Here is a 72,089-nt window from a genome sequence, read left to right as displayed (position 1 = left end):
GAATTCAGAACTCAAAATTTTTAAAAATGATTGTTAAAATTTTTTTTACATCTGATTGGAAAATATTTAATGAAATAAATAAAATAATTGAAAAAATAAAAAAGAAGAGGTTAGATGATTACTTATCAAATATGTTATGGTGGGGGATTCTTTCTTGTGGGGGTAGACAGAATGGCTACTGAGATTCCAGCCAACTCTTAAATTCTATGACTCAATAAATCTATCTTTCTATGACTTATAATCTGGCCTAAATAGATTTGAAATAGGAATCCCCTCTATAACCCTGCTGATAAGTTGTCATCTATTTGATGTCTCTACTTGAATACCTCCAATGACAGGAAAGTTACTACCTCACCAGGCTTGCTGATAACTCTTATTTTTAGAAAGTTCTTTTTTATATTGAGTCAAAATCTGCTCTGCTATAAAGTCTGTCCACTGGGTCACACATGGTAAGCCCGTCCAATATTTGAAGATAACTTTCATGCCCTCACTAAGTCTACAAGGGGAACTCAGTGGACTAGGTTTGTTAGCTATGAGATTATGACTGTTAAAGTTTGTTTAACTTTTATAACGTTGAAGGAATAATGGGGTTATAAATCTGCCTTTTCTTTAACTTTAAGATTGCAATATGTAAAAGAACTATTTCTCTGTCACTCTGACATAATTTTGCTTTTAAGAGGCCTTGTTAGTATCCTTCTAATTGTTCAGATTTATTTTTTTGTCTGAGATTTTAACCTATGCTTAAGCCTAATAACAAAACCTAGGTTTTTCTTACCTCCATAATTTCTGCATTGTGGCGGGTCAATTTGGGCATGAACTCAGAAAGGAGATATTCCTCCCATAACAAATTTTGCACATGTATACATATATATACATACATATAAATATACACACATGTACACATATGTTGTTCAGTCATGTCTGGCTCTTAGTGACCCCATGAACCATGCTGAACATGGGGTTTTCTTGGCAAAGTTACTGGTTTGCCACTTCCTTATCCGGTGGTTAAGGCAAACAGAAGTTAAGAGTCTTTCTCAAGGTCATACAGCTAGTAAATATCTGAGGCTGATTTTAAACTCAGGTCTTCCCTGACTTCAGGCCCAGTGCTCTATCTATTGAACCATCTAGGTCACTCCCCACCCTCCTCTCCTTCTCCCTCTCTCCCTGTCTCTCCCTGTTTCTCTTCTCTCTCTCTTTCTCCCTCCACCCCATCTCTCTCCCTCTCTCTTCATGTCTCTCTCTCCCTGTCTCTGTCTCTCTCCCCCCTCTCCCCCCTCCCTCTCTGTCTTTCCCCCCTCCTTCTCTCTCTCTTTTCCCCCCTCCCTGTCTCTCTCTCTGTCTCTGCCTCTTCCTCCCTCCCTCCTTCCTTCTCTCTTTCTCCCTCTCTCTCTCCCTCTCCATTTCTCTGTCTGTCTGTCTCTCCCTCTCCTCCTCTCCCCTATCTCTCTTCTTCCCTCCCTCTGTCTCCTCTCTCTCTCTCTCTCTCTCTCTCTCCATCCCTCCCTCACTTTTTTCTCTCTTTGTCCCTGTCTCTGTCCCCCACACACAAAGCTACCACCCTCATTCAGACCCTCATCACCTTTTGTTTGGGTTTTTCTAACAGTCTTCTAATTTGTTCTTCCTGCCTCTCTCCTCACTTTAATGATTGGAAAGGTTCCCAAAGTGGGCAATAACCAGCGCCCTGAGGGGGACGCTGGAATGGTCCAGGGGGGTGGTAGTAGCCTCAGATGCAATTAGGGGGTGTTGAATAAGAATAAGGGAGTGGTGGAAGCATAAGAAAAGAAGAGAAGAGAAGAAAATTTTGAAAAACCGTTTATACATATTTCAACTGTTGTGTAACCGAATTAACATTGTAGTGATCATATTATTTTCCAAATAAATGCACAAAATGCAACTTACAACCAATCAGTGGTCAAATCTGCTGACAGATCTTAACAAGCAAGTGCTGGCAGGCGTGCCTGTCAAGCATGTTGGGAAGTCCAGTATGCATCGTCTGGAGTGTGTGTGTGTAATGACTTGTTTACAATACGATACTATATGGTAACATGGGCAATATTGCATCATCAAAATTTCAATGCAGGAAAACCCCCTACAAATTTACAATAAATTATTGAATTTAAGATGTGTCATTTAAAAAAATTTACATTTTTTTTTGAAATGATGCCAATTAAAAAAAATCGTTGAAGGGTTAAAGAAAGTAGATTTCCAGGGGAGGTCTAATTAATTTCTTTTGAAAAGGAAGCAGTCGGTCAATAAGTTTGGGAACCTCTGCTCTAATCCATCTTCCACTCAGCTACCAAAGCGATTGTCCTCAAGTGTAGGTTTGATGCCATGTCACTTCACTTATCAATAAACTCTAATGGTTTCCTATTACTTTCAGGTCAAAGATAAAATCCTTTATTTAGTATTCAAAACTCCTCAGAACTTGATCCGTTGCCCACCTTTCCAGTCTTCTCATACTTGATTCCCCTCCATGCACCATGCCATCAAGTCCTAATGGATTAATTGTTCCCTATACACCCCACTCCATCTCCCATCTCAGTGCCTTTGAACTGGCTGTCCCCCATACCCTCCTCACTTCCACCTCTTAGAATATGTTTTCCTTCAAGATTTAGCTCAAAAGCCACCTTATGTGAGAAATCTTTCTCAGTTCCCTCAGTTGCTACAACTTTACCCTTTAATCTGCTCTGTATATACCTAATTATATACATGTCCTCTCTCTCCCTTAGAATATAATCTTCCTGAAAGCAGGGATTATTTTTGCCTTTCTTCATATCCCTAGTGCTTAAATGAGGTGCCTGGCCCACAGTAAGTACTTAATAAGTGTTCGCTAATTGATTAATTAATAACCCTGCCAGGTTCTTCACATCAGATCCAGAGTACACCAGAATGCAAGTCTGCTAGATATCACCATTGTAAAATGAACTAACTCCTGGGTAGTTTATAAAACTCAGCAATCCCTTTTTCTTTTTTAAATCCTCCCTGCCTGTATCATTGTAATTTGCCAAATTTAGCTATAACATTTGGACGTGAAGGAATCCTCATGATTCATGGTGTTTACTTTGGTGCAGTTTTAATGGTCTAAGTAGGCCTAAGGACCTGCTGGGGACTGATTAACTGTGTATTGTATAGAAATGTGGGAGGGAAAGATTTGCTCCTTGTCATTTGACTGTGTGGGAGTCATCTCCAGTTTTTGTTTTCTCCCTGTCTAAAACTACCTCTATCATTGCCTTTGTTTAAGAACTAATTTCACATCCTGTATTCCCTGCCTTTATCAAGAAACAAGGTCCCGATTAAAATGGGACAAAAAGCTGACTCCAGGCAGATGATACTGTAAACATCCTGGGTTTCTAACTTCTTCTTCTCATTTTGGTTAATGAGGATGAATGAAAAAGTTTTCTTAGGTCATTGATGTTTAGGCAGATAGAGACAGATATGAAATAGAACAGCTGTTGACTTCTTTTTCATACAGACAAAAGACTCTATTATCTTTTTATTTTATCAATCATGCTTTATTACATCAAGATATACAGTTCATTTAACATCTACAGCTTGAATATTCATCCAGCATCATTGGATTTGATTTTATGTCAGCAGCATGATGAAATATTAAAACATAAGCATTTCAAAGCATTATTTGAAAAAAATAATAATTCCTGCTGAAAATATACAGCAACACTTTTTTTTCATATTCACATAGCTGAGCTTTCACTGTATTGAATTGTAAGGGAGCTGAATCATTCACAGAAACACAACTTTGTCTTAAATGTGTATTTCTTATTTGAAAAATATCTTCCAAATGGGATTAAGCCAAGCAATAATTCTCAATTTATGTACATTTAACATTTTCATAGAGTACCCTCATCAAGTAAATTAGCACATAGGACACTTTTTTTTACAGCAATAAATATTTACAATATATATTAATAATCACAGTTATGATCTATAAAAATAGAAGAGTTCAACATTTAGAGCAGAGCACAAAATGACATTTGATTCAATAAATATTTATTAGGCAACTATTAGGACACAGACAGAATGCTTTGCCTTATATAGATTCTTAAATGTTACATGTATTTTTAAGTAGCCAAATTGGCCTTTTCAATAGACTTTATGCACATAAAACCTCATGTATCTGAAGAACATAGAGGAAGACTTTGATCAAATTATTGAAGTTCAATTGTAGAATAATTTCAAAGAATACTGAGTCACAGAATTGTTATGGCCACATTTTATGATCTAGTTTTATTTGTGGTGCCAGTGAAATTTTGTGCATACTAATAAAATGAAGCATGTTAATGAAAAATATACAGAGCTGTTAATTACACAATATGCCTCAGATGCAAAAGTCCTGAATTATGTTTTCGAAGATGATCACACATCATGGATTAATGAGGTCTGATTGAATGGGGTTTTACAGTATTACAACATTATCTTTTCCAAAGGCCTCAATGAATGGGTGATTTTGATTTTGACTAAAGTACACATTTCAGTCTATTTCTTTATTTTGGGTGATGGAGTCCAACTATAGAAGAATAAGATGGATGTGTCCAACTTGATTATTTAGGAGCATGAGCCTTCTTAGGCATGAAGATGGTTATTCCTTAGGCATATAACACAACACTTAGCTCAGTAACTTAGTAAAGTCATTAATGTGGGAACTTCCTATAGGTCTTTGCTTTTACATTCCTGCCATGGAATGGCTGTCCTATTGGAGAAAGGAGGATTTTGTACTCTAGAGCAAGAAGTCTATAGTCCTTTGCTCCATCCCACACTTACCCTGAAGCATATTACAACTTTCCTTTCTGTTTCATGGTTTCTCTTCCCCAATCAATAACATGGTACAGGGGAAAGTATGTTGCACTGCAAATTGGAGGAAACTTGACCTGTCCAAAATTCTACCTCGCTAATTACTAAATGAATGACCTTAGACAAATCCTTGAACAGCTCTAGGCCTTGGTTCTTTAATCTATAAGGTGAAGAGATTGGACTAGATGCCCACTAAAGCCTCTTTCAGCTCTAAATCTATGATTGAATGATAATCCTTGTTTTAGGGAGAACCTTCCTTAAATTACAGCTGAAATCTTTAATTGTCTCTTCTTTTTTCCTTTCATAGCTGTCTGCTAATATACACCTTCAAGTTTCTCTTGCCTCCTTGGCTGTCAGAAGGGTCAGGTAGCAAAATTGCCTCCTAGAACTTTGTAGTGTTTGAGATTTTAACAAATGGGTAAAATGAGGGAGACCTCTGAGCAAGATAACATTTATTAGCAGGGGCATGTCAATAAACGGGTCAATGGTTTACATCCATTAATGCCAAAGACTCAGAGGAAAAGGACGGTTCCCCTTTTGTAGGTTTTGGGAGGTAAAAAACAAAGACCAGAACAGGGTAGGTGATATCATGGGATTGGGGCAACACGATTGGTTACAGAGCTGAGGTGCAGGGAACAAGATGATTGGTTTGAAGTTTGGTAAGGGGGGCTAGCAATGACCCCCCCCCCATTCTTCTCTTTTGAGACTAAGAAGTGCTCGTTATCTGAGTGCAGGTGTGAGATAAGAGCCCAGACTTTGGGAGTGCAAACCAGACATCCTCGAAGGGTTGTTTGATGACATAAAGATATTAGGCCTGACTCCCTTGCTTTCACACACATTCTCCAAGGTTGGCAAAATTTCTTGAGGCAAGAATAGATCAGCAATTAACGGGAGAGCTGGATTTCTAAAATTAACCCATTACAGACCAGCTGGATTCTGAGCTGAGTTCAGAAACAAAGAACTATGACAAGCAGTTACAGGACAAAATCAATAATTGTAAATAGGATCAATAATAGAATGATAAAGGAGAAATCTTCATCTTCTCAACCTCTAGAGGCTAATAAGCAGAATACACCTGTCATGGAATGCATCTTAGAAAGGAGAATTCCCTCCTAAGATGTCAGGATGCTAGTTAGTAGGATGGAGGTGTCAGAAAATGCTTCTTTTGTTGATGGGGGCCATGGGAGGAGCTCGAACCAGCAAGCTACCTGGTAACTTTCCTATTTTAACTAATTAGTCTTGCCTAAGGAGGCTCTGAGCTCTGTTGTTTCTATAGTGATTAAGGACAGTAGATTCATGTTCACTATGCCCTTTGTCCTCACCGACCCCTCCTATTCTGTTCCTTCTGTGTTCAGCCTCTGCTTGCACACTGAAGACCTAACTTGTCTTTCCTGAAATGTCTTCAATGACTTAAGTATTTTTCATGGCAATAGACAATATTTATAGTAGGTAATCAGGTTTGCTGTTGTAAACTAGTACCTCAACTCTTTATATGAGACCTGGGACTTCCAGAGGCTTCATAGGGATCCCAATTCTATTTCTCATCACATTCAACTTCCAGAAAAACACACTCTGGGGTGGGGGAAAACCTGTGTGCTTTTAGATGGTGAAATATCTATCACTAGGTAGCAATTCCCACAAAATGGAACTGTTTGTGTTTGTTTTTGTCAAAAGGCATTCAACTCTTTCCCATAACCTCCCATTTCATTATGACTTTGAGTATGATACTTGCCAATAGTGTCTCCACCGTGTCTTCCAACAAGTACATCATTCACTCATTCTTTTATTCCAGAGTGAAACAGACACACTCCAGGGGAATGGTATGGCTCAGAAACAAAGGAAATTCTGATCAACATGGCTCTTCAGTACTGCATAGCATGCTCAAAGAATTAAGCATGATTAGTGCATGTTGCAACAAAATGAAGTTTTAATTCTATAGGCTTTTCAACTGAATAACTCATTAATAGCAGACATTTCTCGCCTTGAAACTTAACTAAAGTAAGCAATGCTCAAAAGCAGCTCTTCTCTGATCTTGGAGGGCTTTGGATGTTTCCACAGTAATCACTAAGCATGATACAGTAGAAAAAGCACAAGACTTGGAATCACAGGACCTGATTTGGAGTCTTGCCTCTACCACTAACTACCTGTGTGACCCTGAGCAAGTTGGGGCTTCCGTTTTCTCATCTGCAATAAGTGGAAGGTTGGGCTAAGGTACTGTCTGGCTTGAGATCTGGGATCCATCGCCCCTAAGTAATAGTCCCTTCCCTCAGCTCTTCCCTCAGTCCACTCCTCTCCCCTCTCCTCTTTCCAGTTTGCCCAAACTATGAAATGCACGAATGGTAACTAGCTAGCATCTCCTTTGTAGGACTTAGCATCAGAACAGCGGCCTGCTCTAATGGTGGCTTGTTGTTGTTGTTTAGTCTTGTCAGACTCTTTGTGACCCCATTCGAGGTTTTCTTGGCAAAGATACTGGAGTGGTTTGCCATTTCCTTCTCTAACTCATTTTACAGATGAGGAAATGGAGGCAAACAAGATTAAGTGACTTGCACAAGGTCAAGTGTCTGAGGCTGGATTTGAACTCATCAAGGTGGGTCTTCCTGATTCCAAGTCCAGTACCACTAGCTGCCCCAATGTTGGCAAAGCTCTTTAAATCTAGGATCTCATTTGAGCTTTACAGTAACATTGTGAGGTGGGTGCTATAATTATCCTCATTTTAGACAGATTAGGTGACTTAGGGAAACACAGGTAGTGTGTTTGAGGCTAGACTCTTACTAGGTCCTCCTAACTCCACATCCAAATATAGCCATTACATCATGCAGTGTTAGAGCTATAAAGGGACCTTACAAATTGTCTAGGCTAAAGGTATCAAACTTAAATAGAATTGGGACCCACAAGGATCCCTGCAGCTTCATATTGACTTAGAAAAACCATACATTAACATCATCTTTATTCTATTGTATTTTCATTGATTAAGTTTTTCCCAATTACATTTTAATCTGATTCTGGCTGCAAACCTGCATATCTAGCCCAGCTTCTTCATTTTATAGAGAAGGACACAGGCTCAAGGAGGTGAGACTCCTTGAAGTGACACAGCTAGCAAATGGAAAAGCCAACATTTGAACCCAGGACCCATGACACCACAGAGTAAAAAACCTCACAGACTGAGAAGTAGTCCAAATTTGATGATTTTCATGCAGCTTGAACATTAACTAACCACTTAGAAAGAATTATCTACATCTGCTGCCTTGACATGAATTCTTTCTTTACAATTCCCTGGCCCTCACACCACTATGATTTTGAGCAGGGTGGATTTGGTTGCTAAGCTTTGTGGATCAGGCTGATTGCTTTTTAATAGATCTTTAAGCTGAGCCAAATCTTATTTACTAATATCTTAGCCAAGGAGGTCCCTCCTGAAGTGGAAAAGTTAAATTTAAATTCCCAAACAAGTATTGAGAATTGACTTCCCCTATAGAGAAAGTGAATTCAGCTAAAACAAACCATGTAAAAGCCCCACATTAAAATTTATAGAGCAGGGTCCATGTTAAGCCTCCATAAATTCTTACCAAATGGACTCTCTCTTCCTCCTCTGTGGATTGGGATCAGAAAATAGGATTTAATCATAATTCTCAGATTTAAAGCTGAGGCAATAGGAAGGTAGGATGGAGCCTTGTGGTGGCCGTTGCCTTTATCTGTCCTTGGACTCTTGGTGAGCTCTAAGGCTCTGTGTGCGTGTTTACACAAGTATGTGCACTATATCATTAATGTGGCCTGCAAGAACGTGCAACACCCTCACTGGCCAATGGGTAGCCCTGGAAGAGCAGAGAGGTGTGGTTTGTATTTATATTCTGGGCCTCTCAACAAAAACAACACTCGAGGCCTCTCTCTCCATTATTAATTGGGAAGTAGGGGGCTGTGTTTCAATTTTGTTTGACATCTTAGCCTGGAGGTTTTCCCTCTTAAACATCAACAGAATGATATATATACTACCTTGAGCAGTTGAGTCCATTCTAACAAAATCTTTTATATCAGCCCAGAAGACACTTTTCCTAATACTTCTGGGCAACTTTGAGACAGATAATGGAGATGTCTTATAGTCAATACCTACTGACCCTGCAACCACACACACCCACATACATATTCACATAGCCATAGAAACCTAGAGCCCTGATAGTAGAAATTCTAGAATTTAATTTCATTGTGGCTCACAGACTAGCTTGTACACAGACAAAAACCTTGTATAATGAAGCGGTATTCCATTTTGGAAAGCTGTTAATCCATTCTGGAGAAACTTCTTGGACCTCTGTCTTCTACCTGCAAAATGAAGGGTCTAGACTAGATGAGTTTAAGGTTCCTTCCAGTTCTAAAGGCCCATGATTCTAAGCAGCAATTTTTTCACCTGGGATAAGGACCACAAATCATGCCCAGATCCACTGTCAAATTAATTGCCTTTCACCAAAGGCTGATTACCATAACAACCTGAGCTTTGTTTCCAAGCTGAGCAGCTAGTTCACATCTGTCTAAAAGGTTCCAGATTTGTCCAAACACAACTAAGTTCTGTGCAACTGGGCAAATTCAGTGGAATAGTGGAGTGAGAGCCATAGAAAGGGGCTTACTCACAACATTTTGAAAAAATCTCTAAGTTGCTGAATATTCTTCTCAGTAGTTATTCTTTGTCTGGATTGTGCTGGGAGTCTTAGGAGGTGCAAGACTCACAAAAGCAGCTGTTCCTTCTTCCTCAGCATGCTGGGGTTTGTTTATTGCTTAATCTATCACTGTTGTGTTGTCTGCCTCAGGGAGGCTCGATCTAAGATAGATTGAAAGGTAGTGCCTGTCAATTGAATAAACACAGATGCTCTTTTCCCCCCACAGGAAAAATTATTGATTTTTTTTGTCAAAGACATGAGCACTGAATGTGATTATCTCTGGAAGCCAAGCATGAACCATTTTAGTGTCCCTCCATTGTAAAAAGATGGCTCTTGGAGCCTTGGAGACTCCAAACTGGGACTTCTGGGAGTCTTGGAAGGGCTAGGACTGACTATTTAAGAAGGGCATTATGATTACTTGGGAACTATCTCTAAATTACCACCTCTTCTAGGGAGAAGAATTTTAGGTTTCTAAGGAAGTTGTTTTCTCAGGTATACCTGCATCTCATTTTATGGAGGCTCAGGAGCCATTACTATCTGTGTCCCCAAGTAGGACAGTCCCATTCATTTGTGACTTTAGTCAGTCAACAAGAATTTATGAAGCACTTACTCTGGACCAGGTACAGTGCTCCAGTCCCAAGGCTATCACTTCTAGAAATGGATCCAATAGATACCTAGCCACCCTTTCCAGAGTCTCATAGGTCACATCAGTGAGAGATTATCAGGATCCGTGCATGGCTATCTGGCCCCCTTCTTGGGAACAAGGGCACCAAAGCCAAGGTCCAGCCATAGTTTGATGCTTGGTATTGTTGTATCCTGTGGCAAAAAGGTGCTACTTCATTGATTCAGAGAATTAAGACACAAATACTTGGCTTTCAAGTTTCTGCACAATCTGATTTCCACTCCAGACATTTGATATTATTCCCCCACACAAAATCTGCTTTCCAGTTATACTGGACTACTAGGCATTCCTTGAATTTGCCACTCCAGTTTATGAATTCTCACACACTATCCTCCATGCCAGAAATTAATTCCATTCTCATCTCTACTTCTTGGAATCCTTGTCTTCCATTAAGGCTCAAGTTGGTTGCTGCCTCTTTGATTTTTTCCCAGTTGTTAGAATTCTCTTCCTTTCTAATTCTATTTGTACTGTACTATACATGTTGTATCTCTTCAGCAGAATGGAAGCTTCTTGAAATCAGGACACTATTTTATTTCTGTCTTTGTATTCTTAGTACCAATACAGTTGTTTGTTGAATTGAATTTGTCCACATCTGTCTTTCTGAGGGCAGCTAGGTAGCGCAGTGGATAGAGCTCTGGCCCTGGAGTCAGGAGGCCCTGAGTTCAAATTGGGCTTCAGACAAGCCACTTAACCCTATTTGCCTTTGTTTCCTCATCTGTAAAATGAGCTGGAGAAGGGAATGGCAAACTACAAAGTATCTTTGTCAGGAAAACCCCAAATGGGATCATGAAGAATCAGACATGACTGAAAAAAATGACTGAACAACAAGAAGTGTCTTTCTGAGGGACCAATGGAAATGGTTTTGGGGCTTGGATTTGGAAGCCCCAAAACTGAATTTAGTGGTTGCCCTTACTACTTCCAAGCCATGAGACCTTAAGCAACTTTCTTCACTTCTCAGAGCCTCAATTTTTTCACTTGTAAAATGGGGATAATACAGCATGCACTACCTACCCTCACCAGTTATTGTGAAGAAAGCATTTCATAAACATAGATTGCTATTATTCCCGGAAAGCCCTGTTCTTCAGTGCCTATGATTGTTCAATATAGTCCAAATGTCTGTCAAATCAGTGACATAGTGAGCTACTAAGGTGGAAGAAATGCATATCTGAATAAATTTGTTCTATCTCACAAATTAAGTTTTTCAGATACAGACTCAAAACTTCCTTAAAATGCTATTGTAAAGGAGAACTCAACAAACACTTTGTAAGGGACCACAAATTCAGTATTGAGAGTCCCTTTCAAATTTACAAAAGAGGGGAAGCCAACTAAAGGGATCACATGATGATCTAAGTGTAATAAGTGTAAAATCATAAAAAGCTGGTAGAATATTTGTGCTGCAGGAGACCTCAGAGATGATCAATTCTAGCCCTTCATTTTGCAGATAAAGAAACTGAGTACAAAAGAAGTAAAATGATTTGACCAACATCATAAAGCAAGCAAAGCTGGCTCTAGAACCCAGACCTTCTGACTCCTAAACCAATGTATATTCCAGCCTACATTCTTGACTTCCTTCAAAACTCTGGGGTAGTCACCAAGGGTCCTAGTGATTCATCTTGTTGAATAGATCATACTGTGGTGTTTTTTTAATTATTGTTTGATCCAGCACCTCTGATTTCTGATCTCTCTGATAAAAAACTATTCAAGGAGTGGGAATTATCCTAATAACCTCTTCATAAAGTACAGATTCTTAATCTCCCTTTTCTTAAAAAGTTTCCTTGAATGTCCTTTGTATTTGAGAGATTGGAGGTGCTTGAATCAAAGAGTGGTAAGAAGCAAATGATCTAGTCAATTACAAACTAGATACAGATAAAAAAAATCACCAGGACTCACGGCAGCAACCTCTGAGTTCTGAAGGGAGTTACACTGGAGTCCTCGACTGAGATCTGTGTGACCTATTGTTACAAACGGCCATTGCAACAAAAGACTGGAAAATTGCCAATATGACCTATTCTTAAGAAGAGTTCCAGAAGAGCCCCTGAAACCAATGGACTTTGTCAGCAGGTCTAGACCTCTATGGGCCATGTTTGACCACAAGATTCCAAACCAGCTGCTGTTTGGTGAGCTGAATTGAAGCAATTACATGCATGGTATAAAAAGAAAAAGGAGAAGAAAAAAAGAAAGTCCTAAAGAACACAATGGTGTGCAGCTGCTAACTCTGTGACACAGCTGTGATCCTCACAGAAGATGGAAGCAAACCGATGAGCCTGGAATACATCAATTGGAAATGGAAATGCTCATCTCCATTCATTCTACATTCATTCATCCTTTCACTCCATAAATATTGCCTTGAACAGACATCCTTCCGACCATGTTGATTTTTTTCTCTCTCCCACAACTTGTTAATCTTAGAAAACACTAACTCCTGTCTCAAATCAAGGGAGAATAAATTTCTTAATTGGGCCTTGAAGAAATAAGGGCCAGAAGACACGACATTTTTTAGCCATACCTTCTCACAAGGATAATGAGCATCATGAGTGACATGACCTCAGAACTCAAAGGATAGGAATGTGTTCAGGTACATGTGCAGAATGTATTAGCTCATTTGCAAACTGACAGAAGGAGCTTGCCTAGGTACAAAGGAAAGCTTGATTTGAGGCTTACAATCAAGTTAATTTTATAACCCCACTTTTATTCAGCTTTTTAAAGTGACAAATGAAATTTTGGGGGTAAATAGTATTTTATTTTTTCCAGTTACATGTAAAGATAGTCTCCAACATTAATTTTTATAAGATTTTGAGTTTCAAATTTTTTTCTTCTTTCCTCCCTTCCATCTCCCCTCCTCAAGATGACAAACAATCTGATATAGGTTATACATGCGCAATCATGTAAACGTATTTCCACATTCGTCATATTGTGAAAGAAGAAACAGAACAAAAAGGAAAAGCCACAAAATACAAAAATGCAAAAAAAGTGTAAACAGTATGCTTCAATCTGTACTCAGACTCCATAATTATTTCTCTGAATATGGAAGGCATTTTCCATCATGAGTCTTTTGGAATTGTCTCGGATCATTGTATTGCTGAGAAGAGATAAGTCTATCAAAGTTAGTCATTGGACAATGTTGCTGTTACTGTGTACAATGTTCTCCTGGTTCTGCTCACTTCACTCAGCATCGGTTCATTTAAGTTTTTCAGGGCAGGGACTGTATCATTTTTACCTTTGTGTCCTAGCATAGTGCCTGGACCATAATGGGCTCTTTAATAAATAGTTTTTCATTTATTTATCATCACCGTTATCATTATCATCGTCATCGTTATCATTATCATCACCACCATCACCACCACCACCACCATCATCATCACTGACATTTTTACAGCACTAAGTTTTACAAGGCATTTCAGGAACATAAATTCATGCTATATCTGTCTGCTTGTCTAATAAATTGTCTTTGCTAAAGGAAGAAAGCCTGTTGCACTATTGCTATGGTTTGGTTTGAATTTTATCATTAAGATGATGCAACCCACTTGAATATGATCTCAAAGCAGTCAAGATGTGGGGTGAAATTTCTCTTTTATAAAAAACACATTTCCACATTAGTTATGTTGTGAAAGAAGAATCAGAGCAAAAGGGAAAAACCACAAGAAAGAAAAAAATAAAAAACAACAATAAAAAAAGAGAAAGTAGTATGCTTCGATCTGCATTCAGACTCCATAGTTCTTTTTCGGAATGTGGACAGCATTTTCCATCATGAGCCTTTTCAAATTGTCTTACGTCATCGCATCGCTGAGAAGAGCTAAGCCCAACAAAGTCGGTCACTGCACGGGATTGCTCTTAGTGTGTACCATGTTTTCCTGGTTCTGCTCACTTCCCTCAGCATCAGTTCATGTAAGTCTTTTCATGTTTTTTTCTGGGTCTGCCTGCTCGTCATTTCTTACAGCACAATAGTATTCCATTACATTTATATAATTCAACTTGTTCAGCCATTCCTCAATTGATAGTCATCCCTTCAATTTCTAACTCTTTGCTACCACAAATAGAGCTGCTATAAATATTTTTGTATATGTAGTTCCTTTTACCATTTTTATGATCTCTTTGGGATATAGCCCTAGAAGTGCTATTGCTGGGTCAAAGGGTATGCACATTTTTATTGCCCTTTGGGCATAGTTCCATATTGCTCTCTAAAATGGTTGTATCATTCCACCAACAATGCATTAGTGGTCCAATTTTCCCACATCTTCTCCAACATTTATCATTTTCTTGTTTTGTCATCTTGGCCGATCTGATAGGTGTGATGTGGTACCTCACAATTGTTTTGATTTGCATTTCTCTAATCAATAGTTATTTAGAGCATTTTTTCATATGACTATAGATAACTCTGATTTCTTCATCTGAAAACTTCCTGTTCATATCCTTTGACCATTTATCAATTGGGAAATGATTTGTATTCTTATAAATTTGACTTAGTTCTCTATATATTTGAGAGATGAGGCCTTTATCAGAAACACCTGTTGTAAAAATTGTTTCCCATCTTTCTGCTTTCCTGGGTTGTGTTGGTTTTGTTTGTGCGAAAACTTTTCAATTTAATGTAATCAAAATTATCCATTTTGCATTTTATAATGTTCTCAGTCTCTTGTTTGGTCATAAATTCTTCCTTTCTCCATATATCTGACAGGTAATCCATTCCTTGCTCTCCTAATTTGCTTATTGTCTCACCCTTTATGCCGACAAATGAAGTTTTAAAAAAAATTCTATGAACCTGTTACTTTATAGGCAGACCCTTTCTGCATATGGCCAAAGCTCACTTCAAGAGGCAATGCACAATAAAGGTGTTTGCCATTAAACAAACCTGAAAAGCATACTTCAACTTTTTCATACAGATTCTAGGAGAAATCCATGCTCCTGAAATGCAACAAGTAGAATTTTCGATGATCTTTAGGGGGGGAAAGTAGGTGAACTACTTTTAACTGTAAATGCATTTTTAATCAAATTCACTTGACTGCTTTCACATTTAAATTAATTGCCTTTATGAGGCAGAACACAACAACCCACCCACCCTCCCTAAACCCCCAAATATCACTTTACATTTAGAAATTTACAATATAAATAAATACTATATCACACACACTTACACATATTTAGTTCTAGGAAATAGATAAAAGTTTTAAGTGTTTCTTCCTTAGTGTTTTTTTCCCCTGGTGACAAACATTATTTCTTAGCAATCAATCTTTTGTGGCAGCCAAATGAAAGAGACTGTCATCAAGTAAGAATTCAGTCTTATGAAGCTATATATTCACATACACAAAAGGGAGAGACCAAGTGCAGATCATTTCAAATTGTCTGCTTTACCTGTGGACTTAGTCTATGAGAACTTTTAAGCTCCTATTATGTACTAGGCAAGTTGCTAGGCATGAAAGATATAAAGACAAAGAAAACAAAACAGTGCCTACCTTGGAAAATAAATGTTCAGCAATTTTTATTGCCTCATTTTGACTGGGTTTTCTAACTTGAGAAGGTCCCTCAGCTTGAACACTAAAGCATTAGACAGATGCATGTCAAATATACTTGCCATGTTTAGTTCACAAACAGGTACTCTTCACTGGGCACAATAGATGTTTTTTTTCTGAAAAGATAAATCACATTTTAAGTGAACCATCTACCAGTGTAAAGGTACACTAAAGAGGAAATAGTTGATAAAAATGAACAATCAACTTTTTTGTTTATTTGTTTTGCTTTGGAAAACTGAACAGTCGTCTATTTGACTTGCTTAAGGCAGGCTATGCCTGCAAACTAGAGCTTAGGGCTATGTCCTCCATTCGTTCATATTTCTGAAACATCTCCCTGGGTCAATTACAGTAGAAGATAGGAATGTAATGCTGTTATCTCTTCAAAATACCCACAGCTCAGTCCCTCATTCCCAGGTCCTTTCTGCCAAAACCAGTTTCTCAAGGGTTTCAGGTGTTCTCTGCAACATGGAGACCCAAATTGGGGATGGGAAGGGGGAAGGGGTGAGAGGAGCTAAAATCTCTCATGGACCATTACAGGGTGAATGAGAGCCCAATTTAAAGCTACCTTTCTTGGGGCAACTCTACACATAACCCTCATGGCAGACATGATTGCCATTGATGAGGCTGAAGGTGGCCATGGACTGGTTGGTGCTCTTGAGTGAGGTCATGCACGTGGTGCTCCTGCCGGTACTCTGGGACCTCCTGAGCAGTCCCTGCCGGCAGCAGGAGAACTGGGAGTTGAATTGTTTCCTGAAACTCTTGCTTAGCAAGTAGAGAGCGAAGGGGTTCACGCAGGAGTTGGCGAAGGCCAGGAGCCGGGCGCAGATACTGGTGACAAAGTGCAGCATGGAGATGTCCACCTCTGAGTAGTGGTAGGAGCGGTACAGGTAGATGATGTGGTTGGGCAGCCAGCAGACAGCGAAGAGAGCTACGAACACCAGCACCGTCTTGGCCAGCCGCTTTCGGGATTCGATCTGAAGAGACCCAAGGAGAGATAGACAAGCAGAAGCCCAGGGATTAAAATGCAATTAACTAAGACAGAAAAGGCATGACAATGCATCAGCCACAAGGAGAGCTTAAAACAAAGCTGATTACATGGCTTAAAGGATTATGTGTAGCAATTACAACGAGTGTCCTTGAGGGTTTATTGGTTCTGCTCATTTGTGGTTCCTTACTCTACACCTAATATTCATTTCCTGTAAAGCTACCAGACCCCTATGTTGGCTAGTCACATGGCCGGACCCAGGATTCTACCTATGTCTCTTATTTTGTTTCCCTGACAAGTTCCACATTCTGACCATACAGCAGGATTTGCAGTAGAAGTAGGATAAACCCACCCTTTCCCCCGCCTTGCTCCTTGGACACAAGTCCATCTGTATTGCTGATGGGTCTATGCCAGCAACAGCCTCCAGTGGGGAGGTAAGAGAGTGAGTATTGTGGTAGAGTGCATCCATGCCTTCCTTACATTATAGGATCCCAGATTCATAGGTAAAAGGGACCTTGGAGGTCATCTGATCTGACTCCCCACTACCTTTATTTTGCAGATGAGAAAACCGAGACCTGCAGAGGTTAAGTAATTTGTCCAATGGTAAACAGGTATTAATTTACTGAGCAGGTTCTGAACCCAGGTTCACTTACTCAAAAAAAAAAATTAGCCTACTTACCACTACACCATGTTGCCACCTCTGAGACAGGTGCCTCACAGTATAATATTAATAGTACAGGAAGAGGGAGGCTAGGTGGCACAGCGAATAGAGTGGAGTCTAGAGGACTCATCTTCATGAATGCAAATCTGGCCTCAGACACTTACTAGCTGTGTGAACCTGGGAAAATCACTTTAACCCTTTTGCCTCAGTTTCCTCATCTGTAAAATGAGTTGGAGAGAGAAATGGCTAACTACTCTAGTATCTTTGCCAAGAAAACCCCAAATGAGGTCACGAAGAGTCAGAAATGACTGAAAATACCTGAACACAAGTATAGGAGGGATGACTTGATAGGAATTAGTGATTGATAGCATTCACTACATAAGTGGCAAGGGTATGTTCAGAATAAGGGGACTATGCCCTGATGCTGGCCTTCATCACTGACTTGATCCCAAGGGCAGGGATGACCTTACTTTAAAAAAACCCTATATACTTTTTTATCTATATGGGGAAATTTAGAAAGACTACTCTTTCTCAAACTATTTTTGCAAGTCTTTGGCTACTGAGGCCCAGAATTCCACCACACCCCATTCAGTTCTTTGAATTAAAGCCTTGTTGGCAACCAGTTGTTCTTTAAAACAGAGAATCAACTAATTAATCCCTATTAATCATTAATTTAGCATAAGTTACTTTATCAGGTCCATTTCCTCCTTGACCAACAGTTCTAATCAAATCATAGATAGATGATAAGAGGGAAGGAGAGGTAATTTTGGACTGTGGGACATAGGGGAGTGTAAGTCTAGTTGACCCACTCCATCGGGGAGCTGTGTGAGAGCACTGACCCTGGAGGTGGTGGGGTAGGGTGGCACGGAAGCACAGTAGTTTCAATATAAGTTGTGTGGGAAATGACCTATTTTGCTCTTTTTGCTCCATTGAAAAATAGACTCACAAGAGGGAATTGTGGCACAGTGGACACAGCCAGGGAGACGCTGGTTCAAGTCTCACCTCTGACACATCCTGGCTATAGGAACCCAGGAAAGTGATGTAAACATCCAGTGCTCTAGGCACCTCTGTAAGACTGTATATAAGTCACAGAGAAGGTGCCAGCTTGCCTTTGTAGAGGGAGTTTTCACATTTGAGAGTTTCCTAGATCAATGAAATCACAGGTCCAGTCTCCATTGATGAAACACATTGTTTTGCTTTAGATATGATAAATCTTCTGAATAGTAAGACTATTGGCACCTAAACTGTATCTTTGGGTTGGATGAGGCTCTCTGGCACCTTGTGGTTATGCCATTTCCCATACAATTTATATGGAATCTACCATACCCACATTTCACAAACACAGTTTTCAGAAATGTAAAAATCTTTGGACATAATATTAGATTCAATGACTTGGAGTTTTACATAAAAAGCCATGCATCAAAATGACAATTTCAGTAAAAAAAAAATAATCAGATTAGTGTAGTGGCTGTAAAGAAATAGGCCCACTATTAAATTGTTGATAGAATGACACAAGCTGGCAACACTCAATAAGTTACAATGATGATCATGCCCTAAGGGCAGCTAGCTAGTACAGTGGGTAGAGCTCTGGCCTTGGAGTCAGGAGGACCTGAGTTCAAATCCAGTCTCAGACACTTGACACTGACTAGCTGTGTGACCCTGAACAAGTCTCTTAACCCCAATTGCCTCACCAAAAAGCAAAAAAATAAAAATAAAATAATGATTATGTCCTTTGAGCCAATGATCCCATTACTAGGACCATATTAAAAGAATGCTATTAAAAGGAACAAAAAACCCTACCTATATAGAAATATTTATAAGAGCTTTATTAATAAAATAGCAAAAGAGTATAAACACCTGATATGTTTAGGAATTGGGAAATAGCTGGATAAACTGCAGTCTATCAATATAATGAAATATTATTGTACCATAAAAAAGACATAAAAAGGAAAGAGAGAAATATGGAAAAAACTTATATGAAATGATTCAGAGTGAAGAATGCAGAATCAGAATTATAGCCCACTCTGACTATAAAAGAATCAACAACAAAATATGGTTGTATAGAAGAAAAAGAGTGGGAAAAGCAGAAACAGTATCATTTTGGTAAACTGCATATAATACTTTTCCCTTTAGCAAACTAAATAATTTGAAACTTTTATTTTACATGTGTTTTCTCTTTTTTGTTTATTTTACTTTTTAAATGGTTGCTTATAATAAAAAATTATTTTGAAACAATTTACATAAAGAACACACTTCTCAATGAGCATGGGCAGTTTTCCTCGACCCTGTGGACAGCTTTCTGTTTTATGAAATGACTTAGATGCATCTAAGGCCTGGTCTATATGTTATCCCCAAATACTCATATGAACCTACATGTCCCATATTTGAGACAGCTAGCTGCTGGGTTCCCTGATCTGAGTTTATAAGTATCCTCAAATCACATTCAAGGCCTGTGCCTAGACAGAGCCTTTCTACCTAAGCCAGGCCACTGGTGTGTTGCTTGCATGGATATTCTCACAATTCTATAGACTGAAACTTTTTTTTTGGGGGGGGGGGGGAGGTTGGGAGATAAAGGGAAGTCTAATTTTTTAACAACTTCAACCAAAGTCTCTCCCACTTCAGTCCCTCTCTTTACTCTGCAACAAAGCATAAGCTTCAAGCAGTTTGTCCTTAACAGGTGGTAGTATTAGAATTGATTGAATAAAATAAAGATGACAGTAAACATTTAAGAAAGAGATATCACTCATTAGATTTACTCTCAACACTCCCTCTCCTAATCAAGTGACTTTCTCTAGACCGGCAAGATCAGTTTCCATAATTTGCTTAGACTGAATTTTAACTGAGAGGGCTCTGCATGCTGAATGGGCAAAACAGGGTATTTTTGATTTTGTCCTTTATTTTCAGGGTTGCTCCAGAAGAATTGGATTGGCACATGGATAAATGGAAATGGAGGAGGTGTCTTGATTCCCCTCTCCCCCACTACTTTGGCTATTGATAGTTAATTAGGCATATAAATATACTAATATAAAATACATTAATGGCAGCATGGAAAGTGGATAGAGAGTCAGATTTGGAATTTAGAAAAAACTAGGTTCAAGTCCTATTTCTGACATATGCTGGCTGTGTAATCAAGGGAAAGTTATTTAGCCTCTCAGTGCCCTAGGTGACCCTCTATGGTAAGTTACAGAAGAGGTGCTGACCTGCATTGGTAGAACAAATTTCCTCACAAGGAGGTCTCTATACCCAAGTGTGGTATGGGACCCTGAGACCCTTTTAGGGGGTCTTTGAGGTCAAAGCATTTTCATAGTAATACCAAGATGTTTTAATTTCTAATACATTAAGCATGGATGGATAAATCCCACGTAAAAAGTTCATTAGGGTCCTTGATAATTGTAAAGAGTGTGAAAGGGTCCGGACACCAAAAAGTTTGAGAACTGCTGCCTTATACAGATGAAATCACAGATTTGGACCAGAACAAACAAATAAAACCTCTCAAAAATATACTACAAATCAAATATTATTATTACTATTAATGTTATTATCAAACATTATCATCATTAGTATGTGGTAAATGTTATCCTCAAAGATCTGAAGGGGTGTCTGCCTCATATGACCTCAATATATGATTTCATGAAAACAGTTTCAAGTAATATGATTGTCTTGCTTCTATTGTAAGAGGAAAAACTGTTTTTCTAATGGTAGAACAACGGAAGGAAATGAATATTTCTCCCTGAGGGGCGATTTCAGAGGACAATTTCATTGGAGTCTCCCCTCTGACCCTACCACTTCCATAACCTTGACAACAAATTGAATGTTGTAGGGTGAGGCCTGCAACTGAGCCAACTCTCCACTGAAATGGTGTCCATTTTCTTTTCTGCCCTAAAGGCTGGAACATATACATCTAAGCTGTAAAGTAAGGGAGTAAGGAGAACAGCACTCATCAGCAGGATCTCAGTTTTTACCAGTTTCTTAACAGGAATGAAATCATGGACTTCTCTTTCTTTAGCGGCTCTTGGTGTGTGTTGCAGGGGGAGGTGGGGGAGGGGCACAAATGAAAGTGGAAAGATGATGTAAATAATTTCCTAAATGTTTTACTAGGTTCTTATCTGTTAAAGAACAATTATGCAGGACAAGGTGAATTATTTTTCCAAGCCAGCCTCCCTCCCAAGACAGGAGTTCAGGCTCTTTCAATGGATCCAGTCAGGGTTGAGACTCTTGGTTTATGATACATAGCAAAGTCAAGGGGGGAGGAGGGAGATGTTAGGAGGCAGTTCGTTCATCTTATTTCTTACCTCACCAGACTGTCTTTACTTCACAGGATCATTGATTTAGGGTTAGAGGGGATGTAAAAGTTATCTACTTCAACCCTCTCATTCTACAAATGGGGAAACTAAGGTTAAGCTATTCACTCAAGGTCACATAGGTAGCAAATAGCAAAGCCAGGATTTGAACCTCAAGTGCTTTGACAAGCACTCACCCCAAAAGGATTAAATGAGATAATGGATCTGAATGTATGTATATATTGGGCTATTTCTTCTTTGCAACTAAGTATTAGAGCTAACTGTTCTAAAGGTGAAAGGACCCTGAGCTGGAACTCAAGAAGATCTGGGATTGAGTCTCAGCCCTGATACTTATCAGAGAATTAACAACTTAGAAATTGCTATTCACCCTTTTTTTTTCAAAGAGGACCAATGGCATCATGGGGTGACCGCTTGACTTGCACATGAACTGGATTTAAGGTAGAGGTGCACAGGGTTGTCAGTCTCATTCTTTGTTTCAAACTCATCAAAGTGTGACAAGTCTGGCGAGACAAATGTTAAGACAACTGGTGATAGCTCAGAATGCACTTGGATGACCTTGGCGTCTTCCATGTCTGACCAAGCTCTAAGCATTCCACAGTGCCTGCTTCAGCTGCCTTCGTGGCTGCAGGAACAAATTGTTCTCATCTGCCCATTCTGACGGGGGAACTCTTCACATGCTTGAGGTAGACATCCCCCCTGACTCACTGAAGGGTTTGAGGCCCGCTGAGGCCTTACCCTCAACCTCGTTTAGCCTATCTGCCAATATGATTTTATCAGATTTTACCGCTGCTGCACATGCTACAGCTTCTTGGAGCCACAGTGAGATTGGGTGACAAGTGGACACCAAAGGTGGATGAGCAGCTTTGAAAAGGGCTCAGTAAGCCCTCACACCAGAGATGCTAGGCCTCTCTGAACACCCACACACTCCAACTTAAAAATAGGATGAAACAGAGACTCAAGAGTCCAGCTCTCTCATTTTACAGATAAGTAAATCCAGGATTTGAACTCAGGTCCGCTGACTTTCACTGCACCACAAACTATGTGGCCTTGGGAAATCCATTTAACTAATTTTTTTTTTATCTGTGGAATGGACATCATTATGAGGATAAAAAGAGGTGACATAGGTAAAGTGTTTTGTGACTGTAAAGTGCTATATATGGATATCAGCTACTATTATTTCTTTACCTCCCTCTACTACAATCTCTCCTTCCAAAAATAAATATGTATCACAATAATTTGATTATCTGTCCCCACCAATACCTCACATAGTGGCAAGCAAGCCACTAAGAATAAGCCTAACTACATTTTCAGGATGTTAGGAGAAGGGGAGCAACCAATGTATTTGTCAACTACCTCCTAAATCGCAGATTGAAATTAAACAATTCTTTTAAGTATATAAAAAAAGAATCACAAACAAATCTTTCATATCTCATCAACTTCTTCGATGAATATAATAGTTACTTAATTATCATATCTTTAAAAGAGGCTGAACTAATTTTAAGTGTTGTGGGTACCTAGGTTATCTATACATAAGACAATGTTTCCTAAAACTTTTAGGTCGGCTTGGACCATCTAATCTAGCCTTTACCTACTGCACCATTCATCCAAAAATCACATCTGCCTGGTATGGAACTGCCTGGTGTGTATCCACCTATACATTATTCATTAGTTGCCAAAGAGATCCAATTCATAGCCCAAAGACACTCCCAGTGAGAAATAAATGCATCTTAAAAAACCTACCTGCCTTCTGACATGTATATTCCCTTCCACTGGCAAATTGTAAGCACTCCGGATCAAATTCTTGGCAATGAAATAGTAATATACAGAAATGATGAACAAGGGAATAATGTAGAAGATCAGGAAGGAAGCCATTGAATGGATTTTGGGGTGTAGGTCATTGGAATGGGGGTATGGTGCACAGGTGACAAAGGTTTGATTGGTGCTTTGCTCATAAAAAGGGTGCAGATCAGAAAACACCACTTCAGGAATGGCGAGCAACATGGAGATGACCCAGATAAAAGCCGCCTTTAAGCAGATCTTCAACAGGGCATGGGAAGCTTGGATATCCATTGGTCGAACAATAGCTTTATACCTAGGGCCAAGAAAGTGACACATTAATGTTCTGAGAATCATCTTTTTATTTTTACTTTTATTCTATGCACCTTCATCACAAAGCATCTATCAATGACATCCCATTTGCATACTTTGTGGGAGATAAAGTTATTTTAAGAAAAACAACGACAAGACTGCTTCTTTTCAAGGTTTTGTGGCAGACAGAGTGCTGGACTTGGAGTCCAGAAAGACTTCAAAGCTTGCCTTTGCATAGGTGTGACCATGGGTTAGTCACAGAACCTCCTTGAGCCTCAGTTACTTCATCTATGAAGTGAGGATAATAATATTTGCCTCTTCATCCCATCAGGGTTGTTATGATAATAAAATAAAATGAGATGTAAGATGTTTTGTAAAGCTTAAAAACTTTAAAATGTTGATTATGTTAAACCACTACTAAAACAAGTATAGATATGATATTTATAAAGTATATAGGGAGAGAGAATAATTGTTTAACCTAAGGCAAATTCTAGGTATTTGGATATCATTTTAGTATTTAAAGACTGCCTTTTAGTTTGAGAGAGAATACTGAATCAGGTAAGTCATACATGACCATAGGATCATAAATTCAGAGGTAGAAAGGACTTTGGAGGTCATCCTATCCAGCTCTTTCACTTTACAGGTAAGAAATTGGGGTCTAGATAGGAGAAATAAGTCACTTAAAATAACACAGATCTTAAATGGCAGATTTGAACTGAGGTCCTCTGACTCCAAATCCATCACTTTTTCCATGGTACATTAGAATCTTACCATTAGCACATCTGCTCCATGATGGAAGGTGGAGCACCATGGTTACAACTTGGAGCTTGATGCTATATCGGGGTAGAAGCATGGCACACTTGATCTATCAGTTCTGGGTATGGCTTCGATGATGATAAGGGACAAGAGAGTTTACTGCTGTCTTATCTGTCACAGTACTTTATAGCACAGTATCTCCCTTTCCTTTTCCTCCTCCCCCTATGGCATTTCAGATCCAGTATATTTTAATTTACTTTCTCTTGACAATTTTCATTAGTTCAATATAAGTTTTTCCTCTTGTATGCTTTCTTTCCATCACAATTTTTTTTCTTGCTTGCTTAGTATAAAGGGAAGAAAATGCCATGTTTAATATTCAAATAATGAATATTGGCTGCCTGAGATGTGTCTGAACCTTTTCTGGTTTCCATTCACACTCTGATGGGAAATAGATGATGGAAAGAAATTACTATGAATTCAATAATGAATTTCAAAATTAATTTTAGATAAGATGGAAAGAAAGTACTATGAATCATTGAATTTATAGTAGTAATTTTTCATTCAGTAGATATTCTTCATTTACTATCAACAGAGTCAGACCCATCACTGATAGATCAAATCTTTACTCTGAGGTGCTAACATCTAGGTGGTATGCTTCTACCACTGGCTTAGGATCAACTTGCCTAACCAGCACCTTTCATTGGTTCAATCGAAGTTTGACAACCATCCACTTCCCCTGGCAAGGGTCTGATGGTCTAATGAGAATGGTCTCTCTTATCTCAGGGCTGACTCCATTGTGATTTCTGGTCTAGGGGCAAGATCATAAGGGAGAACTGATGGCAAAGATAGCACCTGGGCTGCTGTCTCCCTCCTTTCCCACCTCCTTAACCGAAGAAAAATCCTTGACAAGGATTGTCTACAGTTCAGCAGTCGGTCACCAAGGACAGCGCCCAGAACAGAATCAGAGCTCAGTTTTGGATAAAATAAATAATCAATCCACTAGCATTGTCCCACCCACCCCCTCTTCACCTGTTGTAATGAACTGAGGGGACTCCACCTCAGAATTGGGATCTGCACAGGCACTGACATAACATTGTTAGGTTAAACTTGGAGTAAATTTAGCTTCTCTGTACTTGGAAGTCTCCATGTATTAGCTAGTTAGTTCCTACTCCCAGTTCATCTTATCCTATAATTTAAAATTGCTTCTTGCCTATGTAAAACCCACTCCCTTGCTACATCTCCCCATGTTCTCTTCTGTGTCCAACCTAGCCAAAATTCCTAGTTTTTCTATTCTCCTCTGACCTCTGTTTATAAAGTGCCCAATCTGTTGTTATAAACTCTCTTTCATCTTCTCATATTTTATCCTCATAGTCCCTCCACATCTTTCATACTCATTGAACCTTAGCTTTCTCCTGAGTATGCCACATCTCTCGGCACTGTCTACAATTGGTCCTTTTCACATATTCCATGGCACAAAGGGCCAGGAGGAAGAGTTGCATTCTCCCCACATTTGTTTCACCACTCAGCCCTTTCCTTCTTTTCATTAAAATTCTTTCTACTCTAGACAAGATACTTGCTGTAACCATCTGTGGCTATACCAAGGTGGCTCCATCTAAGTGGACCACTGACCATCATTCCCAATTAGGTCAGTTACCTCCTATCGGCCTTCTTCTCCACTCTAAACCCTGTTCCCTTAAAACATTCTAGCTTCCAAGTTCCTCAAATTTTTCAATACCCATTACTTGTCTCTAGTCTATGTCATGTTTACCTCATGCCTTAACCTCCTCTTTAGATCTATTCCCATCTCCAATTTTCATTAATTATCATTGACCCAGAAGGCAGAATTCCTAGTTTCTGATTATCCTGTGGGTTGCGCAAAAAATTTATATTAAAAAGGAACCATATTATTTGAAAAAAAAATTGGAAATCACTGACTAAGTGACATCTAGAAAAGTCCAATAGTAATTTTTCTTCTTTTCTTATATATCTATAAATCATCTTCCACTTCTTTATGAAGGATTGTGGGAATAACAGTCAAGGATCATTCCATGAGTGGACCAATAATTATTTATTCACGATACTTTGAACAAAGCAATTGTATTTCAGTTGCAATGTATTCCTCACCTCTCTCCCTTTAATGCCGTCTTCCTCCTCACAGTTTAAATGAATCCTATATTTTGTATGTTGCCAAGCTGAAGTTCTACTCTTCATTGAAGCCTTTCCTTGACACTTTAGACTCTTCTTCTGCAGAACTCTCCAACATTTATTATCTGTATCAGAATTTTCTAGTCCAAACTATGCTACGGACTAATAAAACATGTATTTTCCTACTTTGGATCATTCTGCCCTCAATAGCATTAGCAGACGGGCTTTTAGCACTTTGGGGAAGGAACTAGGAGCTGTGGATAAGTGAGGAGATGTGAATGGGAGAGCAAAATACAGGATGAGGAGTCAAATTTTTATATGTATTTTTTTTTTAAGAAATGATGGTGATAATGGATGGTGATTTTATTGGTATAAGGCATTCCCAATTGGGAAAACTTCCTCTATTAGTGCAGGTTGACAACTTCTCTTCAACCTGTAGTCTTAAAGAGTTCCCTAGATCACTAAGAAGTTAAATGACTTTTCCAGGATCACACAGTCAGTAAGAATCAGAGGCATGACTTGAGCCCAACTCTGAGGTGGCCTCTCTGTCTACTACAACATGCTTCTTCTCACAGTCCAGAAATAAGAACCTTTGGTAATAAAAGATAAACAGAGGAGATCTGTCAGTTATACTAAAATTTTTACAGGTAGGAAATCAAGTCCAACTTTACAGACTTGTTCAATTGGGATTACACTATGGTCTGCAGTACATAGGGAAATGATATGAGACACAGCATGGTACTGTGGGAAGAGTAATATATATGGGGTCAGAAGTTTTGGGTTCTAATTACAGCTTTGCCACTTTGGATAAGTTACTCTATTGATAATTGTGTTGACTCAGTGACCCATTGTTCCCAGCCTCGCTTGTCAATCAGTGTTAGGAAGGTGTCACCCAGTTGCCTGTTATGCATCATGCCAAGCCACCCCCCTATCTGAGACCTTTGTACCCCTCCTTGCAAATTGTCACATTCTTGCTACCTTGAGGAGGAGCTGAGATGCAAAGGCTCAATCTCTTTTGCCTATCTGAATTATCTTAAAGTTACTATAAAAGCTGGCACCACATTAAAGCCATTGCTGATCTTCAGTGAACCGCGCCTTAATGTGTTGCTACTTTGACATATTTATAATAAACTGCTTTTAATTCTCTTTGTTCTGAGTTTTGCCTCATTGATCAGGGTGAAAGCCCAAATGAAGAATTTTCCTTTCAACAACTCTCCTTCTCTGGGCTTAGTTCCTCATCCATAAAATGAGGCAGTTGTATTGGACAAAGTCTGAGGTCCCCTCCAGCTCAAAAATCTATGATCCTATTATATACCTATACCTACCATGAAATGGAGGTTAAGTAGAGCATGCTTTTTTTCTTAAAAACATTCCTGCTTTGCTTTTTCTTATATAAAACTTGAAGAAGTAGAGGGATCAGCTTTCTTCCAAGCTGAGTTCTAGGACCTTTAGGTATAAAATGACTGACTGACTAAATGAATGAAAAGGCACTTATTAAGTATTTACTATATGCAAAGCATCATTGTTAAAGGTCCTAGCACTTCTTTGCTTATTTATCTGCAATTCTTTGCTAAAGCCAGTAGGCTTCTTAGTTGTTTGTTTTTATCTCTGCTCCACATAGAATGTGAAGTTCTAGAGAATGTAACTGTCTCTGTCTCTGTCTCTCTCTCTCTGAATACATACATACATACATGCATGCATATGTGCTTGTGTATGTGTGTGTGTGTTCCCTTAAGGAGAAAATAAACTTGCTCCTCTGAATACTGAACTATGCCTGCAGCTATTTATGCAAACAACAAGACAAATTTTTTTTTTGACTTTTTGCCCCCAGGAAAAATTTTGTGAAGAAAGGACTTATATAAATGAAGAAAAGCTTTTTGAAGAATGGACTTGTATAAATGCAAAGTAGTGATTATCTTGGCATATAACCAAAATATGCTCTACTGCCTACTTCAACAAAATCTCATTAGCAGGACAATATGTTATAGTGTATAGAGTTCAAAACTTGACCCCAGACCAATGAATACTCTATTTACAGATCTGGCAAATCACTAGAAATTAAATCATAAAGCATTTCATTGAACTATGCTAACAAAACCTAATGAATCCATGCAATAAGAAACAGTTTCTCTCACAGATTTCTGTTCCAGTGGATAAAAGTGGGAAACATCCCTGAGAAGGAAACTTGTGCTCCAAAGACACTGGTAAGATTTGGGTTGCTGATGGAACTGTTATCTGAGCAATTTGGCTCTTTAGATATCAATCATAGAGACTCAGCCAGAGTTGCTCACAGTCAGCTCTACCTCAGTAGTCATAACTCAATTCCAAAGTGGCCTTTCTACCATCAGCCACTGAAGTCCCATCTCTCTGGTCATGACTTTGTCCAGATGTCACCCCAGCCATCACTTCTCTTTGGCCCAGAAAGGCTTTCCTCTTCTTCTTTCTTCTGTTTCTGCTTCAGGTAAGTATTCTGCATGCTACTGAAAATTCTCTTTTGCAATCAGTTCTTTTGGGTCTATCCAGAGCCATGTGCCATGGAGCTATATGTAGATTAGATAGCTAGAAAAACAGACAGACATAGATGATAGATAGGTGTAGACAGAGATCAACAGACATAGATGATAGATATAGATGATAGATAACTAATAGGTGATGGGCAGACACAGGCATAGATTGATGATAGATAGTTAGATAATAGGTAGCATTTATCAAGCACTTACTATGTGCTAGGCATTGTGCAATAAATACAAGCAGATAAAATTGTACCTATCTCAAGGAATTTACATTCTAATGGCAAAAGACAGTACATGCAAAGGAGGAAGGGAGGTGAGGTGGGGGCAGGAAAAGATGTGCAGGATCAATGGAACAGGTCGGCAAGAACAAAGAAGATTAAGGAGTGGGGGGTCCAGGCTTGAGTGAGGTGAAGCATAGCTAGAGTCTTTCCTGAAAAGATGGTCCCAGGGAGGGAGTCACCAGTCAAGAGAGGAGTGCTTTAGGTTGGAGGTTTCCCTAGGGTGACAATATTGTAGGGGAGGAGAAAAAAACAGTCAGAGAATCCAGGTGTGAGAGCTATTCTTTTCCATGTTTTCCCACTTCCCACTAGTTAGTTAACTATAACTAACTAGTTATAGTTAGTTGCTATAACTAAAGTTATAGCAAAAGAAGCCCCCTAGGCAAAAATGATACTGCTTCTTCTCTTCTCTCCATCATCCTCACCATATTCTTGTCATGTCTTGTTTTTGTCTTGTCATGTCTTGTTTTTATATCCATCCCCTCAATTGGGATTTCCCTTTGTCTGACTCACAGATGACTTAGAGTTCCCAAGTTACAGGAAATGTGACCTCCAAAAAGGTCTGCACTTTCCACTGTCTCCTTCTGAATCTGAGGTCAAACCCACTCCTCTCTTTGTACTCCTGTCATGCTGACTCTGAGAATTGGTGCCTGGATATTCAAATTTTCCTGAAGCCCCTTTCTGCCTCAGGAAGGCTCTACTTAATGTAGGGGGAGCAGAGAGACAAAGAAGGGCATAAACTAGCTATTTGCCAGCATGGTAAACATTTGTCCTCCTTAAAGATGTAAATGGAAAGACACCATTTATTTTTATTACAGTTATTAATATTATTAAAGGTAACACCCTGGCTCCCAAACATGCAGAGTTAAGGGGAGGTGGAAACTTAGACATCAATTTGAAGAGACTCCCACTTTACCTTTGGATGCTGAAGAAGGTTGAGTCATTTGGCAATCACTGACCAGCCAAGTATAAAAAAAAAGCTTAGATTTTTCACCATCTCAGTAGGATGATATAATTCTAGAACTTAATACTATCTTGGTAAGTGATCCCTTGAGACTAGGTATACCTAATATGAAATATTATAGCTTCTAGTTGGTATGCTTAAAATAGAAAAGAGTAAACTCTGTAAATAAGCTAGTGCTTAGAAAGGGTGCAAACATTGAGGCATAAGTAGGTTATTGGCTATGCCTCAAAAAATGTTGTCAGAGGGAAAACAAATTACAAAAGTCTTGTTAGGTTTCTTTAGCAGATTTATGAGTAGCAAAATTTCCAGAACACTGAATAGTATTCTATTTGCTTCATCAAGAATATAGACAATACAATGAGTATTTCAATACTCCTGTACTTAATGGATCCAGTGCCTATCCACAGTGAATGTTCTGATTTAGTAACTTGCCCATCCAATGGTTTATCACCATATGGGAAATAAATATTGGTCATTTATTTGGGTCTTCCTGGGAGGTAGCATGGCATGATGGATAAAGAGCTGGATTTTGAGTGAAGAAAGACTAGATTCAAATCCCACTTCTGACACTTAACCAGCCTTGTGACCATGGACAAGGCTTCTGTTAAATTGGGACGATACTATCTGTAGTATCAACTTCACAGGATTGTGAGGGTCAGGTGAGATAATGTATGGTGCTTTACAAACTCTAAATCATGTAAACAGTAGTTGCCACCATCACATTCCTATATGATTTTCTAGGATGATGCCATTAGCAGAACTTTTCTTCTTCTTATTTTTTGGTCTAGTCCCTGTTACGTGCTCCTGGCAAACAACTTCATCAAGCATAGGTCTCTCTGCTTCATTTCTCTCTTCACGACAATAATCATAAGATTCTTGAACAATGTTTTCTCTCAGAATCTTGAATGCTTTTAAGACATGCAAAGGATACTTCTTGTGGAAGGTGAGCTTTTATCTTGTTTTGCCAAGTACAATATATTTTTTGAAATCAACAAACAAGAAATACAATAGAATTTTGCATTCTCTCGGTCAACTTTATGTCTGTGAAGGCATGGTCTGCTATAATAAACATCATCTGTGAAAAAATGCCTTTTTCATTCTTGTATAAAGCCCATACTCAATACATGTAGTGAATAGTCTCAAAGTAGATGCCACAGACATGAGAAAGCAGGGTGGCTTTCAACAGTTACTACATCAATAGTTACTAAGGTCAAATTCATTGATCTTTGTGAGCAATGATATCAGCCATGATGATTTCTGTTCTTTTGAAATCTTCTTCACTTTGAAATGTCTTGGAGGTGGATCCTCAAGAGCATTAAAATTTTATTACCTCCACCATGAGTTTCCTTTGCATGTCCTTGGACAGTGACAGCCATTCTTCCTCTTTTTTCCCCAAGGTCCATTTCCACTTCCAGAAGTTCTGATAATGCATTGTTAGAGGCCAATGTTATAGTTCGGCTTCCACATGTCTATTTGTTGTCCCCCTTCCATTTTTGTCTATCATCGTCCTTCAGCTGCTTTGACATAGTGAAGTCTCAGACCCAGCGTTCTGCAGACTTGCCTGTTTCTCCACTGATTTTGCTGTTTTGGAGAGGTAATATGCCTCATGATCTTTCATTTTCCATTCTGTAAGGTTTGTAATGTTCCATTTGAACTTGTACTCTAAGTTGGTGCTGCTATTCCTTGTCATGCATCCTCACTTGCCAAAATGATCAGGTATTTTCTCCCTTTGGTTGTTTCTGGGATCTTTGTCCTCTTTGTTGTGGTGACTTATATCAGTTAAACTTTTCTAAGATATGATACTAGAATCTAATTCTCTAATTTTAATCCATTTCCTCCTTTTCTAAATTAGAAGCTTGTTTCAAATGGCTAGGTTGGTGTCATTATCACTGTTCACAGTATACATTTTAATCTTTATCCTTTTAACTACGGGAATAATGATTTCAATGATTTGACTGCACATGTATTACTGATTCTGAAATGACCCCCCTATCAATGATTGGTCTTGTCCTCTCTGCCAAGATTTGGTCAGGCTCTTGACCTCCAGGATCAAATGTGAACTCCTCTGCTTGGCATTTAAAGCTCCTCTCAACCTGGCCTGTTCCTTCCTTTCCAGTTCACTCACTCTTTGATATAGTAACATTGGGTTATTTGCAGTTTCTTGCACAGGAAACTCCATCTCTTCTCTCTCTCTGACATTTCATTGGCTGCTCCCTGTCATTCCCTCTTTACTTTCACTTCTTAGCTTCTGCAGGAGGCCTTTCTTGCTTCTCCCCTCATCGCTCTACGCCAAGTGTTAACACCTCGTCTATGAGATTACCTTCCATATAATATACAAAAATCCTAGTCATTTAGATATTTTCTCCCCCATTAGAGTGGGAGCTCCTTGAATGCAAGGAATATTTTTGCTTTTCTTCATAACCCCATCACTTAGCATAGTGCCTGGTACTATAACTGACTGACTGACTGATATTAGTCATTACTTCCTATCCAATCAAATCCAATCCACATTTTTAAGCACCTACTATGTGCCTGGCACTGTGTTATGCACTGGGGATGCAATTAATAAAAAGACAGTCCCTGCCCTCAAAGAGCCTACAGTCTAAAGGGGGAAACAATACACAAAAGAAGGCAGGAAAGGGGGAGGACCAGGGGAATCTGGTTGGTGCTGAGGCACGTTGTTCCGTGGAATTAAAACTGAGCAGAGTAGCAGATGCAAAGTGGAGTGGTCTGAGTGTCTAATTTCTGCCCTCTACAAAGGAAGGCATTGGGAGGAGTTTGATACGCCACCCTTTAGCCCTTCAATCAGACAGGAGAGAAGGCTGAGGGGGGTGGTATCAATTAAGGCGTGACAGGTAGTTTGATGAGTTTCTTCTAGAAGAGGCATCTTGTTCCATGGACTTGGAACCAGAAAAAGCAGCAGCACATACAACATTGAGTGGACAATGCCTTCCAACTCTCTGCTTAAGAAGGAGAAGTTGTTACTATGTCACTATGGAAAGAGGAGAGACATACCGAGGACTAAGGGTCATTTTCTATTTTTGTTTCATGAATCTCAATGGCTAAAGAATTCACCATCAAACAAATAATATTCTGGTGATGACTCATCATATTGACTTTGGTTAGTCTTCAGACAGAAGACATTATTCTTGGGATGATAAAAGGAATCTTTTTAGCTGAGCGAAACCTGAAAACACTTGTGCTTTAGCTAGTGTTACAGGGGGATTGACTAATGTGGCTCCAATAAGTGTATATGTTTGGTGAACCAGCTTCTGGAAGTTCATGATTTCATTGGCCAGTCCCGCTATTCTACCAGCATAGCCTCCAAGAACCCAGGCTCACCCTCACGTCATGATGAAGCATCTTTCAAACACTATCTACTAATTCAATAAATAAATCCCATATACCTTTAGATACAGACAAATACACAAAAGTGCACATTTCAATTTTTGATGACATTAAAATGTCTCACTGTGACATATTTTCCTAATTACATACTTAATGAAAGTGAACATCGGAGAGGATTAATTGTTTTTTCTTGAATTTAACAAGAATATTTTTAAAGTTTGAGGATCTTAAATTGAATTTTTAATTACCTTCAGAAAATGCTTTTTGGGAAAATGCATTATAAAGAACTGTGTGTTTTCACTCAAGATCTCATCATGAAATATGGATTATCATTTAGAATAATGGAATTTGAGGACTGGAATGGATTTTAGGGATTATCTAATTCTAATCCTACCCCCATTTATTTTTAACAGATGAAGAAACTGAGGGCTGGAAAGGTAAAAAGGCTTTCCTCTGGTCACATAGCAAGTTAGTTGCAAAACACAGACTAAAATCCAAGGCTTCTACTCTAATATGTCTTGATTTTTGTATTCTTCAAATAAAATATAAAATTAAGGATGAGATCTTGTTATCTGTGTACTAAAATTTTACTTTAATATCTAATGGGAACATGATGTCATTTTAATTAACATTTCATCCTCACCGACAGCAAAACATCAGGAGCAATATTTTTGTGGTAGCAAAAAGAAAATGGAAATAAAGTGGGGTCCATATCTATTATGAAGTGGCTAAACAAGATGTGATATAAGGATATAGTGGAATACTATTGGTCATAAGAAATTACAAAGGTGTGGAATTTGGAAAACATGAGAATTCCTATTTGAACTGGTTTAGGATAAAGAGGAACCAGGAAGGAGGGAAATATGTATATGTATACACACACGCACACACACACAGGTGTATATAGGTGTGTGTATATATATGTATAGGTATATAGGTGTATATATATTTATATGCATATGTACATGTGTGTATGCATATATGTGTATACACATACTCTATACACATATATAAAACATAAATATGTATTTTATAAATATATAAAATAAATATGTATATACACACATAAACATCGATATGTGTATACATGTGTATACAACACACATACATACACACACACAAACACACGCGCACACACACACATATATATGTAAAATTGCTTGTTGTTGTTGTTCCGTCATGTCTGACTCTTCATGGCCCGTCTGGGATTTTCTTGGCAGAAATACTGGAGTGGTTTGCCATTCCCTTCTCCAGCTCATTTTACAGATGAAGAAATGGAGGCAAACAGGGTTAAGTGACTTGTCCGGGGTCACACAGCTAGGGAGTTTCTGAGGCCAGATTTAAGCTCAGCTTCCTGACTCCAGGCTCAGCACTCTACCCACTGTGTCACCTAGCTGCCCTATAAATCACTACAGTTATATAAATGAGAATAAGACTGCAAGGTAGCCAATTCTGATTAATATGAGGCTTGCTCTTGGCCCTGTGGAATATTTGATGAAATATATGTCCCTTCCCTCAATCCAAAGGCTGGGGGGCTACAAATGAATGATGTTACATACATTGTTTGACTCATTTGCTACGTGGCTAGTTTTGTTGTGCTGTTTGCTCAGGTCTTTTACATCACAAAGCAGAGTTAGAAATAGGGAAGTGATATTGGGGAATGATTGTGGGCAAAAACAAAAGACAACAATCATTTTTTTTCTTAAAGACTAGTAATGATGAGTACTAGTACTAGCACTTTTGAATTTCTGAAAAATCTTTAAGAAGAGAAAGTTAATGTTAGAATTGAAGTTTCCTGGCTCCAATTTTAACTGTGAGGTAATGTGAAAGGAAGTTAATAATTTAAAGCCTACATTCAAAAACACTTTTGGGAACATGAACAGAAATGTTGCCAACATTATACAGTGGTGTCCCAAAAGTCAATGCAGTTTTAAACCATTAAAGCTTAAAGATGCTCATTTTACAGATCAGAAAAACTGAGACAAAAAGGAGATAAGTGACTTGGGTTGGGCCACAGAGCAAATAAACATCTGATGTGGCATTTCAACCCAGAACTTCCTGCCTCCCAGTCCAATGTCTTATCCTGTACAATGCAGTTACCCCATCTACATCGCGACTTTCCTCATTGTGATTTCAATCTATCACAGGTAGGTGTAAGAAATTAAATGGGAATTTTTAGGGAGTGTTGCGGAAGCTACAGGTGACATACAAAGGCCAGCAGATGATACAGAAAAAAGTTTAGAAACTCAGAAATGCATAAAATATATGTATAATATTATCAACATATTTTATCTTTTAATACCATAATAATTCAGACTTCTTCTCCGGTATGAAGGGAAGACCAAAACACTTTACGTGGATTTTCCAGATGGAAACCCCCACAATGTGGAAAGGATAATTGTATACCATTTCTCAGATCTAAGAAGGGGGCTGAGGGACTCCAAGTCAGATGCCTTAATCTGCTCAGGAAAACTAGGAGGTGAGGTTGTCCATCGAGAGTGAGGCGGGAGGAGTTGAAGCTGGGGCCTTGTGGAGAGAAAAGAGAGTTTGGAACTAGAGATGCAGGCAATGTAACAAATAAAAGGACTGCTTGCAGCAGTTAAGGACCGGCCATGACTGAAGAGCATACATTTGTAGGGAGAGGGTCTGTCAATACGATTTCAGGTTTTCCTCTAGCAATATTTGTAGCTTGGGAGAAGAAGGGGAGTAATAAGATGGTGGAAGTTAGTCAGGATGTACCATGAGCAAACCAGAAACAACTGAAGGACATAAATACGGACGAGGGATCCCAGGGAGCAGCAGAGGGCAGTATTGAAATCACTAACCATAGTGACCATAGGGATCACTGACCCAGTCTAGACTGCGTAAGAAAAGGATGTAAGATGATGCCTGCTCAACTTAAAAAAAATTACAGAAGCATCAAGGAACCAAGAATGAAAAGTCATAATGAGATGAAGAAAAGGTATAAGGAAGCAAGAAAGGTGGAAAGACAAGACATTTTGGTTAGAGAGGAGAACAGAATTTAGGATCTTGGAAATGAAGAAGTTTCTAGTGATGGTGAACACTACATGTATGACCAATCTGCTGGTTTGATGAAATTTAGTTTAAAAGGAAGGGGAAGGGACAGGTAGGTGGTGCAGTGGATAGAGCACCGGCCCTGGAGTCAGGAAGATTAGAGTTCAAATCCGGCCTTAGATGCTCACTGTGTGACCTTGGGTAAGTCACTTAATCCTGATTGCTTCCAGAAAATAAAAAAGGAGGGGCAAGTTATAAGATGATAAGACTTTTTCCATTTGCAAGGTATCTTAAAGATCACCTAATCTGACTTTTTAAAAATTTTCTTTTTTTAATTATAGCACTTACCTCTCAGGATTATAGTGAAGACAAAATGAAATATTTTTGTGAAATGCTTTGTGAACTTTAAAGTAAATAAATAAGTATCACTTGAATAGTAAATATATTTTAAAATAAATATCAATAACATATATAAAATATATAATATAAATGCTATTGAGAGAAATGATTATTTCTCTCTTATATTAATAATAAATTATTGAATTAAGACTAAGGTTTTTTCCCTTCGTATATCCTCATTCAGAAATCAGCACCTGTAGGTTATCCAATCTTTGAAGGGCAGAGCTGATGAAAAAATGAAGTACTGTGAGATGCACCCAACTGGAAAAACTTAAATCTAATCAAAAGGCATAAAAAGTCTAGTCTAGGGGAAGTGGTGAATTCTGGACCATTGTGTTTTAGTCCAATAGGTTTGATTGGAAGTGGATTCCTCCTTTTGTCTAGATTACCCTAGACAAGGGGTAGTTTGATATAGATAAGCCTCTTTGTCCGAGATTGAGTAGTCAGCTTCATGTGACCCTTATTAGAATAAGCCCACCTCTCACTGTAATATTCATTCTCTCATTACTCATTAGCCAATCAAAGTTGATTGCCACCTTCAGGAACACCCACTCTTCCAAGGGCATATAAGTGGGTTCTATGAGGTGTCTTTGGAGAAATAGTCAAATGGCCCTTTTATTAATTATCAGCTAGCCATAGTTAATAAAATGATTAATTACCCAGTAATTCTGTCTCTCAAACTTTTTATACATCACACCATGTTGTTATTATTATTATTATTTTACAAGTAAGTAAGACGAAGCTCAGGGAAGATGAACGGATTGTCTCTTGTTCTATAAGGACACAAATACTCTGTCTCCAAATCTAATTAACTTAATACCATACCATAGACTGGAAGAACTGCGTTGCTCCCATCTCCTTCTTCTCTGGAATCTGGTGCCTCATAGTGTTTTTCTCTGGACTCTTATTGGCCCCAGCTTGAAAGATTTCACTTCTGCTCCTGGCCATGCTTTGGTGTCCTTAAGTTTTCCTTAACTCACCCTGCCAGGGCTCTGCTCAGTTTTTTTCTGCCTTCTATAGAATTCTAGATCTGAAGCTAAAAGGGAACTTAGAAGTTGTCTAGCCCAATCACCTCATTTTATAGCTGAGGAAACTGAGGCCTACAGAGGTTAAGTTACTTTGTCCAAGGTCACAGAGTCAGAATTTGAACTCAGGTCTTGGGTCTTCAACTTTAGTATTTTTTCCACTGCACCACACATCTAACTGGGAGGAGGGGGAAGGGTAACTACTTTTACTAGAAAGTCTTATGGGGAGAGTACTATAGCTCCAAGAAATATAGGCTATTCCAGATTGGGGGCAGGGGGGAGGGAGGGAGACAAATTAAGAGTAGAGAGAAAATCAATTGTTAAACATATTTACAGGCCAAAGAACAGAAGCTCATGTCCCTAACTTATTTGTTTCCTTATTTTCTCCACTTGTATTCAGAGACCACCTTCAGAGACTTTTTGAACTCACATTAGAACCTGACTCACAAAACATATTAAGTCCATAAAACATGATTTAAAAAGAGGACAGAGAAACCTCTTTGGAGAAGGATGCTGCAGAGGAGGAAGAGTCTGGCCTGGGGTGCAGTGATAATAAGAGTAAGTAAAGCCAGCAGCAAACGACAGCAATAACCCTCAAGGGAGAAAATCTTTGCAACCCTCTTTGATCTTTCTAGAGCAGTGACTCCAAAATAAAGGGCTATAGAACTTTGGAATCATGGGCTCAGAACCCCCCAGCCTTTCCTGCCAAGGCATACCAGCTTCCCAGTCACTTAGGTTCGAAATCTGGGAGCCATCTCTGACTCTTCCCTCTCCTTCTTCACCTTCTGTACACAAACAATTTTCTAGTTTGGCTGGTTCTACTTTCACTTGGCCTCTATCCCATGTATTTCCTTCCTGATACTTGAATGAACACAACTCTAGTTGAGGCCCTCAACACTGTTACAGTATTCTAGATTGTAATACCCTAATCTGACTTCTTGATACCACCCTCTTACTTCTGCTTCACACATCTGCCAATCCAATTTAATCCTATCCAACAAATATTTATTAAGCTCCTACTGTTTGCCAAGAGCTAGGGATATAATTAACAAAAAGAAAGACTATCCCTGTCCTCAAGGAATTTACAGTCCAAAGGGGAGAGGCAGTACACAAAAGGAGGCAGAAAATCTGAAGGGAAGTGGGGGAGGAGGGAGAGAGAGGAGGCGACAAGGGTATCTTGTTTCATAGAACTGAAATCAGGCTGAGCAGCCAAAGCAGAATGGAGCTGCAAAAACAATCTTCCCACATTGTAAATCTGACTGTATCACTACCCAGCTCTAAAACCTTCAATGGCTTCCTATTACCTTTAAGATAAAAAAACAAACTCTTCAATGGGGCTTTTAAGACCCACAGACTGGCTCCAACCTACTTTTCAAGATTTACTTTATAGTCTTTCTTCCCAACATTCTACATTCCAACCAATCTAGATTACAAGATGTTCCTGAACTCAACATACCAAAGCATTGAAACAGGCTGTCTCCCTTGCTTAGATGCTTGGAATTCATTCCCTCCTCGATGCTTCTCAGAATCCTTATTTCCATTCAAGCTTCAGTTCAGGTAATCACTCCTTCTTTGATCTCATCAGCCAAAATTTTTCTCTCCCTCCTCAAATTTTCCTAATGTGCTTTGTTTAGATCTCTCCTTAACTTTCCATTCCTCCCCACCCTGGGACATATTTTATGCGTATACATATACATCCTTTTTAGTAGACCAACATCACCTTGAGCGCAGATTTTATCATTTTTATCTCAGTGTCCCTAAGCAATTTGCTAAGATTATAAGTTGCAGAGCAGGTGTCAATCTGCATTTGTAGAAAAAATTTCCTCTCCAGATGTTCTTCATTTATCAGTGAGATCACAAGTCCAGGAAAAAAATCCTTAGCACTTAGCACTGTATTTTGCAAAGAGTAAATGTTTAATAAAAGTCTGTTGAGTTAAAATTTTCATGGGAAAGAAACTGAAAAGTCATCTGGTTCAAACCCTTCCTGAAGCATGAATCCCTTCTACAATATTGTCAACAGTTACCCAGCCCCTACTTGAAGACTTCAAGTGATAGGGAAACTACTTCTTTCCATGGTAGTCCATTCAATTTTGGAATGGCTAATATCGTTAAGAAATTCTCCTCATAGTGAATAAAATCTTTCTTCCTATAATTTCTGCCCTACCTCTGCCCTGTTGTACCAAACATATAAGGAATATTCCTCTATGACACCTCTTTAAGTATTTGAAGTGAACATTTATCACCAAGTCTTCTCCAAGATAAACATCCCAATTCATGGCATGCCATCTTGGTCATTCTCTCTGACATTCAGGTTGTCTAAGTTTTTCTTAAAATATGTCACACAGAACTGGATACAAGTCTCCTGGTGTGGTCTAATAAAGGGGAAGTATAGTGAAAGCATATCTTCCCTCATCCTGGACACTACACTTTGATTAATATAGTAGAGCATCACAGTCACTTTCTGGCTGCCATATCACACTGGCATTTGACAGTTTAGGTTCCTAAGAACCAGGAGCTACACTGGCAGAGGTGGATATATTGTAAACATATCAGTTTAGTAACACATTGATTATTGTTTCCCAGGGGCAGCTAGGTAGCGCAGTGGATAGAACTCCGGCCTTGGAGTCAGGAGGACCTGAGTTCAAATTTGGCCTCAGACACTTGACACTTCCTAGCTATGTGACCCTGGTCAAGTCACTTAACCCTTATTGCCTCATCAAGAAAAAAAATTAAATTACTGATTATTGTTTCCCTTTCTAAATATGCATAAACCATATATAACTATGTCCCCATTAATGCAAATAAACAATCCCACAAAGTGGTCACATTATCTCAGATTTATGCTGCATATTTCCATTGGAACCAATGGCCATATTTTCCATTATTATAACTTCAAATAGCACAAATTCTGATACATTCTATCACTTCATGGGATTCGATGTTCATACCAATTGCATACTAACTATAATTGACTTCAGAATTTTCTTATGGATCAAAATCAAGTTCACCAGCATGTAATTTAAAGAATCTACCTTGCTCAATGTTTCGAAAATGAGGACTATATTTGGCCATCTTTCTTTCATCTTATCAGATCTCTCTTCTGTTCCTCATGATTTTTCGTAGGTCAAAGTCATGGGAGAAAATCAAAATCACTGAGTACAACTCTATCATTTTAAGATAAAAAAAAAAAAACCAGGCAGAGAGACAATCTTACTTGCCCAGAATTATAGATCTAGTTGACGAATGCGAGAAAGTCTGAGGGCAGATTGTTAGAATGGTTATCTTATGGGTATTGAAGTCTCTGCAGATGATGGCAGAGGAATAAGTAAAGAGGAAGACTGAGCCAGTCATGGAGAAATGTGGGAGAGTGACTAAGACATTGATAGATGATATATTAACAAGGGGTGGGAAGAGTATTTTCAGATAACATGAACTTCATGACCATTGAGAGATGGTGGTAAAACTAACACCCTGAAGTGTCAGAAAGGAACAAGTAGTCCAAAGACTCCATCTCCTAAGCCTATGAGACAGGGGAAGAAAAAATGAGTGGTCAGCATTTGATGAGAGCAGCTAGAGATATGGTATCTTTAAGGGAAAATTTGATCATACTTGTGCATTAGGAAGATTAATAGAGCCTAGGAGACCAGTCAGGAAGCTGTCGCAGTAGTCAGATGAAGAAAGTTATTTGTTCGGGCAATCAACGAATCAATTAACAAGTATTTATTAAGCATTAATTAGGTGATACAGGATACAAAATTGGTAGAAAAGATGTCCTCTACCCGCAAGAAGTTTACACTCTAGTTAGGGAGATAAGATAAATGCCAATAAAATAATTAATAAATGAGACCAGATTTTATATATAGATAGATAGATAGTAGAAAATTAAAGAACCTCAACAATTATGGAATAGGAGAGTGTAGAATCAAGTGTTAATTTCAAGGTGCAGATAATGCCCAAATCAATTCAAATAGAAGTTGTATTCTCCCCTCACCTAGCAAATATGGTTTTTGTAAAAGGTAAGTAGAATCTATAATCCCACTCAGTGCCATAGATGGAGAAGTATTGCGTTAAGATGGGTAGTTTTATATAACTTCTTGAGAAAACATATTTCCTGAATCTAACATCCATGAATTTTAAAACTGCTGCTTTTCAAACAATTTTTGAATGGCAGTAAAGATGACATAGTGTAAGAACAAGAATAAGTGAACAATGGCAGAAATAACAAAGGCAAGGAGATCAACGAAATAAAGATGAACAAAAATGCTTATTTTTATGAAAAGACAAGTTAAATGCAAAAAAGTCACAGTAAATCTATTTTTATATGGTAATTTAAAGTAGTTTTTCTCATTATAGAACTATTTATTTCCTTTTCAGAAAAGATCACATTTTAGGGTTATAGACAATATTTGAATCAATACAGTTAAGTGTTTAGAAGGGGAAAGAACAGCATTGTATGAGTCCACAAGCTCATTCAGAAGGAAGTTTAAAGGATGTTGTTCATAACAACACACATAAGTCAGGATGACATTGGAGTCAGGGAAAAAAAAATCAGTAATCACAAAAAGACTCAAATCTTAGGGAATCATGATGAGTAAGCTAAATTGTCAGCTGCCATAATACTTCCAGACTTTCTTACATAAATCTCTGCTCCTGCAGACAGGTTTTCTGCTTATCTTCACCCTTGAATTGTGGTGTTTTGGTGGGATACTGGTCCCACCCAATGTCTTTTTATTTACGTTTATTTTTCTCTCACCTTGGAGCCCTTTGTGCTATGCCTTTAGGTGGTGATTACTCTTCCCCTCCCCTTCCTGTTTTTGCCTAATCAGTCATATATAAGTTCTGTGTTGGGTAGGTTATGGCAAGGTTCAGTGTGAATTACCAGGAAGACTGCAAAACACTTATTCTTAGCCTTAACTGATGAATAGGCTATGAACCATTAATGTGAAAGGGAGTAGGCCAAATATATATATATATATATATATATATTATATATGTATGTACACACATATATATACACATACACACATATATGTAATGTAGATTATATATTTGTAATGTGTATTATATGAAGTTTTCTGGGTGGGAATAAATATAATGGATTTTGGAGAAAAGGGCAGTGATAAATATGCTGAAGTGGAGTACTTACGGTTGTGTTGTAATTCTTAGACAATCCAGTTTAGTAAGTTTGGTATAGTGGCACTACAAAACACTGAATTTGTAATCAGAGGATCTGGGTCTCAATCTTGCTCTTACAAGTGGCTTAGACTGGGCAACTCATTTAACGTTTCAGGGCCTCAGTTTCCTCATCTGCAAAATGAGAGGGCTGGAGTAGTGTAATCATTCAGGTCTACCATCTCATAAGTTTACAATCCAATATCAGTGTCCTCTCTTAGAACAGCACACTTCCAAATTTGACTCTAGCCACCCCAGCTCTCAGGTCTCTTTCTATAAGAGCTTTACATACTGATCTCCATGCACCAACAAGTAAACAAAAAATTAATAATTAACATTTGAATAATTAACAATTTTTCTCCTTAGTGTCCCACAAAGACATCCTACTTGTTCCTGACTACAATCCCAAAGTCTACTCAAAAAATGAATTTTTATCTTAAACTTCAAATTTTACCTATTTGACAGCATAAGCAATGAATTTTAACTCTGACCAGCCTTGACGTCACTAATTATATTCAGGGTAACATTTTATTAAAAAATGATTTAATCTATCTTACTTTTATTTGATATTATAAATAAATCACTGTGAGACTTTTGCTTAAACAAACTGTTCTGTTATTTTTAAGTTGTTTTAAAATGTTTAAGAGGGAAAAAATCTGACCCCACTAAAAGATCACATGAAATCTTTAAAACAAAACTAAGTAGTGGCAGGTGTGGATTTGGGGAAAAGGAAGGAAGGAGTTGGGGGTGGGATGGAAGCATTAAAAGTATAAACTTCAGTTAATCTAGACAGATATAGTTGTGGAAGGAGAAGGGAAAAAGTGAAGTATAGTACTTTTGCCAGAGTAAACTTGTTATTGAATGGAATAAGACCATCATGCCTTAATAATAGATCATGTATCTAACTCCCCCTCTTTTTCTCCAGTGAATTTAAGATTTAAGGGTTTACTGCAGTCATAGTCACCACCCAGAGAAAAGGAACATCTAGAGAAAAATAGTTCTCCTTCCTATTTTACAAACAATATGGTACAGTAGAAAAATGTACTGTCTTTGGAATCAGAAGACCCGATTTCAAGTCCTATTTTTGACACTGTGTGACCATGGACAAGTCACTTAATACCCCTAAGACCTCAGTTTCTTCCTCTATAAAATGATGGGTTTAGACTAGACGGCTTCCAACGTCCCTTCTAGCTGTAAATCTATGCTCTTATGGGCCAGGACTTCATACTGCAGAAATTCTTCAAATACAATTGGCATACTGGGAGTTAGTGAGAATCGGCCATTGGCCAGCAGCAGCATGAAAAAGGCTCTGTCACTGAAAGGACTGTCATCTGACAACTACAGTGGGAGAAATCTGCAAGGCTTCTAGTAGTATGTCAGGCTTCTGAAATCTCTAAAGTAGACTCCAGGCTTTTATCACCACAAAGTGCATGTAAAGGCCTTTATTAAGTAGCATTTGATAAGTTAAATTTAAGGTGGAAGTGCCAATATGTACCCGCAGGCTATATTTCTTTTATGTCTTGCTCCTTGTTTTATTTCTTGGCCTGCTCATGAGCCAGCTGGTGAGTGGTGCCACCTGGGAGTCAGGCATTCTCAAGGTGAACTTACTTGAGTAATAAAGGGCTGGGTACTTTTGGATTGTCTCAAAGTCTTGATTAGTAATTGTGAAGCCAGAGTGCAAGGGGAAGAAGCATGATCCTTACTTAGTCTGGGGAACTAACTCATTCTGACTGGTCTCAGTCAAACTCAGCCAAAGGCTTAATGTACCAGACCTTTTAAGAGAGAGTGATCAGTTGAAGCAGCTAGATTGTTTGCCATCTTTTAAGCTGCCCTACCCAGTTAACTGCTTTTGATTTAGACATTATCGATGATCTCAGATTAGGCAGCTTCACTATTACTGTTCTCTGTCAGGGACACCTACTTTAGATGAAATAAGAATTTCTTTGACTGAGAGGATTCACTCTTTCATTACACTTTATAACTATTTAAGTTAGAACAATGAATCAAATGAAGAGGCTGCATGGTATACAGCTAGGTCTCCATTGGCGCAAATAATGAATCCCCCTGAAATGCCTGCGTTATTGGAAGTCAAAAGGCGTATTTCCATTGCGATGGACTAAATAACCATATTTTACATAATTACAACTTCACATAGTGTGAATTCAAATACATGTAATCATTTCATGGGATTCATTATTTACACTCATTGGAACTTAACTGTATCGTAAAGAACACTGGCTTTAGATCAGAAAATTTCAAGTCCCAGCTCTAACACTTACAATCTGTCATTTGGTCTCACCTGAGCCTAAGCTTCTTGATTTATAAAATAGGCATAATAATGCTTGTCATGGCATTATAGTGAATAAAAACCTTTATAAACCACAGTGTGTTATATTAGCATTTCACGAGCTGCCCAAAGAACATTAGAATTACAAAAAGATTGAGATCTTTCTATCTCAAAAGATAGAAAGATAAAATTCTGGGCTGGATGGTATGAAACTATGAAAAATCCAAGGGATAATGTTTTGTCAAGGAAATTATGGAGCAACAGAGGAAATTAAGCCTATTTCTGATGAAAAAACACACATAGTATTTTCAATACATACAAAATTCATATTTAATAGTAGGGTCACTAACAGAAAATTTCTTGCAGAACCTTAACTAGATCTATGATATGTATATGTATATGAATATATATGTGTATATACATACATATGTATTTCTATATAGAGAAACTTTTTGAGGAATTGAAATATACCTGATTTAGAATGCATGATGTGAGCTTACTTTTCATTCTTACTCTCAGACTGCAAGAATTGAGCAGGGGCTCTGATCACACTTTATTTGACTCTCTCTTCTCTCATTGTGAGTAGATAATATATACTGTTATTTTAGTAAACTTATCTTTGTAGAGAAACAATAATAATAATAATTGCTTACATTTGTATATTCCTTCAAGTTTTATAGAGGGCTTTCTTCACAATAACCCAACAAGGGAAGCAGTGAAAGTAATACCGTTCCTATTTTATAGATGAGGAAACTGAGGCAGTTTGTAGTGATTGGGGTGAGATTTGAGCACAGCTCTCTAGATTTTAAGTTTAGTGCCATGTGGACTCATTCAGATCTTATTCATCCTTCAAAGCCTAATAGCTCATCTCACTTCTACCATGGGCCCTCAGTGATCTCTCCCTTTTTATAAAGTCATATGCCCTCCATTAATTATCCATGCCTGTAAGACATCTAAGTACCAAGGCATCACATTCATTTGGAGGCCTCTAATAAAATCACTGGCACAGTGCCTAGGAGGAAATAGACAATCTCCATAGACTTACATGACAAATATAATTGGATCATAGGATTTCAAGCTGGAAGGGACCTTACAAATCATTTAGCCCAATCTCTTTTTTTTTCAGGTGAGAAAACTGAGTCCTAAAGGAGCTAAATGACTTCTCCAGGGTCACATAGGCAAACGATAGCAAAGTTGGTATAGGAAGGCAGATCCTCTGACTTTCGCAAGTAATGTTCCTTTCACTACAGTACAATGCCTTCCAACCCTAACAGGTAGTTGTAAATGTTGATATCGTTAATCATTACAGATCAAAACAAGTTATAAAAGGGAAAGAGAATAAACTCTCAACTAAAGCGCCGTTCCTATTATAAATACTATCAAGAGAGCTTACAATCCCAGTTGGTGTGTGATGGATGTGGAGGCAAGTGTGTAGTTCTTAAAAGCCCTGGAGGGGGTTGAGTTCTTTTGGCACGTGCTATAGTAAATGTTCCACAATTCAGATGCTACCCTGAAGTTTTCATGTTTTATACACAATTATGTAAATTGGCAAGAGTAATCACTAATTGGTCACATGAGATTCTATAAAATATACACTCAAGATCTTGAAAAGAAAAAATCAAAACTACCAAGGCTGGAATAGGCTTTTCCCATGGCAGAGCATGGTATGATGTAGTGCCTAGCATGGTGTCTGCCATCAAGTAGGCATACAATAAGTACTTGTTGATTAATTGATTCAATAGCACTGAGATAATAAAGAACTATTGGAGAGATTCAGGATTTTTTCCCTCCTTATATTCTCACTCTGTACTAGGTTAAATAATCCCCTGAAGAATAGGGCTGATAATGAGATTGGATTTAACATTCTCAATTTTGTTCAAATCCCACCCAACTGGGGAAGCCTATTGTGTTCTACTCAGGCTTGGGGCAAGGAGGGTATGGGGGAGTTATAGATCCTTTGTCTAGATTGCTGGGAGGGGAAGCTGGGGAGTGGTCTGGGAGTAAGAGTGATATAATCAAAGTCCTATCTCCCAGCCCATCATTAGAATAGTCTACCTCTCATTATAATATTTATTTTTCTCATTGATTATTAACCCATCAGAGTTGATTGCCGTTTGTAGGGAGCACCCAGTCTTCCAAGGACATATAAGAATCAATAGGCCACCATGATCTGTCTTTGGTCATGAGAAATGGCCAAATGACAAACCTTTTATTAATTATTTGCTAGCCATAATTAACAAAATGATTAATTACCAAAATTATGTCTCTCAAACTTTTTATACATTATAGCACCATCTTTCCTCTTCTTCAATTGAGAAGGGAAAAGCTAACAGCGTAAGAATAAAAGCAGCTCACTTTTAAGGTTTATAAAACCTTTCCTATATAACAATTTAAGTTCAATTGTGCAAATACTATGATCTCATTTTACAGATAAGAAAACTGAGACCCAGAGAGGTTAAGAGATATACTCAGGATCATACCACTAGAGAGTATCAGTGTGGAGATTAGAATCCAAATCTAATTGGATATAGATCCAATTTGTTTTTCATTGAAACTCATGGATATATAAGATTCCTTTAGGTTAAAAAAAAGTGTGTGCGTGTGTGTGTGTGTGTGTGTGTGTGTGTGTGTGTGTGTGTAGGAAGCCTAGTAACAGCAGGGAAAAGGATGTATTTGACAGGGTACAAAACAGTCTTCCCTTACATTTTTGGGGGTAGGTCGAAGGAGGAAGTTCTGGATCTGTGACCTCATTAATGTGCAGAATTCCCTTTATCAACATGATTCAGTAACTCATAAGCTTAGACAGTTGCCTAGAGGTTATGTGACTGGTCAATGGGTTTCAGAGGTGGACTTGAAAGTCAAGCTTTCCTGACTCTGAGTCTCTCGATGTTCTATGGTAGGCTGACTCTGTTCCAGGCATTTTCTCAGACTATCCCCCAAGTCTAGGAAGCTCTTTTTCCTCGTCTCTGCCTACTGGCTTCCTTTAAGTCCCAGATAAAATCTCATCTTCTAGAGGAAGCCTTTCCCAACTCCTCTTAATTCTAGTGCCTTCCTTTTCTTAATTATTTACTAATTATCCTATATAGCTTCTTTGTACATATTTATTTGTTGTCTCCCTTATTAGACTGTGAGCTCCATGAGGGCAGGGACTGTTTTTTGCCTTTCTTTGTATTCCCAGTGTTTAGCACAATGCTTGGCATCTAGTAGGTAAATGTTTATTGATTGATTGATTTTTAACTTTATTTTTTAGGATCATCTCTATTCTATGCAGTTAAGAATTCCTTCCGTAGCCATACCTATAAAAGGACCTCCTTCCATTTTCCTTTTTTTCCTAAATAATGTGACCATTTATGAGGAAAACATTTTTGAACCTTCAAGAACTAAGTCAATGTGAATCCTCTCCTTCAATGCTAGCACAGGGCCCAGATACAATTTGTTATTACTTGTCTTTCTCAAAGAGGACCAATGACACCACAAGGATGATGTCTTGACTTGCCAGTGAATTGGATTTAAGCGAGGCTGAGCTGCCCAAAGTCATCAGCCTCATTCTCTGCTCCAAAGTCCAGTGGCAACAGAAAAGTCAAGAAGACTAGCCCTTAAGCCATTGAATGGCTGTTGCCTCAGACAACAGAGGTAACTGAGGCCTGGGGAAAGACCAGATTATAGTAGGTATTTAATTAATAATTTTTGTTGAATGAATGGATAAATGAACACACTAGGTACTGTAGCACAAGTTGTGATCACTGCCCTCAAGCAGCAACAGTTTTGTTGAGAAATCAGTATACAAAACCTTAAAAATATGAAAAATTAAATAATGACATAATAAAATGATAATAATAAAAGTTATTCCCCAAGGTCATATATGTTTGATGGTCAAATTATGGATCCTACTGGGAAGAAATACTTGAATTTAGAAAAGAGAAAATTACTGAGGTCTCCATGAAAGGAATGAAGTGACCTGGGCCTTTAAGGCTAAGTAAGGATCATGATCAGCTAGGTGGCACAGTGCATAGAATGCTGGGCCTGGAGTGAAGAAGACCTGAGTTAAAATCTGGCCTCAGACACTTACTAGCTGTGTGACCCTGGACAAGTCACTTACCCTTTTTTGCCTCTGTTTCCTCATCTGTAAAATGAACTGGAGAATGAAATGACAAATCACTCTAGTATCTTCGCCAAGAAAACCCCAAATGGGGTCATGAAGAGTCAGATATGACTGAACAACAACAAAAGATTTGTGTATGTAGAAAAGAAAGAGAGAGTATGCCAGGTATGGAGTAGCATATGAAAAGGTACAAATATGAATAATATGATGGGAGACTTTCAGTAGACCTTTTTGGCTGATATGTAGAATACATGTAGATAAGTAGAGGGAAATCAGGCTGGAAATGTAAACTGGGGCCATTTTGTGGAGGGTCTCTCCAGACCCTAGTCATGCTAAAAGTCACTACCAGTGACACGTCCGAAACTCAGCAGCTGTGTTTGCTCCTCCTTGAAACTTCCCTTTGATACTATTTACCCTGTCCCAGGTTCTGGAGCTGAGTTCCCTAATCTTTTCTAAGGAGGTGACCTATTTTATTTCCTCCATGTCTTAATGGGGTAAGGGATTGGCGTGGTGGAAGAGAGGTTGTTACTAATACCACAAGGCTTCTAGAGGTAGTTGTTGGGACAGCAGGGAGGGATATAGTTGCTGGTGATGTATACTAGTGGTCCATTGCACTGCTTTTCCCATTAGAAATGTCTACAAGCCTTGGGTCACAACTGGATGTCAGAATTATGAACCACTGATAGGAAAATCATTTTTAAAGCCTCGTAGTCAAGCAGGGTGATCATCAAGTTAAATTATTCACACAGCACAATATAAACATGAGTTATTATTATTATATTATAACTTCTCCACACCCATTAGAATGTAATCTCCTTGAGGGCAGGAACTATCCTTATTTTTGTTTGTGTTTGTATTCTCAGTACTTAGTAGGCACTTAATAAATAATAAATGCTCTGCCTCTGTCTCTCTCTCTCTCTCTCTCTCTCATTACATTATCATTATCTCATTCTTCTCATCCCTTTTTGATGGAGTTCAGGTAGAAATGGTCCTGATACAAGTCAATACTTGACTTTGTCAAAAGTCCCACATGATTTTGATCTTCTCTGTTAGAATTGTATACTTAAAAGTCTATTTATTCCATGTAGCCTGAACCATTTGGCAGGGTGATATTTAAAAATATATATTTTTAAGTTTTTATGGATCACTGTTATATCTGGGCAACTGTGAAAAACAGTTATTATTACCATTGTCTCTTCATTTGTGTTTTTTTTAAATGCTATTGTTGCCCATCATTGTTTGACTATGCTGCTCCAACAAGGTCAGGATGGAGTCATCTAAATTCCATGTTTTTCCCACTAAGCATAAAGGGTGATTCAGAGCTATCTGTTGAATGAATGAATGAATGAATGAATGAATGAATGAGGACAGAAAGCTGGATAGAATTTTATGCTTCCATTTGCTGACAGAGTCATTAATGAATCAACAGATATTGATCAAGTTCTTGCTATGTGTTGAATAATGTATTGGATACCATGGGAAATAAAGAAGAAATGTAAGATGGTCCTTGCACTCAAAGAGCTTACAATCTGCCTGGAAAATGAATATGTTAACATATTATATGACACATAGGTCCATACAACTTTATGGGTCTTCGTATTTTCCTATGCTAAACTTAGCACTTAATTAGTTGAAAGTTTAAACTTCAGATAAAATAGGAACATAAAATAAATTTATCTCAACATATAGTTCCCAGTGTTTTGGAATCTGTAGAAATATACACGGATGGGAATAAAGAGACTTAATGAGGACAGCTAGGTGGAACACATCAGCCAACGAGTGGCTTAACAGATTACAGTAAATAAATGTAATGCAAAATTTGTCCTCAGGAGGACCTGAGTTCAAATCCGGCTTCAGATACTTACTAGTTGTATGACCTTGGGCAAGTCACTTAACCCCATTTGCCTCAGTTTCCTCATCTGCAAAATGAGCTGGAGACAGAAATGGCAAATCACTCTGGCATCTTTGCCAAGAAAACCTCAAATAGGGTCATGATGAATCAGACATGACCGAGTAACAACAGAGACTTAATAGGATTAGAGATTTAGAGCTAGAAGGGACCTTAAAGGCCATCTAGTCCAACCCCTCATTTTACAGATAAGGAAACTGAGGCCAAGAGAGGTTGAATGAGTTACCCAAAGTCACACAAGATGTGAACCCAAAATCTCTGACTAAAACCAGTGCTCTTTCCATTATGTTCCACAATTTCTATGATACAGGTGAATGAGTCTAGTCTGGGTTTAGAAGAAAGCATCTGGTTAAACTCCTGAGAGTTAAGTTGGAAAGAAACCATGGATCTGACAAATAATAAAGTTTATTTATGTGTTTTTAAAATATCATAAGCCAGATTCTTCAAGTGCCTGAGCACGTACATCTGTGTGTGTGTGTGTGTGTGTGTGTGTGTGTGTGTGTCTGGGTGTGAATATAAAAGGTTTGTAAGCCTCCTTGACTCTTTTAAGGGCAATATTCATAGACTGTGTCCTTGGAGCATTGACAAGTACTCAATGTTGTTCCAACTGGAACAGCTCTGCACAACCTGATGGAACATACAACCTTGACAGAAATAATTCCATCACAGAAAGATTTTTGCAAAATGTTTTGTGCTGTTATGATCTCCTCATCGCCCACTCACACCTTAGTCCTTGGAAATTTGTTTTCTCTCTACATTACTATATTGAAACTGCTTTCTCTGTGATTCTCCAATAGATAAATAATGAAAGAAAATGAACAGGCCATTCTCAAAAGGAAAAAAAAATAAATAGCAAAGCTATTAACACTTGTATTAAAAAATGTTCCCAATCATTATTAGAGAAATGCAAATTAAAACAACCTTTTCCATATCTCACCCTTCAGATTTGCATAGATGGTGAAAACATGAAAACTGTGGTTGATGAAGACATGGAGAGTAGGGGAGAGAAGAAGCTGTGGGACATGTATACATACAGCACATATGTGTAATGTGAATTTGTCCATTCTGGAAAGGAATTTTAGAACTATGTTCCAGAAGTTGCTAATCTATGTGTGCTCTTTAAATAAGCAATGCTGCTACTAGTCCTGTATGCCAAAGAAATCAAATAAAGAGATTAAGGATGAATATGTACAAAATATTTATAGCTTCCCTTTTTGTAGTGACAAAGAACTGGAAACTAAGTGGGTGCCCATCAACTGGGGAATGATTTAACAGATTACAGTATATAAATGTAATGAGATATTATTGCTCCGAAGAAATGGTTAAAGGGATAGTCTCAGAGAAAACTGGGAAGACTTATATGAACTGCTGACAAGTGAAGTAAGCAGAAATAGGAAAACAATCTTTGCAGTAATGTTTTAAAGAAAAAACAACTTTCAAAGACTTAAGAACTTTGATCAATGCAATGACAACTGCAGAGAACTGATGATAAAGCCTGCTACCACCTCTTGACAGAGAGGTGATAAATTCAAGGTGCAGGACGAGGCATATGTTTTTTGGATGTGGCCATTGTTATTGAATCGTTTCAGTTATGACTGACTCTTTGTGAACTCATTTGGGGTTTTCTTGGAAAAGATACTGAAATGGTTCACCATTTTCTTCTCCAGCTCATTTTATAGATGAGGAAACTGAGGCAAATAGGGTTAAGTGACTTGCTCAAGGTGACGCAGCTAGTGAGTGTCTGAGGCTAGATTTGAACTCAGGAAGAAGAGTCCTACTGATTCCAAGCCCAGTGCTCTATCCATTGCTCCATTTAGCTGCCTCAGATGTGGCCATTAGGGAATTTATTTTGTTTGTGCTTATTTGTTACAAGAGTTGTTCTTTTTTTTTTCAATTGAAGGAGGGGTATTTTGGGGAACAAAAGGAGGGACAGCAATAGTATTGCCCCCCCAAAAAACAAAAAAAGAGGGTCACTGAAGCATTTAAAAGAAAATGGATAGAAGAGAGCAGAAGGATGTTCAGAAGGAAACACAACCAAGACAGCTTTGAAAATAGTATGTTGAAATCATTATACACTTAAAAAAAAGCAAACTGCATATTGGATATCCCTGTTTCATATACAATCTTCTTTTTTCTATTCCATTTTTTATATGGAAGTATTCATTTTTATGCATAAGTACAAAATTAAAAAAAGAAAAAAGACATTGCTCTCTCAAAGGTCACTAGTTACCCTTTTATCATCGAATTCAAAGGTCTTTCTTCAGTCCTCATGTTAGGAGTAAACCCTTTGAAAGTAAGGATTATTTCATTCTTTGTATTTTTATCTTCAGGACATTACACAGTATCTGTGCAAAGTGTGCCTTTAATAAATACTTGTTGATTGATTGACCTCTCTGCCTCTTTTAATGCCTCCTTTGGAATTTTGAATACTCTTCTCCCTTGAATTTTGAGACACCATTCTCCAGGAGCTCCTTCTATTTCTCTAACCATTCTTCCTCTGTTACATTAATGTTGATATTTTCCCCCAAGGTTCTATTCTTAGTCCCTTCTTCCATCCAAATTTACTAACATGATTTTCAACCATTACCAATATGTAGTTGACTCCCAGTCTGACTTTTCCACAAAGCTTCAGACTATGTCTTAAACTACCATCCCCAACTGGATAGCACAAGAGCAACTTAAACTTAACATGTTCAAAGTGAAATTATTTTTCCCTGCCAACTTAATTAACATCATCATCTTTCCTTTCTTATTTCTGTCATTGGCACTATTCAGTCACCCACATTCCCAACTTTCATGTTCTACACAATCTTTCCTTCTTTCTTATCCCCCACATGTAATCATTTGTTGAGCCTTGCCATTTCTGCCTTTGCAATCTCTCATGTGTCTTCTCCTCTCTATAGCATCACTTCCACCGCTTTGCTTCAGACCCTCATTATTTGGACTATTATAATAGCTTCTTAACAGGCTTCCTGAGAGGAAGAAATCCAAGTTATCAACAGTCATGTAGAAAAAAATGCTCTAAATCACTAACAGTTAGAGATATACAAATTAAAACAACCATGAGGTGTCATCTTATATCAATCAGATTGGCTAAGATGACAAAAATAGCAAATGACAAATTCTGGAGGGGATGTGGGAAAGCAATGCAATGTTGATGGAGCTATGAACTATTGCAAGCATTCTGCAAAGCAATTTGGAACTATGCCTAAAAAGCTATTGAACTGTGCATACCCTTTGACCCAACAATACCACTACTAGGTATATACCCCAAAGAGATCAGAGGAAAAGAAAAAGGAGACATATGTACAAAAATATTTATAGAAGCTCTTTTTGTGGTGGCAAAGAATTGGAAACTGAGGGGATGCCCGTCAATTGGGGAATGGTTGGGCGGATTTTGGTATATGGTTGTGGTGGGATGCTTCCGTGTTGTAAGAGATGATGAAGGCATTGTTTCAGAAAAAACCTGGGAATACTTGTGTGAACTGATGCAAAGTGAAGTGAGCAGAACCAGAAGAACAATCTACACTGTTAACAGCAATATTGTAAAGATAATCAATTGTGAAAGACTCAGTAACCCACTATAATAAAGGACTCATGATGAAAAGTGCTATCCACCTCCAAAAAAAAACAAAACAAAACTGATGGACTCAGAGTACAAATTGAAGAACATTTTCTTTTCTTTTTAATATGACTAAGGCAGAAATGTGTTTTACATGACTATACATATTTGTAATGGATTTTGTTTTTCTTGCCTTCTTAATGGGTGAGTGAAAGGGAGAGAATTTGGAACTGAAAATAAAATAAAATTGAATTGAAAAAATATATTTTAAAAAACAGGCCTCCTGCTTCATCTGTTCCCCCACTCCAACCTAGTTTTCATACTACTGCCAGAATAATTATCCTGATATACAAATCTAATAATCAAATCTAATCATCTACGAATCATAAAATCTAATCTAATCATTCAATAACTCCATATTGCCTACAAAATAAAATTCAATTTTAATCAAACAACAAGCATTTATTAAGTACCTACTGTGTGCCAGGCATTGTGCTAAGCACAGACAAAAATGGAACAGTCCCTTCACTTAAACAGTTTACATTATATTAAGGAAGACAAACTTGGATGCATAAAAGCACATGCGAGATAGCCACAAAGTAATTAGCTTGGGATTCTAGGCCTTTCACAATCTAAAGCCCCTTCATCTGTCTCATTTTTTCCACCTACTATTCCCCTTCACATGCTTTATATTCCAGGATAATTTAACCACTTGCTACCCTCTGCAATGCCCCACGTACTCTGTCTCAATACTTTTGCTCACACTTTTTCATATTTCTAGAATATTTTCTACTCCATTTCCATCTGTTAAGCTCCTAATTGTCCTTGAAGGTTAACTTAAGTGCATCCTCCTCTAACAAACCTTCCCCAATCCTTCTAGTTAGCCAAAATCCCTTTCCTTTTGGGTCTTATAGAGAACTTGGTTTACACCATCTATAGTCTTCAAATATCTCTTTGCAGAGTGCCAGATTTGGAGTCAGGAAAACCCAAGTTCAAATCCTAATCAGATACTTTCTACCTGCATGACGCTAAGTTAGTCACCTAACTTTTTTCAGCCTCGATTTTCTCCAGTGTAAAATAAGGATACTAATAACTAGTTACCTCACAGGGTTGTTCTGAGGGTCAAAGGAGATAATGAAAGTAAAACACTGCAAATGTTATATGAATTTTATTATTGTTATTGCTATTTATATGTTTGTGTCATATATGCCTAATGTGAGTGTAAGCTTCCTGAAGGCAGGGATCATTGTAATCAACAAATATTTTTTGGACTGTGTCTTATAAAATTTTATTTTATAAAATCTTTGTTTCTTTCCCACTACCTAGCACAGTATTTTGCCAACATTAGGCACTAACTAATCATTGGCTAAAGTTGAACTTTATTGAAGGTTACATGAATATATCTGGCTTAGAGTCTCATTTATGGGTGCTGATCTCATTCCCATGATGCAAACCCAAATGATATGAAGTATTAGGAGACTACTAGCAAGCCAACCCATTCATCTCTAAAACTATTTTCCTAGGATTATGTTCTTTGCTTTGGTAAGATTCATAATCCAAAATAACTACTTGACATAATGTCTTAAAAAAATATCAATTAATTACCAAGCATTTAGCCCTTCAGTGTGTCAGGTATCATGCTAGACAATGAGCATACAAAGACAGAAATAAAACAGTATCTGTACTCCCAGAGTTTACATTCTAACAGGGGAGATTACATGGATACACACATATACACAGGATATGTTTTTGTTGTTCAGTTGTTTCAGTCGTGTCTGACTCTTCATGATACCATTTAGGGTTTTCTTGGCAAAGACACTGGAGTGGATTGCCAGTTCCTTCTCCAGCTGATTTTACAGAGGAAGAAAGAGAGGCAAACAGGGTTAAATGACTTGCCCAGGGTCACATAGCTAGTAAGTGTCTGAGGCTGGATTTGAACTCAGGAAGATGAGTCTTCCTGATTCTAAACCTAGTGCTCTTTCTACTATGCCACCTAGTTGCCCCTCGCGTGTGTATGCATATGTAAATACATACAACACAGCTTATTGTGGATGGCAGGAGGGGAGAAGGGGCTAACAACTGATGAGATCATTAAATAAATACTTCATTCAGGGTATGGCATTTGAGTAGCTTTGGAGGAAACTAGGGATTCTGGGAGGTAGAGATAATACAAAATAATAGGAAAAGCACTGAGCTAAAGAATTTGAAGACCTAAATTCTAATTCTGGAACTTCCGTTTTCTGGTTATGTGAACCAGTCACTTGACTCAACACACATTCAGAAGGCACTTCGTATTTGTGAGCCACTGAGGCTTTGGCAAGGATGAAGTGTAACATCCTCCATTAAGAAGTGCTCATCAAGCAGGCAGACTTCAACAAAACTGGAAAGGCTTGTATGGACTGATGCTGAGTGAAGTGAGCAGAACCAGGAGAACATTGCACACAGTAACAGCTACATTGTGCAATGACTAACATTGATAGACTTAACCCTTCTCAGCAATGCAAGGATCTAAGACATCTCCAAAGGCCTCATGATGGAAAATGCTATCCACATCCCAAGAAAGAACTATGGAATTTGAATGCAGATCAGAGCATACTAACTGCTATTTTTTTCTTCTGTTGTGTTTTGTTTCCTCTTTCTGATGGTTCTTCCTATTGGTTCTAATTCTTCCTTACAACATGACTAATGTGAAAATATGTTTAATAGGAATGTATATGTATAGCCTACATCAGATTGGGCATCATCTTGGGGAGAGAGGGGGAGAAAAATTTAAAACTCAAAAGCTTATGGAAGTGATTGTTGATAAATCAAAATAAATTAATAAAAAAATATGAAATATAAAAAAGAAGTGCTCATCAAATGTAGCTAATTAATTAACTAAATAACTGGATAGAAAAAATACTTATAAGTATTTACTATCTGCCAAGCACTGGGATATAAATCCAACTAAGCAAGACAGTTCCTGCCCTCAAGGAGGTTACATTCTAACAAGGGAAGATAATCCTAAAAAAGGAGAAGGGAAGGCAATATGTGATGCCGATGGCTGACCCATGCTATGAGTGCCTGGTTCCAGGTGAGATAAGGTGAAAACTCACCTATATTAGCCCAGAGTCCCAGGGACAGAATTCAAGGTTGGAGGAGCAGAAAGAAGGTAGCAAATAGGGATGATCTCTGAAATGGAAACTGCATGATGTGGAAATAAAATGTCAGAATATTTACTCTGTAAATAATCTCCTTTAACTCCCTTATGGGGCAGCTAGGTAGTGCAGTAGATAGATTGCCTAGCCAGGAATCAATAGAATCTGAGTTCAAATCCAGCCTCAGACACTGACCAGCTGTGTGACCCTGGATAAGTCACTTAACCCCATTTGCCTCAGTTTCTCATCTGTAAAATGAGCTGAAGAAGGAAATGGCAAACCACTCCAGTATCTTTGCCAAGAAAGCCCCAAATGGGGTCATGAAGAACTGGATATGACTAAACAATCACAACCACAAAAACTCCTTTCTGTCAGTTTCTGAACTTGAGAGTATACTCTGAAGCTTATGGCATGTTGTTTACCATAATAGCCATGCTAGCGATACTCTCAGCAGTTAACCTTACTGGGGTTTCCAAAAAGTGCTCAAGATAGAGAGAAGCATTTACACCCAGTAAGAGCTGAGTTTCTTCCTTAGGAGGGTGAGATGGGTGTCCTGGCACACTTAAGCACACCTCACATTCTGCATACACCTAAGGCTTCTTCTCCTTCTTGACCCCAAGATACTTTTGAAGGGAGGTTTCATTTCTGCCGATGACAAAGTTTGCCAAGGTTTGACACCCTGGAGATCACCTCAATGTTTTGTTCTCATTCTCTTCCTTCCCTTTCGTTTTACACAGCAAACAACGAATGAGTTAAAAAAATAAAAAAGGCGGCTGCACCAATTGCCTTCCCAACTAGGTGGCAAACTCTCTTCTTTCCCTGTATGTAGTTAATATCTCATCCAGGAAGGCCCTCAGCCTTCAACCACAAACTTTGCAGGGGGATGGAAAGAAATTTTCTGCTGTGGTCTCGACATTTAAAATCATCTATACTCATTGAAGCCCAGCAGGACAGTGCACAGGAGTGGTTTCATTGCAAAGAAGGCTCTGAATAAATGAAACCCTGTCCTATAAGGGAAAGTGTCACAACTTTGTTTCTTTTTCTCTGTTCTTTGATCATTTTTTTGAAATTACTGTTTAGATGAAGCATACTTCAGGTAACAGTGTCCATCCCTTTACCCAGATAGATAACATTCTCTCTTATTTATACAAAACTCCACAGAGCCAGATAACAAATTAGGATCCAAATTAGATTACAAAATTAGAACCCAGCACCACATGTAGGGCCCCTTCTGATAGAAATCTACAGAGTGAACCATCTCTCTTATTTTACCTGTTGTTTCTTTTTTTCTTCAGTATATCAAACTTCTGTAACAGCAGAATCATTGAGATTTGATTTGGAGGTAAAATTAGAAGGCATTTCCCAGAAACCTCATACCAACAGTTTTCTTCACTTGGTACCATGACCTACTCATAGTATTTTGAAGAAAAACGATTTCAGACTTTGAAATTCTGAGAAGCCTGGTTACTATTCTCTACAGATATTTAATTAGTCAAAGTCCATTAAGTCATTCAAAAGGAGTAAATCTGAGTATACTATATATATTTCCTAATCTGTTTCTTAAAGAAACTCTCTCAACTATATTAATTAGGTGTTCTAAATATTTGCTGCATGAATACCAATTCCTAAAGAGTTCCTGTGGGGAGAAAAGTTCATGTGTTCAATTTTCCTCAGAAGGATGCACCATGCTGGACTAAATTCCAGAGGCAATGGGCATAGGAACACTTCAATAGGAACACATGATAAAATTAGTCACTTCTAGCAAGACACAGATAAGGGGTGTGGTGCATGGAGCACTGGGCCTAGAGTCAGGAATATCTGAATTCAGGTCTTGCCTCAGACACTTGCTAGCTGTGTGACCTTGGGCAAGTCACTTAACCCTTATTTGCCTCAGTTCCTCATCTATAAAACAGAACACCCTGGAGAAGGAAGTTGGAAATCACTCTAGTATCTTTGCCAAGAAAACCCCATGGACAAAGCCCATGGGGTCACATAGAGTAGAATACAACTGAACCACAAAAGCAAGACAGGATTCAAACTTGCATATCCCTTTCTCAAAAAATGTAAACTTGTGTGAAGTTTCACTACAGAGATATACATACAGCAGATCTCACTGTGCAAACTGTTCAATTCACCTAAACTCACCCTGGAATTTAGCCATGAGAAAAAGCTGTCCAGGAGAAATGAATTCAAAGAAATCCAGTTTATCTGTGCTCTTAGCTCTGTCTAAAAGTATATACTGGAAAAGAAAGGACATAAAACCAACTCCTCCTTTGTAGCTTTTCTTAAGAATAATATTTTATTATAATATAATATATAACCTATAGTAATATCATATAATAAATACATAATCATAATTATAATATTCTAAGAAGGAATATTCTGTCTAAAATATAAACTGTGCCAGGTTTTATTAGTTTTCTCTTAGAAACTTGGAGGGGGAGTGAGGTTAAAAGCAATGACATAGAAGAAATACATCAGTTCAACCCACTGTTAAATGTGCATCTCTCTCCTATTTCAGATGTCCCTTTGAAAGACAGTATATTTACCCGATGCTCCCCTTTTTCCATCCCATTACTGACTCTTTTTCTCTTGGAAACTTCTTACCAATGAACTTTCAGAAGTAAACCCTGAAGAGGCAGCCCGATCGCCAGTGAGCCTAGGCTCCCAAAAGACTCAGTATGAACACAGGAAATTTGCTATTACAGGGGTGGGGACAGTTAACAAAAGCACCCAAATCGAAGACTGAGATTGGGCTTTCAATAGGACACTTACCTGTCTGCAGAGAGAGCTGTGAGTGTAAAGACTGACACCCCAACTGAAGTGAGCTGGATGAAGGGGATCAGTTTACAACCAATTCTGCCAAAAAGCCACCTGTCTGCCAGATACCTGCTAGCATCCACAGGGGCGCATGTGATGAGTAGAAGCAAGTCTCCCAAAGCCAGGCTGGATATGAACAAGTTGGGAACATTTCGCATAGATTTGACTGTGCAAAAGATCTTGATCAGGGTAATATTGCCAACCAGTCCTATCAGAATGATGAGCCCATACACAATGGGGATGATATACAGGAATCCTGGGTTAAACCAGTCATTCCTCAGAGAGAAGTTTTCACTGTTGTTAGAGATGTTGCAACTAATGAAGTTGTCTTCTTCCAAATCCATGAAAAAGCATTCCTTTGGCACCATCATTTAAATTCGTGCCACCCAAGTGTGCTCTTAGATACTCTTAAGAAGAAATTGTTGTGGTACAGCCTTTGGATGAAAGAGAGGCTAAGTTTTATGCTGGGCAATTTATCTTCTTTAAGAAAAACATCACTAGGCAGAAGTCCTCACATACCATGGCATCTGAGACATGCCAGCCAGGCTTTTGATCCTGAGTCTGTTCTGTTCTTCAGATTCATCTAACCAAGCAAATCAATCTGTAAGTTTGCAAAGAAAAAAAAATCCGAGGAAAGCCCAGGGTAGGAAAAAAAAAACAGAGAGAGAGAACATGCTCAGAATTCAATCTGATTAGTTTACCTCCTCTGTATGCTATTCCAGGCTAGGCACTAGCATGAGTTTGCTTGATTGCAATATGCCAGAACTTTTGACTGCTGCTTTCATTCCCCCGTCTCTCCCTGTATTTAAAAAAGACAGGTTTAAAGTGAGGGAAAGAAACTGCTCTTAGAAAGCCTCGGATCCTATAGGCAGGATAGACTGCACGTGACAGCTCTCACTAGCAAGACTGCTCAATAGAACAATTAGAAATGACTGTGGGCTACTTCTAGACTAGAGAATGCCAGCCACCTACTGGACAATTTCTTCACTGCCCAATCCACTGTCCCTTTCCAGGGAAGCTTTAGCTCTTTGGAGGGAAGTGAAACAGATCCCCTTTTTTGATTTGTCTTTATGATAACAGCAGTACCTTCACCTCGATCAGCACGGAATCAGCATGATTTCCATACAGTCAGTACTCAATAAATGTTGACTGCCTGCCTGAGTTTAGCACTGGAAACCATCTGGAAGACACTCTAAGTTCTCTAGGGGTCCTGAAGGAAAGCCCAAGCCCACTCATTTTCCCCTCTCCATTTCAGTATACTAGAGACTGGAAACTTATTTTACAAGAGAACCCTAGTAATTCTCTCAAATAAATATGCCAAGTGCACCTGTTCCACAGTTTATCATTCTTAGTATTGCAAACTGCAGCCTTGAGAAAGCTAGGGGCAAAGGGTGACAGGAAAGGGCTTTAACTCTTTAATAGCTAAAGTTCTGAAAGCCCAGGAAATGCTCCAAGACATATCAAAGTCTACAACAACTCTGTTCTGTAGTCACAAAGAAAGAAATACTCTTTATTATGGGATCCCTGTGCTGGGAACCAGATATAATTTTTTTGGTTGTTTATTTGCTTGTGTGTTTTGGGGTTTTTTGTTTTTTTTTTGTTATTTGTTTTAGGCAATCAGGGTTAAATGACTTGCCCAGGGTCACACAGCTAGTAAGTGTCTGAGGTCGAATTTATATTCAGGTCCTCCTGACTCCATGTGCTCTATCCACTGGCCACCTAGCTGCCCCAGCAACCAGATATAAACTTAAGAGCAAAAGGATTTGGATTCACTTACAGAAAAATACAACCACTGCTCACAGTCCTAAAGGGTTTTTTATTTCACTAAGTGCTTTCTCACAACAGCCCTGTGAAATAGATAGTGCAAGTATTATTATCCCCATTTTATAAATGGGAAAACTTAGGACCAGAAGAGTCTGAGTGACTTGCCCATAGCCACAAGATTATTAAATGGGAATGCAGATGTGCTTGATTCCAAGGGCAGGGCTCAATCATGCCTAAAAACATGCTAATCTACTCTAGCCTGACAAGTATATTATTAATTAGCTCTTTCCTCAGTAATTTATGCACATGAATGGACTGCATTACCCTATTTCAATCTTTAGAATTTGTACAGAGCAAACAACCCCCTGAAGTTCTCTAGCAACCCATCAATTATCGCTAGATTTTTGTTAAAGGATTTCTATGGCAAACCTCACTTTCCAGCATCCTGAACCAAAAGCAACCATGGACAAAGAAGAAGCACGTTTTTAGAGATTGTGTCCATCCGGGGGAAATGTGTCCATTAGGAAAGCACAAGAACTATTGTCCTGGGAATTTCCAACATGACATTATAAGCACTCAGGCCAAGTTCTGTTGCTCAAATACCCAGAACAAAATCAACAGCTGTTGCCTGCTACATGAGTACATATCACTTGCTGCACTGCCCAGTGTAGGATTGACGCCTCAGTGGCAATAGTCGTCATCAACATTATTGAGCACCCTGGGGAGGGGGAAGGGGGAGGGAGAATGCCTGATTAGACACAATCTCTCCTTGCATGATGATGGCGATGTGCCAGATGCTGCCAAGGTCAATCACACCCAAGTGTTTGTTCAGCAGAGGACTTAATGGTGACCCTTATGTGCCTTCGGCATATGTATAGGATAGAACATACGTAAGCAAATGGTTACTATGTTCAAACACTCTGGTTTATGAGAAGGAAAAACTGGTCCAACATCATTGTCTCCATGTTCTGCTCCATATTACTTTTGCTTCAGTTTTCATGAGGAGTTCAATTATTTCCATCCCTTTAGACAATTGGACTTTGTGGTGGATTTGAAATCAAGGACAAATGTGACTTGGTAGATGGAAACTGTGGAGATTATATGGGAAGAAGAGAGGGAGAGGAGGATCATAGAATTATTATTTAGAGGTGGAAACCACCTTGGATGCCATGTAGTCCAATTTACAGATGTGGAAACTGATGATTGGAGATGTTAAATGATCTGGGTCTTCTGACTTCAAAGTCAGTGCTTTTTCTATGGTATCACCAAATTAAGTAGAAGGAAGATATTTATCAACCAGATAACAAATTCATACTGAACACCATTTCTGTATAGAGTATCAAGATAAGTACTGTGTCAAATATAAAGTATAAGACAAGCTCCCTGCCCTCAAAGTGCTTACTGTCTAATTGAGATCACAATACACATGCACAGAGAAAAGTTAACTGATAAGCCAGGCAGTAGATGACAAATGAGTGGAATAGATAATGAATGCTACCAGACTTGGAGGTGGGAGAAATCACTGGCAGAGCAAGGTGTGGAACAGATTCAGGAAAGTCAAGGTACTTAAAATCACAAAGGCACGGGATGCTTGAACCAGACCTTGAAAAATAAATAGGATTCTTATAAGGCAGCTAGGTGGGATAATAGGTAGAGTACAGGCCTGGAGTCAGGAAGGGCTGAGTTCAAATCCAGCCTCACACACTCACTAGCAAGTCACTTAATCTTTGTCTGTTTCCTCAACTGTGAAATGGGGATAATAATAACATCTACTTCCAAAGGTTGTTGTGAAGATCAAATGATAGTATTTGGAAAACACATAACATAGTGCCTGGCACATAATAGGCACTTAATAAATGTTTGCTTCCTTCCTTTCCTCCTTCCTCCCTCCCTTCCTTCCTTCCTTCCTTCCTTCCTTCCTTCCTTCCTTCCAGAAAGCTTTGGGATGACTTTGGTGAATTACCATGATGTGTGCGTGTGTGTGTGTGTGTGTGTGTGTGTGTGTGTGTGTATAGTGGTGGTGGTGGTGTATTTCTGTCCTTTTCCCTGTTCTTTGAAGCATTTTTATCAATGCCTTGAATGAAAACATAGATTTTATGCTTGTCAAATTTTCAGAAGATATAAAATTGAAAGGGATAACGTAATGGAGGTCTGAAAAGATTTCAAAGGGTTGAAATGTTGTACATTAACAGAAATAAATGTAAAGTCCTAAACTTGGATTTTTAAAAAATAAGCCATATAGGTTTAGGATGGAAATTAATCTTTAATGATATTTGTAACTCATGAGTCCTTTGTCAGTGTTAGAGTAGTGGGAGGGAAAAATTATGTGTATGTATAAATAGATAGAGGGCACAGGGTGAGTTGAAGATGAAGGGGTGATATCTGGAGAATAAAATTAAAAGGTGAGAGATGATTATCTGGAGAGAAGGAGAAAGGGAGAGGTAGAATGGGGTAAATTATCTCACATAAAACAGACAAGAAAAGGCTTTTACAGTGGAGGGGAAACAGGGGAAGATGAGAGGGAATGAGTGAATCTTATTCTCATTGTATTTGGCTTAAGGAGGGTATAACATACACACTCAATTGGGTATGGAAATCTATCTTACCCTATAGGAAAATAGGGGAGGGTACAAGAGAGCAGGAGGATGATAGACGAGAGGGCAGATTGGGGGAGGGGGTAATCAGAAGCAAACACTTCTAAGGAGAGACAGAGTCAAAAGGGAGAATAGAATAAATGGGGGGAGGGATAGGATGAAGGGAAATAGAGTTCATTTTTCACAACATGGCTACTATGGAAGTGTTTTGCGTGACTACACATGTATAACCTTTATTGAGTTGCTTTGCCTTCTCAGTGAGGGTGGGTGGGGAGGGAGGAAGGGAGAAAATTTGGAACCCAAAGTTTTAAAAACAAAAGTTAAAAAAAAGAAATTAATCTTTAATCTGAAAAAGACCTTGAGGTTTTAGAAAACAACAAGGTCAACATGCGTCACCATTATGACGTGGCAAACTAAAGAACGGAGATGCTGCTCTACATGTAACATACAAGTGTAACATGTAAGGCTGCTCTGGGAGTCAGGTAGACCCAGTTTTAAATCCCACCTGGGGCTTTTAGTAGCCATATGATCATGGACTAATTAAGTAACCTCTCTAAGCCTGTTTCTTTATCTGTTAAATGAGAATAATAATATCTGTGGGATCTACCTCACAGGATTGTTGTGAGGCTCCAATAAGTTAATGTATAGAAAGCACTTTGCCATCTTGAAGTACTATAGAAATGTCAGTGATTATTATGGAAGGCAGAGTGAAGGATAGACTGTTCTACTCTGCCTTAGACAGAGGGCATATTGGAAATCACTCCTTTTTCGGGTACCTCATTTTAGAAGTGTTGATGACAAGTGTGAGTGCACTTGAGGATGGGGGCCAAGAAGGGAAGGGGAATCAAAGCCACGGGACATGAAGATCACTTGATTAAACTGGCGGTGTTAAACCTGGAGAAAAGAAGACTTAGAGGGGGGAGGAATAGCTGTCTTCAAGCATCAAAGGGCTGGGATGTGGAAGAAGGATTCGATTTGATTTTCATGGCCCCAGAGTACAGAACTAGGACCAGTGCATGGAAGTTATACAAAGATTGTTTTGGGAGGTGGAGCTAATATGGCGGTAGGAAGCAGTGCATTGGCTCCTGCCCACAAACTTCTCCCATCAGATCTAGAAAATGCACCGGACTGAATCCTGATGAGGGAATTCAGAAAGAAGTACAGAAAGTGCTTTGTTCACTCCAGTTCAACACAGGCAGACAGGCAGAAGGGGTTTGGGGACACTGGGAATTGGGTCAGGCCAGAAGCAGGCCTTGAATGGAGCATTCGAGTGTGCAGGGAAAAGCTGTGCATCAAGGCAAGAGAAGGTTCCAGACCCATAAAAGGGCATCATCAGACCCATTCTGGTACACTGCAATGGAGACAGATGCTAACTGGCAGCTTTGTTGCCCGCCACCCTGTTCTGAGTTACAGACCCAGGGTGGACTATGAAGGGTACTGTCACCAGGTACCAGCATTGGACAGTGATGTTTTTGGAGAGGAAGTCCCTAGGCTGTATACCAAAAAAAGCAGAAGTTCAGAAGCCGGCAGCAGCAACAGCATTGTGACTCAGGCCTCCGACTGAGAACAGAATCTTACTCCCTCCAGCCTACAGAGAAATAACCAAGGCAGGAAAAACCCAAAGGGGAGCCTATAATTCTGTCACTCTGAACTAACAGAGCTTTCCAGTCGGCTGATAGGGGCAGAGTCCAGCAGAAGACTATTTTTGCACTGACCCAAATCCAGGTCAGGAACTTACAAAGCTCAGACCAGGGGGCAGCAAACAGACTTTGTACTGGATCAGACCACTCTGGGAGCACTGAAAGAGTGCAAGTTCCCACTCCTGTCTTTGAGATCCTGGAATAACACAACACTCATTTCTCCAAGAAAGTAGCAAAAGAAAGCAGCCCATCCCCAGCATCAAATTCAAAGTCAAGAAGGAGGCTGAAAGAGTGGACAAACAAACAAAAAAAAATCCATAATCAACACAAAAACAAAGGCGAGAATGACTGCAGAATATCTACAAACAATGCCTCAGAGAAAAACACAGCTTGAGCATAAGTTCAACTAGAATTTCTGGACGAAATGAAGCAAGAGTTAAAAAAAAAGTCAAAAAGTGTTTTTCTAAATGGAATGAAAGTGGAAAAAATTGGAGAAGAAATGAGAGATGGGGAAGAATAAATTGGAAAGGCAATTAATAGCCTGGCACAAGAGATTCAAAATCTTGCCCAGGCAACAACTCTCTGAAAATTGAAGTAGGCCAAATAGAAGCTAATGCCTCCATGATGCAACAAGAAATATTCAGAGGCTGAAGGAGTTTAATGGCCAAAGAAATAGAAGAAAGCATAAGGTAGCTTATAACAAAAACAACTGACCGGGAAAACAGGTCAAGGAGAAAAAAAAAGAATAATTAGACTATCTGAATGCTATGACCTATGAGCTTAGATATTATATATCAAGATATCTTAAAAGAAAACTGCCCAGATCCCTTTGAACCTGAGGGAGAAGTAGAAATAGAAGGAATACACTGGTCATCTCTGGAAAGAAATCCTAAAATGAAAACTCCTAGGAACAAAGTAGCTCAAATTCAGAGCTTCCTGGTAGAAGAGAAAAGTACTGCATGCAACCAGAAAGAAAGAATTCAAGTACCAAGGAGCCAGTCAGAATCAGAGACGATTTAGCAGCCACTGATATAAAGGATCAAAGAACTTGGAATACGATATTCCATAAAGCAAAGGATATAGGCTTAGAGCCAAGAATAATTTACCCATAAAAACTGAGTACAATGCTGTAGGGGAGGACAGACTTTTAACAAGGCAGAGGACTTCCAAATATTCCTGATGAGAAGACCAGAGCTATGGAGAACGTTTAAAGCTCAAACACAGGAGTGAAGAGAATCATAAAAAGGAAAACATAAATGAACTATGATAAAAGAATAAACAAGGATGGATAGAGAATAACTGTGACCAAGGAACATATGTAAATAGATGTGTACACTGTGCCCAAGTCACATGTGTGGATGGTATAGATGGAGAACATGTGTAGCAAAGGCACACGTAGTCTGGCAACTGATACTTCTTGTGCTATGGGACTGCTATTGCTCTTTTGTAATGTCATAATACTGCTCTCTTTTAAACCTCCTTTTGAAGAATGTTCTTTTCTTTTTTCTTTATTTTTTTTTAGATCTTACTTCCCTATTCCACTTTAGACATTGCTTTGTTCTTGACCTACTCCTTGATGAAACATCCTGTTTCTCTGCTGGTCACAGGATTTCTGAGCTTAACTCTGCTACCAGCTTGTGAGTTTTATCATTTTGAGACAACTTTTGGCAATTTTGATTCCTATGTGGTAGAAAGTAAGAGCCAGACAGAGTAACTTCAGGCTAAGTTTATTTATTCTTTTAACTCACTTCTTCCTAATAACTAGGAGCCTAATATCAATGACTCTTCACTAAGGCTCTATTTGACTAAGGGTTAGAAAATTCTTTATAATTATAGCTGAGTCCTTATAGGCGACCTGAATTCTCCCTGAAAAATTCTGGAGATGCCCCTTGTTGATATCTAAGATCCCTTCCAACATATTTCACAGGGCTTTTGTGGGTCAAAAGTGCTGAGACTTCACTCAATTCTCAGCCCTTTACCCTCAAATATTATAGATTTTTCCATACAAATATCAGTGGGCAGGGTAAAGGAAAGAAGGAAAAAGGCTAAATAGGACCACTTGTGAAGTATCACTATTGTTCTGAGACTGATTCTGACCAGGCCATTCAAGTTATTCAACTTATTCAAGTTCACAACTGAAATGCAATGAAATACTTATGGACCATGAAATTAAATAAAAAGGAATTTATTTGCAACAAGAGATTTTAAAAGGATAGAATTGCTAATTAGTATAGGTACTGTTCCTTTACTCCTATACATTCATGATGACAGCACTACTGGGTCAGGAATATGTCCCACAAGACAGAAGAAATTTCAATAAGCCATTGAACTAAGAGATTTCTATAGACCAGGCTTGATATGCCTAGGGTGATAAGGAAATAATGCTAGTGGTTCATTCATTAATCCTTTAAACCAACCCAATTGCAAGGACAAGCTCCTTTACTTTTTTCTCTCTTTTCTTTTAATTTATAATTAGTATTTTCTTTTTCCCAATTACATTAAAATGTAAAATTCTTTTTTTTTTTAATTTTGAGTTCCAAATTCTTTCCCTCCCCCTCACCATTGAGAAGGCAAGCAATTTGATATAGGTTATACATGTGTAATCATGCAAAACATGTTTCCATGTAAGTCATGCTGTGAAAGAAAACACAGACAAAAAAACTCAAGAACAATAAAATTATGAAAAATCATACTTCAATCTGCATTCACTCTCTACCAGTTCTTTCTCTGAAGATAGACAGCACCTTTTACCATAAGTCTTTCAGAATTGTCTTGGATCATTGTATTGCTGAGAATAACTAAGTTATTTATAATTGATCCTCATACAATATTACTGTTATTGTGTACAATGTTCTCCTGATCCTGTTCATTTTACTTTGCATCATTTCAGGTAAGTCCAGGTTTTTCTGAGCTCATCCTGCTGGTCATTTCTTATAGCACAATAGTATTCCATCACAATCATTTACCACAACTCCTTTTATTTTATTTTATTTTATTTTATTTTATTTTATTTTTGTTTTTGTTTTTGGCTAGACAATGGGGTTAAGTGACTTGCCCAGGGTCACACAGCTAGTAAGTGTTATGTGTCTGAGGCCGGATTTGAACTCAGGTCCATCCTGAATCCAGGGCCGGTGCTCTATCCAGTGTGCCACCTAGCTGCCCCAACTCCTTTTATTTTAAAGGAAAAATCATCCCAATCCCAACAAACAGATGCTGCTTCTACCACATTCTACCCCTTGGTGGCAAGATATCAAACATTCTGCAGGAAACCTTCACCACAGGCTACTGAGAAATTACTAAGAAATTCTGACCTAGCATAGGTAGCACCAGAGAAGGCATTTCAAAATAAATATAAAAACAAAAAATATATAAAAGTCTTCTAAAAATGTTTTTCATCCAGCAAGGTGATCTCAAGGAAAGTTCACAGCAAGCACCTCAAAACCAAGCAGTGACAATGAATAGAAGTAGCTCTAGGAATAGTAGGGCCATAGCAGTGCAAACATCTTTCACGTATTCACCAGCTCCCATTCACAGGTTAGGGATCATGAAAACTAAGCCACAAGGTTTCTGAATGCAATCTATTCCTGAGCTGAAACCGTTACATGACAAATCATATCATCCATTCACTTTTCTCCAGCCCACTAGCCAAAATCTTCCCTTTCCTGTGAGTAGCAATTGGGGATGATACCAAATCTTTGCTCCTTTAGACGCCTCTGGTGATAGTTTTCCCTCTACTTAAACAGAACTTGAATAAAGACTCCTCCTCACTGTCTTCTAGAAACTCAACAATGCCACCAAGTAGGCTAAAGGGTCCCTAATCTTTTTTTTCTTTTCTTTTCTTTCTTTTTTTTTTTTTGGCGAGGCAATTTGGGTTAAATGACTTGCCCAGGGTGACACAGCTAGTAAGTGTCAAGTGTCTGGTTTGAGACTGGATTTGAACTCAGGTCCTTCTGACTTCAGGGCCGGTGCTGTATCCACTGCACCACCTAGTTGTCCCATGCGTCCCTATTCTTTTTCTTTTTCTTTTTTTGACTAGGCAATGGGGTTAAGTGACTTGCCCAGGGTCACACAGTAGTAAGTGTTATGTACCTGAGACTAGATTTGAACTCAGGTCCTTCTGACTTCAGGGCCGGTGCTCTATCCACTGCACCACCCAGCTGCCCCTGGATCCCTATTCTTAAAAGTGAATTTAGATTCTCCATAATTATGTAAAGACAGCTTTGCCTCCTCCATGTCATTAGAAATTTGACACTCTCCTTTACTTATCCCCCACTTGGGAACCAACAGACAGAATTTGTCTTTATGAAGTCATGTTTGCAGAACTCCCCATCTTAGTGACACAAAAAGGGACAAAAGGCCATTAGAATTCTATCCAAACCTCTAACTGATTTAACTGTCATGTAAAAGCAAATCTGTGAGGTCCCCAAGCCAATGGAATCCTACAATCATCAGAAGCTCAAATTGCCCGTAAGACCACACCCTTGTTATCCATTGTTCAAGTTTGTTTTTTTGAGAGATCATCAGTATGAAGACGTCCAGCAAGCAGTCAGAAGTCTGAGACTGGATTTCATGGAAGGTAATGAATTTGTTGTTAGGCATGTTGCATTAATCAATGTAGTTGAACAGAAGAAAATGGGAAAGTAAAGGGGTAAAGAAAAAAGAAAGATAAAATTATCAGATTAGTAAAAACAAGGAGTGACTGGGAGTTTTGCAGTTCAGAAGTGCCAATAATTAAATCAAAATTTTTAAAAGCATAGAATATCAAACCAAGAGTTTTGAGAAGGTCAGTCATATTGTGTGTGGGGGGAACCCAATGTACATCAGGCATTGCATGGATATCAGATTTTTGGCTTCTCATAGAACCTGAATGATGGGAAAGCTAGGCTGAGGTCTGCAGTAAACCTTAAAATGAGTCAGAATGGAGAGATGTTAGACTTTAATTAGGTAGAGAGAACAAAGAAGGAATAATGTGATGACAGTATCAAA

At 38.5% G+C, this 72,089-nt stretch overlaps 1 protein-coding gene across 2 annotated transcripts; it reads right to left on the bottom strand.

The window, feature by feature from the left end:
• Positions 1 to 15,335: 15,335 nt before the first annotated feature.
• On the bottom strand, positions 15,336 to 61,681 carry GRPR (gastrin releasing peptide receptor). Of its 2 annotated transcripts, XM_027835422.1 has the most exons (4): positions 61,061 to 61,681; positions 23,326 to 23,677; positions 16,204 to 16,612; positions 15,336 to 15,754 (listed from the first exon to the last, which is right to left on the bottom strand). In XM_027835422.1, exons 1-3 carry the CDS (start codon positions 61,474 to 61,476, stop codon positions 16,220 to 16,222), a joined length of 1,161 nt encoding a protein of 386 aa, XP_027691223.1. In that variant the 5' UTR covers positions 61,477 to 61,681; the 3' UTR covers positions 15,336 to 15,754; positions 16,204 to 16,219. The 2 variants fall into 2 exon arrangements, with proteins under 2 accessions (XP_027691223.1, XP_027691222.1); XM_027835421.1 differs by having other exon boundaries at positions 15,336 to 16,612.
• Between the last annotated feature and the right edge of the window lie 10,408 nt (positions 61,682 to 72,089).

The sequence above is a fragment of the Vombatus ursinus genome, unplaced genomic scaffold (genome assembly GCF_900497805.2).
Source record: "Vombatus ursinus unplaced genomic scaffold, bare-nosed wombat genome assembly UNPS02014814.1, whole genome shotgun sequence".
Classification (NCBI taxonomy): Eukaryota; Metazoa; Chordata; class Mammalia; order Diprotodontia; family Vombatidae; genus Vombatus; species Vombatus ursinus.
This window is presented reverse-complemented; position numbering and strand designations above follow the sequence as displayed.

Coding starts and splice junctions, on each gene's coding strand:
- GRPR (XM_027835421.1), bottom strand. CDS start 61,476: ATGATGGTGCCAAAGGAATGCTTTTTCATGGATTTGGAAGAAGACAAC. Junction 23,678..61,060: donor ACAGCTCTCTCTGCAGACAG/GTAAGTGTCCTA, acceptor TCTTGGCCCTAG/GTATAAAGCTATTGTTCGAC. Junction 16,613..23,325: donor ATATACATGTCAGAAGGCAG/GTAGGTTTTTTA, acceptor GGGTCTCTTCAG/ATCGAATCCCGAAAGCGGCT.